This window comes from Peromyscus maniculatus, chromosome 5 (genome assembly GCF_049852395.1).
Source record: "Peromyscus maniculatus bairdii isolate BWxNUB_F1_BW_parent chromosome 5, HU_Pman_BW_mat_3.1, whole genome shotgun sequence".
Classification (NCBI taxonomy): domain Eukaryota; kingdom Metazoa; phylum Chordata; class Mammalia; order Rodentia; family Cricetidae; genus Peromyscus; species Peromyscus maniculatus.
This window is the reverse complement of record NC_134856.1, coordinates 136,588,509-136,644,574: the sequence shown is the minus strand read 5'-3', so window position 1 is coordinate 136,644,574 and position 56,066 is coordinate 136,588,509. Positions and strand designations below refer to the sequence as shown.

At 45.1% G+C, this 56,066-nt stretch overlaps 2 protein-coding genes and 1 pseudogene across 3 annotated transcripts; all 3 read right to left on the bottom strand.

Moving 5' to 3' along the window:
- Positions 1-3,323: 3,323 nt before the first annotated feature.
- On the bottom strand, positions 3,324-16,297 carry Txndc15 (thioredoxin domain containing 15). 2 transcript variants are annotated; one of them, XM_006976771.4, is made up of 5 exons: positions 15,907-16,297; positions 11,917-12,398; positions 8,487-8,650; positions 4,636-4,766; positions 3,324-3,860 (listed from the first exon to the last, which is right to left on the bottom strand). In XM_006976771.4, the coding sequence occupies exons 1-5, from the start codon at positions 16,280-16,282 to the stop codon at positions 3,664-3,666; spliced, it is 1,350 nt and encodes a 449-aa protein (XP_006976833.2). In that variant the 5' UTR covers positions 16,283-16,297; the 3' UTR covers positions 3,324-3,663. The 2 variants fall into 2 exon arrangements, with proteins under 2 accessions (XP_006976833.2, XP_006976834.2); XM_006976772.4 differs by having other exon boundaries at positions 11,917-12,392.
- Positions 16,298-31,499: 15,202 nt separating this feature from the next.
- C5H5orf24 (chromosome 5 C5orf24 homolog) lies at positions 31,500-42,011 on the bottom strand. Its single transcript, XM_076573422.1, has 2 exons — positions 41,789-42,011; positions 31,500-35,856 (listed from the first exon to the last, which is right to left on the bottom strand). The coding sequence occupies exon 2, from the start codon at positions 35,851-35,853 to the stop codon at positions 35,287-35,289; it is 567 nt and encodes a 188-aa protein (XP_076429537.1). The 5' UTR covers positions 35,854-35,856; positions 41,789-42,011; the 3' UTR covers positions 31,500-35,286.
- Positions 42,012-53,010: 10,999 nt separating this feature from the next.
- Positions 53,011-55,144, bottom strand: LOC121829848 (large ribosomal subunit protein uL13 pseudogene; annotated as a pseudogene).
- Between the last annotated feature and the right edge of the window lie 922 nt (positions 55,145-56,066).

The window sequence follows — 56,066 nt, the reverse complement described above, 5'->3', positions numbered from 1 at the left end:
GAAAGTCTACAGAAGTATGTCACTGGGGGTGTGCTTTGGGGCTTCAAATGGAGCCGCCTCTTCTCCATGTCCGCCTGCGTGCTGACATGCTTCCCGCCATGATGATAATGGGCTAAACCTTTGAACTTAAGCCAGCCCCAACCAAATGCTTTCGTTTATAAGAATTGCCATGGTCATGGCAATAGAACACTGACTACAACACCTCTCTCTGGGGCTGGAGAGATAGCAGTTAAGAACATTCATTGAGCTGGGCCGGTGGTGGCGCATGCCTTTAATCCCAGCAGAGCCAGGAGGATCTCTGTGAGTTCGAGGCTAGCCTGGTCTACAGAGAGAGTTCCAGGACAGGCACCAAAACTAGACAGAAAACACAGAAAAACCCTGTCTCAAACCCCCCTACTGCCCAAAAAAAAAAAGAAAGAACATTCACTGGCTGCTCTTCTAGAGGCACTGGGCTCAAAAACAAAACAAAAACAAAACAAAACAAACAAACAAAAAAGACTTTATATAAAAAAAGGAATATATATACATATATTTCTTTTTGTTTGTTTGGGTTTTTTGGTTGGTTGGGTGGGTGGGTGTTTTTGTTTTTGTTTTTGAGACAGGGTTTCTCTGTGTAGCCCTGGCCATCTTGGAACTAGCACCGTAGACCAGGCTGGCCTTGAACTCTCAGAGATCAGCCTGCCTCTGCTTCCCAAATGCTGGGATTAAAGGCATATGCTACCACTGCCTGGCCTAAAATCTCACTTTTGAAAGAATAATTCTCACTCCAGAAGCTACTCCAAAGGAAATGAGAATGCTATGATAATTTTCAGATAAATAGGCAAGTACGTTAAATTTACTTACAAACCTATTCTGTGCCTAAGGTAAAGAAAACTACTGGGATGGGGGGGATGGCTCAGCAGGAAGAAGCGCATGCCACCAAAGCTCGACCACCTGAACCCAGTCCCTGGGAACCCAGTCCCTGGGAACCACGCTGTGGGCGGTGAGAACTGACTTCTACAAGCTGTCCTCCGACCTCCTCATATCAGCCGTGACACATGTGCCTACACACATACACACTAAATCAAAAGGAACACAACTTAAACTATTAGCAACAGTAAAATACTAATCATCTGATAAGCAAAATAAATAAAGGTGTTAGGCCAGATGCGTGTGGTAGCACATGCCTGTAGCACTGAGAAGCACTCGGGGCTGAGGCAGCTGGTGAGTTTGAGGCCAGCTTAGCTTACACAGAAGGTCTCAAAAAATAACAAAGATTAAAGGTGCTTGTGGTTTGAATGAGGGACGTCCCACTGGCTAGGGTATTTAAACACCTGCTCCCCAGTTGGGAGAGCCTTGCTGGAGGAAGTACCACTGGGGACAGGTTTTGAGAGTTTGCAGCCTTGCCCACGTCCAGTTCACTCTCTCCGCTTCCTGTCTGCGGTTAAAACAGCCATCTCTTACCTCCCTATTCTGTGCCTTTCCCAACATTCCCCACTCTATCTGGAACCATAAACTAAAATAAACTTTCTTCCATATCTCACTTTTGGTTGTTTTATCACGACAAAAAGTACCTGAAACGATGCTGCATTCTATTATCACTACAGCACACTGGAGAAAGGCCAGAGGTAAACACATTCGAAGGTCACCCGGGCTGTGCCACAGAATACGGCAGAACCATTCCTCTAGGCTTGGAGCCAAGTGTGGTGGCACACACCTGGAATCTCATAGTCAGAGCCAGAGGCAGGGGGAGCCAGAGTCCAAGGCCAGCCTGAGCTACATCTCAAGATTCCAAAGAACAAAATCCTACAACAAAGGTCTGAAAGCTATGCAGCCAATAGTGAGTTATTCCAAGCTTCAGGTTACATTTGAAATGAAGACATTTGATAGCAGTAATCTCAGAGTTATCCATATAACTGAATCAGTATGGCAGAGAATTTTAAACAGTAGCTGGTATTCACATAGTAATGGTTCAGATGTTACTGTGAGAGAGGAAGTAGACTTACTGGGATCACTAAGGTTTTTAGTTTGTTTGTTTTTCTCTCTCAGATTTGTAATCATAGGCCAAAGCTCTCAACTGACTGTCTTTATAAGCTGGGCAAGTTAGGTAACCATTCTCAGTCTCAGTTTGCTCATCTGTAAACAGACATAATGGTATCAGAGTCACAGTCTTTCTCCAGTGGACACCCAGCAGGGCTGTTCGTGACATTACATACACCATAAAGTTGTAAGCTCTCGATATGACACTCTATTTCTATAGAAAGAGGAGTGTTTTATACATACTGAGCTAATGTCTAACACTGGAAGCAATTAGTATAAAAGTAATTTATTAAGGCATGGTATACATGCCTTTAATTCTAGCACTTCGGAGGCCGAGGCAGGAGGATCTCCATGAGTTCGAGCCCAGCTTTGCCTACATAGCAAGCTCCAGGCCAGCCAAGGCTGCATGAGACGCTGTCTCAGAAAACACAAAGTACAGAGGCAGGTGGATCTCTGAGTTTGAGGCCAGCCTGATCTACAGAGCAAGTTCCAGGACAGCCAGGGCTACACAGAGAAACCCTGTCTCTAAAAACCAATAATAGTAACAATAATAATGATAATAAAAAGGTTTGTATAAATTATACGTGTTAATATTCTGACCTGCCCCTTGGGGCAGCCCTGCGTCCTGATGTAAATGCCTGATTTAAGGAAAAACCCCTCCCTTCTCTCTCTTCCACTCTCTCTCTCCATTCCCACGAGGTATGTACCCTTGAATCCTCCCTTCTTTCTGTCTTTCCCTCTTTCTCTTCATCTCTCTATTATAATAAACTCATTTCCACGCGGATGCAGCACCTGGATTGTGAATGAAGTGCCACTGCCCACCACTGGCCGGCCTCCACTACATCTGCCCAGCAGGTTTTCCCTCACGCATGGGACTCCCTTGTCTGGTCAGCTGGGGGTCCTCCACGAGCAATATCACAACAATGTGTTGTCTCTATAAAAATTTTTATCTTTTGTAAGTGTATGAGGGGTGCATGCTATGCTAGGTTTTTCAATCGAGTTTCTCTGTAGCCCTGGCCACCATGGAACTCACTGTGTAGACCAGGCTGACCTTGAACTCAGAGATCCTCCTGCCTCTGACTCCTAAGTGCTGGGATCAAAGGCGTGCACAACTACCCCCCAGCTCAGTATTCAGAATTTTAAGGCTCAAATAACGCACACTGGTTATATAACCGACTAAGGCTTATGCTCCAGCACAAAGTTAACATGTTTAAATTAGAATGTTTGTTTTTTTCCTAAAATCTGCCATTTAGAAACAAGTGAAACCTCCTTGAATTCTTTCAGAGAACGCAGAGCTCACAAAACAAGGGGCACGTGACTCTTTATTTTTCATCAGGTGCTACTTCTAGGCCCACAGCCACCTTAGTTACTCCTCTCCCAAAACACTTTCCTGCTTAGGGACACCAGAAGAGAAATTCATTGTGTTCAAGTATTGAAAACAGGAACAGTCAATTCTAGTGAATACTTTTCCATCTTCAAATTGTCACAGTAAAAACACATTTAAATGTCATCTTTTTAGCCTGTCAGTAGTTCAACAAGAACATGATTCTTGACTCTGACTTCCGCTGCAAGTCAGCGCTTCAGGGGAGGAAATGCCCATGACTGTAAGTCCGGCGGATGCCTCCTCTCCCTTGGGTTGTGTCTCTACTCCACATGCTCCTGCTCTTGTCCTGGAATCAGCCACCGAATGCTCTCAGTCCGGATGGTAGCATACATAATAAAACTAATTAAAAAGAATAAGGAAAATACAAGCAGCCAATCCACTGTCTTTACCAATGTGCTCGGGAGAGGGCCCATTCGGTCAGCCTGAGTCACCACCACGTTTTTCTTGGCTTCTATACCTGAAAGACAAATCAATTGTTTCAAATTAGAGAGAAAACACATCCAAGGCTTGTCTGAAGTGTAAGCATGACATGCAAACTGACAAGGGACCCTGAAATAAACACCGTGCAAGCGTATCTTGGAAGGGTTTCACCTGCAGTCAGAGTCATGTGTCCCTTGCCTTTCTTCCCAGGACATCAAAGGACCAGGAATCCCTCCAGCAGTTCAAAGCTAAAGCTCCGGAATTTCTGCAACTCCTCAGAGCTTTTCTAGTCAATGTTCTGTTACAGTGCCTTTTGTTCTCTTAAGACTAAAGCTCAACGAGTCAGACCACTCGCAAATGTTCCCACAGGTTGGTTTATGTTAAATTCAAGATGCCTTTAAATGAGTTATTGAAAGAACTGTTCCGACAATTACCCCCACTGGGTCAGTGACCACTACAGACGCTGGGCACCTGGACTTCATCTACAAGCACCAAACACAACGTCTTCCTCTCCCCACACCAGTCAGGGGTCCGGCTCAGGTCCAGATTCCCAGCGACCTTACAGTACTCTCGCCTCTGAGCTACGAGGATCTCTGCTCTCTTAGAAGGAAACTGAAGCCAGGCGGTGGTGGCACACGCCTTTAATCTTTAATCTCAGCATTCGGGAGGCAGAGGCAGGCAGATCTCTGTGAGTTCCAGGACAGCCTGGTCTACAGAGTGCGTTCCAGGACAGCAAGGGTAACACAGAGAAACCCTGTCTTAAAAAAAAAAAAAAAAAAAGACTTCCTCCTCAGGGTGTTCTTTCTACATACCTGTCTGATTGAAAATGAAGATCTTCAGTGTTTCCAGAGTTCGGTCTGTATGATTAAACCTTGCCATTGGTTTAGCTCCTTGGAATAATAAAATGTTGGGGACAGCTACAGTGCCAAATCTGGTAGAAAGGCTGAAGAGAAGGAGGCAGTTAAGTTAGAAAGCCCAAAAACACGCTTTCTCACATGACTACTCTGTATCCAACTTTCGACTTTTGGCCTGTTCCTCGCCACTTCTTATGGGTCAGGGGTAGGGCGCTCCTACACTGCCATCCAATGCAATTGCTATTAGCCCATGGTTCCAGCCATGACCCAATGATTCCACTATTTAAATCCAGATGTCAAAACAACTCAGACCAGAAAATTCTAATTCATGGATAAAACACAGTGTGTCAATTTTCTTGACAGAAAAAAAAAATTTCAAACTTCAGAATGGCCATCCCTCCCTCAAAAAAGATCAGCATACAGTAAGCAATTCTTTGGCAAACTGGTGCAAAGGAATCCATGACTCAAGCGGCACACCAGTCTGCAGGATTGCTTGGCCCTCGCACAGAGCAGTCCAGACTCTGGCAGTGGTCTGACGACAGAACCAGCTATAACCTTTGGGGAAATTACTGAACCCCACTAAGCCTCAGCTTCTCCTGTCACTGAACGATCATTGTTGGGTGAGCAATGTCAGGTTTGTCATTCAGACATTGGCATATGAATCAAACACATTCTGGGCCCTGTAATGAAGACAAGTGTCTTCCATAAACGGGCTAAGGAAGTCGGCGAGGCAGACTCCAACAGCCTCTGAGAAGGGAGCACAGGGAAGCAGCCAGACCTAAGTCCCAGAGTCTAGTGTACGCTTTTGGGCCTGATCACCATTGCTAGCCCTAGGCCAGGCCCTGTCGACAGTTTCCTGGAGCAGACAGAAGCTAGGGATGCAGAGATGACAGTGGATAAGAGCACACACTGCTCTCCTAGAGGACCCGGGTGGGGAAGACCCGGGTGGGGCAGCTCACCACCGTCTGCAACTTCAGCCCCAGGGAGCTGACACTCTCTTCTGCCTCCACATACATGCAGACACTCACATACCATATGTGACGGCTAATCTTGGTTGTCAACTTGACCACATCTGGAATCAACTAAAACTCAAGTAGCTGGACACACCTGTGAGGGATTTTCCTGATTGGATTATTTGAAGTAAGAAGATCCACCCTAAATATGTATAATTTGAGTTAAGAAGACCCACCCTAAATCTGGGCATCACCTTCCGGTGGCAGCCTACATAAAAGGACATGGAAGAAAGAGGCTTTTGGCCGGGCGGTGGTGGCGCACGCCTTTAATCCCAGCACTCGGGAGGCAGAGGCAGGCGGATCTCTGTGAGTTCGAGGCCAGCCTGGGCTACCAACTGAGTTCCAGGAAAGGCGCAAAGCTACACAGAGAAACCCTGTCTCGAAAACACCAAAAAAAAAAAAAAAGAAAAAAGAAAGAGGCTTTTGCTTTTTGCCTGCTTGCCCTCACTCTAGCTGGCAAGTTCATCCATCCTGCTGTGGAGGCATCCATTCCTTCACTGATATTAGAACCTACTTCTTTAGAATTCCAACATAGACTGAAGGCCAGCTAAGATATCCAGCCTTGTGTATTGAACAACTATTAGATTCTTAGGAGACAGCCATTATTGGACCAGCTGGACCACAGCCTGTAAGTCACTCTAATAAATCCCTGTTTTATATATATAGATGCATCCTGTCAGTTCTGTTCCTCTAGAGGACCCTAACACACTATAAATTAAAAAGCAAAATAGATCTTTAAAAAAGTGATAATTGCTAATTTGAGGAATAATTTATTTCTTCATAAACAGTAAAAACACATATATACTAAATCAATCAATCAGTCAGTCAATGTAAGAAAATACAGGAGAAGCCAGGCACGGTGACGAACAAGCTACAGTTGTAACCTCCCACTGCTGCGCCCAAGAGAAAAGCGATTAAAAGCCCTGAACAGCAGTAAAGAAATATAAACAACGATAATGTAACTATAAAGGGATACATTCACTTATTAATATATTAAGTGTATAATTATTATAATATGTTGATGCATAATTTGTAATATGCATACAAGAGTAAATATAAGTGTGGTGGCTCACACCTGTAACCTCAGCACTTGGGAGGCTGAGGCAGGACTACTGAGAATTCAGGGCCAGTCTGGGGTACAGAGTGAGCCTCTGTCTCAAAAAAGAAAAGAAAAGAAAGTAAATGTAAATAGGTATAAAGAAAGAAAAAACAGGAAAAGAAAAAGAGAAGAAAATAAAGGGGCTGGAGAGATGGCTCGGTGATTAAGTGTGCATACTGTTGTTGAAGAGAACCAGGGTTTGGTTCCCCGCACCCACCTCCAGTGCTCACCACCTCCAGTGCTCACCACCTCCAGTGCTCACCACCTCCAGTGCTCACCACCTCCAGTGCTCACCACCTCCTCCAGTGCTCACCACCTCCAGTGCTCACCACCTCCAGTGCTCACCACCTCCTCCAGTGCTCACCACCTCCTCCAGTGCTCACCACCTCCTCCAGTGCTCACCACCTCCTCCAGTGCTCACCACCTCCTCCAGTGCTCACCACCTCCTCCAGTGCTCACCACCTCCTCCAGTGCTCACCACCTCCTCCAGTGCTCACCACCTCCTCCAGTGCTCACCACCTCCAGTGCTCACCACCTCCAGTGCTCACCACCTCCAGTGCTCACCACCTCCAGTGCTCACCACCTCCTGAACTCTCTCTCTCTGGGGATCTGACACCCTTTCCTAGCTTCTTTAGGTACCCATATACATGGGCACATGCACAAAGACAAATAATTTTTTTAATATAAAAAGGGGGGGCGCTGGAGAGATGGCTCAGAGGTTAAGAGCACCAACTGCTCCTCCAGAGGTCCTGAGTTCAATTCCCAGCACCCACATGGTGGCTCACAACCATCTGTAATGAGATCTGGTGCCCTCTTTCATATACATAATAAATAAATAAATCTTTAAAAAAGAAAAAAGGGGGGCACAGAGATGGCTCTGTGGTCAAGAGCACAGGCTGCTCTTTCAGAGAACCTGAGCTTGATTCTCTGCACCCATATAGTGGCTCACATAACTCCAGTTCCTGCGTATCCAGCAGCCTCTTCCGGCCTCCATGGGCACGTAGTACACAGCCATATACGTAATTAAAAATAAATAAATAAAAGCATTTTTAAAAGATGACAGTTTAAAAACAAAAAACAAAACAACAAAAAAGACTAGACACAGCACAGCAGAGTGCTGGAAATGACACCGAAGGCCACTGTCACAGAGACACCCGACCAGGACAGCACTTGTGCTAATATTTAGTCTGGTCAAGACCATACAAGGTCCTCCAGCAATGTCCCTGCCAGCAAATGCCATACCTGCCACTCATACACACACACACACACACACACACACACACACACACACACACACACACACATACACACATAACAGGACTATTTCATTAGGATGTGTAGAAACCGGCACCGCCACGCTCAGAGGAACCCGAGAACCAGCAGCGTTCACACTCACTTTTCTCTTCCACCCTCCCAAAGTCCTGTTGCCCTTCCCTGCTCGTAGCTTTTTGTTGTTGCTGTTTGGGTTTTCTTTCGAGACAGGGTTTCTCTGTGCATCCTTGACTGTCCTGGATCTCGCTCTGTAGACCAGGCTGGCCTCGAACTCACAGAGATCCGCCTGCCTCTGCCTCCTGAGTGCTGGGATTAAAGGTGTGCACCACCACTGCCCAGCTCCCTACTTGTAACTTAACCAACAAGGGCCTCATGTGACTACAGCCATCAGCTGAAAGGACAAGCCACAAGCCCACCAAAGATACCTGCTGTGCTGAGACGCATCCAGTGCCAAAAAGCCAAGAGTTGGGAATGCTCGAGGCAGAGAGTTAAAATGGGGGGCCAGGCTGGCAGAAAACCGGCACCACGGAGTGTAGAAGAGGACCAGCGTACAGTCACTACCATTTGGGTTTAGAAAATCCATAAGGTCCTGTAGAGAAAGAGAACAGTTAGAAGTGAGCATTAAATGTACATGTGTGGCCTAGACAAGGAAGGAGGAAGGAACTCGTTAGGTTAAAGGACAGCGTGGTCTCCATAGCAAGTTCCAGGGAAGTCAGGGATACATGGAGACCATGTCTCAAACACAAAGCAAAGCAAAACAAAGTACATCTATATGCTTATGAAAGGATACCCAAGAAGGACACCTCGCTGGGCGGAGAGGAGAAAGGCTGATGCCCTTGATGTCAGGACTTGGAACCAGAGAACACAGGAATTAGCAGAAAAGCACTATGAATGCCAAGGTACAGTCATCGCAGTGCTTTCTTAAGTAGTCAACTCAGTACTAAGTACTCACAGCATATACAGAACACGGCCCAGGCCCAGGCCACGGAATTGTACATCACAAACGCTATGGTGTGGATCTTTTAAGATTTATTTTGCTACGTGGTAGTGGTGCACACCTTTAATCCCAGCACTTGGAAGGCAGAGGCAGATGGATCTCTGTGAATTTGAGTCCAGCCTGGTCTACAGAATGAGTTCCAGGACAGCCAGGGCTACACAGAGAAATCCTCTCTTCAAAAACAAACAAACAAAAAAAAAAAGATTTCTTTTTATTCGTGTGTTTTTGAGTGTGTGCAATATATGTATATGTGCACACAGATGTCCATGGAAGCCAGAAGAAGGCATCAGATCTCCTGGAGCTGGAATTATAGGCAGTGTGAGATGTCCATCATGGGTGTTGGGAACTGAACTTGGGTCCTCTGGAAAAGGCGCAGGCATTCTTGTTGGAGGCTTACTCCTCAGCCTGTGGAGTATTGGAAAATAGCTCCAACATCAGAAGGTAAGCTCTAGTGGGAGGTCATAGGTCACTGGAGCATGCCTTTGATACTGTTATGAGGCTCTGCTGCTTGTCTGTGTGCCTGGTGCTTGTGGTAGACAGAAGTGGGCATCAGACCCTCTGGAACCAGAGTTACAGATGGTTGTGAGCTGCCATGTGGGTGCGGGGAATTGAACCCAGGTCCTCGGAGCCATCTTTCCTGCCCCTGGAGCATGCCCTTGAAGGGGATTGTTGGACCTTGATCTCTTTTGTTCTGTTTCAGTCACAGGGTCTCATTGTGTAGCTCTGGCTAACTTGGAACTCACTCTACAGACCAGGCTGACTTCAAACTCTGAGAGATCCACCTGCCTCTTCCTCCCCAGTGCTGGGATTAAAGGTGTGCGCCACCACGCACCTCGATCTTGTCATTCTCTTTTACTTCCCCATCCCCAGGAGGTGAGGTATTTTTCCAACACGTGCTCCCACCATGGTATGCTGCCTCACCACAGGCACAAAAACAATGGAGCCAAGTGATGGCTCAAAAACTGTGAGCCAAGAGAAGCTTCCTCTCTTGAAGTTGATTACCTCAGGTTGTTGTTTCAGTAGGAAAAAGATAACACATCAGACAGTTCCCAGCCGTCATCCTGGCAGAGTTAATCTCGCTGTGTACGGCCAAAGGTCAGTGCCATTCAAGGGAGCACTGTGTCCACCACAGCTGTTGAAGCTATAACCCAGCCTGCTTGGTCATATGTGGGACAGAGCAAAACAGTCCTGCATGGCCTGAGGACAGTGATTAGGAGAGACTCTGGAGGGAATGTGAGCCAGGCTGACCCTAGCCCATGGAGAAGCTTCATGAATTAAATATACTATGCCCTCTATGGCTCCCAGAGCTAACATTTGTTTCTCTCATGTAAGCAGGCTGATTGCAGCCTGCTCTTCTGGCTTCTTAACCATCTACAGAAACTGTCAGCCATCATTCTAGAATACCTTTGAGGAATCATCATTTATCGAAGTATCTGGAAACGTGGCTGGGTTGGGACAACGGTCTCACTCACTGCAGAACAAACACTAGACTCACATTCTTTAGAGGAAGAGAACTTTGTCACTGTAACACATGTTCCAGCATAGATACACAACTGTAGTTTTGGTCATTCCGATTTTCTTTTCTTATAAAAAGATTTATTTTTATCATTTTTTAATCATGTGTGTGTATCTGAGTGTGGGTATGCATACCTGAGCACAGGCGCTCAAGGAGGCCAGAAGAGGGCATTGGATCCCCTGGAGCTGGAGTTACACATGACTGTGAGCCATCCAATGTGGGTGCTGGCAGGTGAACTTGAATGCTCTGGAAGAGCAGAATGCTCTGGAAGAGCAGAATGCTCTCTCCTCACTGCTGAGTCATCTCTCCAGTCCCTCATTCAGACTTTTGAAGAACATTTATTTTTTGGTGGTACTGGGGATTGAACCCAGGGCCTTATACATGCTAGGCAAGTGTCTTATCACTCAGCTAGTCTCAGCTCTAGAAAGAGAAAAATGTTGTGATCGTGATCCCAAGCACCTATCTGTCCAGTAGGATGCTTTTGAGACTTAGTGGTAAATTATCACAAGAAGGACTAGCTTCTGGTCACCTAAAAAACATCTTTTCAGGACTGGAGAGATGGCTCAGCAGTTCAGAGGACTGTTCTTCCAGAGGACCCAGGTTTGGTTCCCAGCACCGACACTGCAGCTCACAACTGTCTGTAACTCCAGTTCCAGGGGATCTAACACCCTCACACAGAGTATATGCAGGCAGAATACCAGTGCATATTTAATTAATTAATTAATTTTTAAAAATCTGTCCTTTTTAAGACAGCTGGCTGGAACACAGCTCAGCTAAGAGAGTGTTTACATGGACAAAGCCCTGGGTTCGATCCCCAGCACCACATAAAGTGTCATAGATCAGGCCTGTGACCCCAGCATTCCAGGGGTGGAGGCAGGAGAATCAAAGTCTAAGGTCATACATAGGTCATCCTTTGCTATAGCAAATTCAAGGCCATCCTGGGATACTTGTCAAAATACCTGTCTTTTCTGAGACCTGTCAAAAAGCAGCAGCTAGCTGCACGCAGAACTCAGCGTTCCCAGAACTGGGGTTACAGGTCTGCACCACCAATCAACCCAGTGTCGAATAACAGACTACGGTAATATTCTTCTTTTTCCTCTGCACACTGCTGAGAGCAAGTCACTCACACTACAGCATCGTTCAACACCGTCCACATGCGCAGTGGACAGAGACGAGGCGAGGGTGGCGGCACCCAGCTAAGCCCAGGCGGAGAGCAGCTAGGCAATGTCCATCTGAAAGTTAATGAGTACTGGAGTGTTCAATCATAAGGTGAGTTTGGAGGGACGAAGGAGTGACACAGAGACAGACAGACAGACAGACATTATTAACGCAGGCTTCCTACCTGGGACATGTTCAAAATCTTCAAGGTGAAATTTTCTAGCCCAGTCACATTCCTCTCCTCACAGTTCACTTTGGGGGACTTGAGGCTGTCGGTGCTGTTGGCATCCTCGGTGGCTACCGGCTCAGCCTCCGCCGCTCCAGGCTCAGGGTAGTACTCCTCCTCCCGCTCCGAGAAGCCGCCCGCACCGTGCAGTGCGAAGAGGCTCTCCTGGCCACATCGTGGGTCCTCCTCTCCCAGGGCACTGCAGGTGCCATCTCGGACCTCAGCGCTCCGTTGGTCCTCAGCTGCACCCGGAATCACCGACAGCACCACCACGGGATCTCCTCGAGGACCCGGCCCCGGCGAGGCCTCGTCAGGCTCTGCCACCCTCGCCTGGTCCCGACGGCCCTGCACTGCCTCCTCTTTGTGCAGGTACAGGGCCCCGCCCTGGAGAGCTGGGCCAGGCTGCTCTTCCCGCCACGCACGGCCACTCTCCTCTGCAACTGAAGCAGGGCAGCATACTGTCATATCTGATTCGAAAGCAAATGAACCCCAAAGACTTACAATTCTCTTCCAAAATACCCTGGTGGAGAAGTTTCCATTTTCCTATCAGAGAGCCACTCACTTTCTCTACTTATCAAGACCACAGTCAGGGATGCTGCATTGATAGATGCCAAATAAGAAGATAACCACAGAACATACTAGAAACCTGCAATTTGCCACATGACGTACAATTAAAAAATAAACAAACAAATAAAAAAACTTCAGTGAAGACCACCAGTTAGGAAAAGATAACAGAGACACTAAGAAAATAATGGATGCTGGCCCACATCTCTAAACCCAGTATTTGGTAGGCAGAGGCAAGCAGATCTCTGTGAGTTCCAGGCCAGCCAGGGCTACACAGTGAGATCCTGTCAAAAGAGGGGAGGAGGGATTTCTTCTTGAACCTGACAGACTGACCACATGTTGAGCCATGCATAAAGTGACAATTGTATCACTAGTTTCAAGTAAATTGCTTGGGAAATAAAATTAAGATGGAGGGCACTGGGCCCATCCTTCCAGGAAGCACCACCCAGAGTCTGCCCCTTGCCACCATTCAGCCTTTCTCAGGAGGCTCTCTGATGCAAGAAAGAAAGCCTAAAGAGGAGAAGCCAAAACAGGCTGGGGCTGAGGGGGCAGCAAACCTGAACTTCGTAAAGGCAAGCCTTAGCATGCTTTGGTAACAAATGAGAAGATGCCACCAATGTGCGGGAAATATACAGGATGCTGTGAGAAGCAATGAGAAAAGATGTACTGGGTCCTAGCACATGAAAGCCAGTGATGGTAGCTGGGGGTGCTTACAGTTCAGAGAGATGTAGAAGTACCACCACCGAGTTCGAGTCCCCGGTAAACACAAGCAGAATCCACCCACTTTCCCCCACTCCGCTAACCCTGCTCAGACCCGGCTACAGCCACCTCCACTGTACAACTGCTATACTGACCCATCTCCCAGATCTCCTCAGCGCATAACGCTGCTCCTCACTGCAGCCCAAGTGGAACTAGAAGTTGGCCAAACCTCTTCTTGCTTCTCCCCAATAGAAAACATGTTCAGTGACTTCCCCTGCCCTGTGTGATTTATACTCTATACTGCCCGGTCTCTGGTCACTCTCACAGTCCCCGACTGGCCTTGGACCAATCCTAATGGTTTCTCAGCTAAGAAAGTCCTCTACCGCGCCTCTTCACCTACAGGTGGATCCAATATCCTTCAGATGGCGGCACTAAACTTATCTTCTACAAGGGCATCTATCCTAACCTTTAGACTAGGGTAAGCAGTCCCCAGATGACACCCAATGATGTCCTGGGGCTTTCCATGATGTATTTTCCACCCTTATAATTCACTTAATAATTTGTATTCATTTGGTGTCTGCCTTGCCCTCCAGATGGAAAGGCAGGCTCTCTACTTCGTCTAACCCTCCCTGCTCGCCAGTGCCCAGTAGCACAATGCATGTGATGCATGGGAAGACTCTGACAATGGGCCAGATGTGGTAAATCACACCTGCAATCAGTAATAGGGAATCTGAGGCAGGGGGATTTCTCTGACTTCAAACTAGGATGGGCTGCATCCTAGTTTGTGAGACAGCTCTCAAACAAACAAGTAAAAAGAAAAAAATAACAATCTGCTATCTGACCGCCTAGTAAAGACTAGCATAGGATCCTGGATCTCAAGAGCAGGTGTTCACTCCCATTCCTAGGCACCTGGGCAGCACCCCGAGCCCCAGGTGCTAATCAATCGGTCAGTAGTGTCTGCTGGGGGGAAAAGGCTTCATATTTTCAGCCACTCTGAGAAGGAACCAGCTGGGATGGTTCCTTTATCCTCTGCCTATATCCTAGCCACATGACCAATGCCCTACTCAGTTGGGACTATCCTCAGGGTCTGCATGAATGTATGAATATATATTTTGCAATGAGCTTACAATGACTACCAACCCTGGAAAATCTGAGAATGTAATGAGGGACTATCAATGTGTGCACTGAATGTAAAGAAACTAACATTGTTTTGTTTCTTTTCCTTTGTATAGCAGAGGCTAGCTCTGAACTCCTGATCCTGCCTCCACCTATGCAGTATTGGGATCACAGGCCTGTGCTGCCACATCCTGCTTTTAAAGCAATAGTAAAGAACTCCAAGATCAGGGTGGCAGAGGGAAAGCTAGGTACCACTCCCATATCTCATGGCTCCTGCAGCAGAAACAGTGTAGAGCCTTAGGACAAATACACAGGCCAAAGAGAGCAGTTTCCCAGTATTGCTGCTTTCTGGTGAGGGACGGAACAGGCCTGTAATAAGCCCTAGTAAAGTGAGCCAGGAGAACCAACACTCACCCATTTATCCCTTGTCTCAGTGCCTTCAAAGTCAAGGGAGCCTATTATCCTATACACCTTCCTCACTTTTAAGGTCAGTGATTAAATAGAATAAAAATACAAAATTCTGGCTTGTGAGATCTGGTAGACATGGCTTACACCTTGGCCCTGTAACACTGACATGCGGTTTTCTGGTTCTAAATTTCAGTTTCAGGTTAGACATACAGCAAGTGGGAACGATGAGGTCTGTAGTCCCAGCACTGGGCAAGCAGAAAGCTCACCAGTCTGGGGCCAGTATGGGCTGTCTCAAAATAAAACAGCAACAACAACAACAAAAAAAAAAAAAAAAAGCTTGGTGATCACAACCCTTGGGGGGCGGGGGGCTGGAGAGATGGCTCAGCGGTTAAGAGCACTGGCTGTTCTTCCAGAGGATCCACATGTTAGCTCACAACTGTCTGTAACTCCAGTTCCAGGGTCCTGACACCCTTAGTAGGCAAAACACATGCACAAAAGAAAAAAGAAAAGAAAAAAAAAGCCGGCTAGGGTTACATGAAATCCTGTCTCAAAAACACCAAACAATAACAATTGGTGTTACTATGAATCATCTTTCTCTGTGCTCAGCATTGCCTCCCCAGGGAAGGAAAAACCTTTTTCTGTTCAGAAATGGACTTTAATACGGGTGGATAAAAGAGCATGCAAGAACTCCGCTTCCCACTCCAGGCCCACAGAATGGATTCCCTTCCTCACTTAAGTGGGTCCCTATATGCCATCTTCAAAAAGTGGTCCAGCAAGATAGACTCCAGCATGGACTTTGAAGTCAGAGAGACTTCAGGCTCTGATATTTACCAGTTAAGTACGAACTGACAAATTCGAGACGACAGTATTAACAGAAGCTGTCTCCCGGCGCTGGTGGAAGAAGGACGGGATGGTGTAGAGCATCACGCAGGGCTCTGGGATTCTCAGGCCATAACGAAAGTCAGGTATTTGTTACGAAGAGGCTGTTAATAAAGTGCTCATCACAAAAGGGTGGGCCTCGGCAAGCGCCTAACACTCCCTCGGGTCAGGCGGGCTGGGGGCTGAGCAGGCTCGCCACCTCCCCCGCCGCCCCGCAGCGCCCCGCGCCGCCCCGCACCGCCCCGCACCGCCGGCCGGGGAGCCGGCCGGGTCCGCACTCACCGTCCAGGCCGCGGGCCGGAAGGCCCAGCACCCACAGCAGTATTTGCCACCAGCAGAGGAGGTGCATGGCGCGTGACATGGAGCCGCGGCGACAGCCACCGCGGTGGAAGACAACCGGCGCACGGCAACGGGAGTCGCGCCCCCCACCCCAGCGAGGCTGGGGGAGGAGACCTGAGAGCGCAGGCGTGGCTGCGGGCCGCCATCTTGACTCCTGGCGGCCGCCGCAGACGCCATCTTGGAGCCGGGCGGTTGGCTTCTGGCCAGTTGTGGACGACCTGTACTGGAAGCCGCTGTGGGAAACACCTATCAAAGGCTTGGGTATTTTCGAGGTCAAAGCAGGGCTCCAGCAGACGTCGATAGTCCCCTCCCATGTCATCTCCTGGCTGCTTGCAGCACACACTGCACCTGCCAGCCCAGAAGCTTGTAGGTGCACAATGGAGGAGGGGCAGAACCTTGGGAGGCCGCAGTTTGTCCGATCTATTACTTCACCATGCTGCACTAGCTTGTGTTGCCAGACAGAGGATAAATGAAGTCAAGTGTGAATTTCATATAACTGCTAAGTTTCTACAATATGTACTTCTTGTAACTGAACAGCCTATCGTTTACTACATCTGGCAAGTAAGGTTTAATTGGTTAGTTGGTTTTAACGCTGGGGCTCGGAGGATAATACTAAGAGTATGACACTTTAGCATGCTGAGTACTTTGAACTAAAGGGCAGTGGAAGGCCTCTTTAGAAACACCTTCAGAGCCAAGAGGCGTGGTGGTTCATGACTCAGCACTAGGAAACGTGTGAGGCAGGAGAATTACTGTGGGTTCCAAGCCCGTCAAGCCTACATGAATTCCAGACCATCCTAGTCTAGAGTGAGACCCTGTCTCAAAAAAATGAGAGAGGGAGGGGAGGGGAGAGAAAGGGAGGGAAAGGGACGGGAGGAGGAGGGAAAGATGGCTTTGTGGTGAGGAGCACATGTTGCTCTTGCAGAAGGACAGGGGTTACAAGCCAAGGCCTTGGCACTCTGAGTCAAGAAGCAGTAATACTTAGCTTGGTGCCAGCTACTGTCACTCAAAGCCCAAGGCAATAAGCCTCTGGCCTGAGGACTTAAGAGCTACAAGTCTCAGGTGTTAAAGTCATGGAGCCAGACCTGGGGCAATGGCTCACCTGTTAAGAACAAAGGACCAAGGTTTGATTCCCAGCACCCACATGGCAACTCACAACCATCTATAACTCCAACTCCAGAGATGCAACACTGCCTCTGGCCTCCATCAGTACCAGGCACTATCACACACACACACACACACACACACACACACACACACACACACACACACGCAGGCAAAACACCTATAAACATGAAATGTAAATAAATAATTATTTTGATTTTTCGAGACAGGGTTTCTCTATGTAGCCCTCACTGTCCTGGAACTCACCCTGTAGACCAGGCTGACCTCGAACTCACAGAGATCTGCTTGCCTCTGCCTTCCAAGTGCTGGGATTAAAGGTGCGTGTCACCATTGCCCAGCTTATAACTTTTTTTTTTTGAGACAAGGTCTCACTATGTTGTTATAGAACATTAAGATATGTTACAGCTGGGCGGTGGTGGCACACGCCTTTAATCTCAGCACTCAGGAGCCAGAGCCAGTTGAAACTGTGAGTTCAAGGCCAGCCTAGTCTACAGAGTGAGATCCAGGACAGGCACCAAAACTACACAGAGAAATCCTGTCCCGAAAAAGACAAGAAAAAAAGATATGCTACATTTGTTTATGCTGTGGAACATTTGGTTTTTTGTTGTTGTTGTTTGTTTTTTGTTTTTTGAGACGGGGTTTCTCTGTGTAGCTTTGCGCCTTTCCTGGAACTTGCTTTGGAGACCAGGCTGGCCTCAAACTCACAGAGATCCACCTGCCTCTGCCTCCCGAGTGCTGGGATTAAAGGCATGTGCCACCACTGCCCGGCCAGAACATTTGTTTTAATTATGCAGAGATGTGTTGTATTCTTTTTGGTTTTTTGAGACAGGGTTTCTCTGTGTAGCTTTGCGCCTTTCCTGGAGCTCACTTGGTAGCCCAGGCTGGCCTCGAACTCACAGAGATCCGCCTGGCTCTACCTCCCGAGTGCTGGGATTAAAGGCGTGCGCCACCACCGCCCGGTGTGTTGTATTCTTTTTATGTTGCATTTGTTTGACTCTGTGAAGCTGTGTTACTGTGCCTGTCTAAAACACCTGACTGGTCAAATAAAGAGCTGAACAGCCAATAGCAAGGCAGGAGAAAGGATAGGCGGGGCTAGAAGAGAAAACAAATAGAAGGAGAAATCTGGGAGATCAAGGAGCAAGAAGAGGTCAGCCACATAGCCAGACACGGAATAAGAAGGAAAGAAAAGAAATACAGAAATAGAGAAAGGCAAAAGCCCAGAGGTAAAAGGTAGACAGGATGATTTAAGTTAAAGCTGGCAAGAAACAAGCCAAGCTAAGACTGGGCATTTATAAGTAATAATAAGCATCCGTGTGTATTTATTTGGGGGCTGGGTGGCAGACTCCCCAAAAGAGCCAACGAGCAAAAAGAGTGAAAACAACAACACTATGTAACCCTGGAGTTCACTACATAGGCCAGTTTGGCTTATGAACTCACATCCATCTGACTGCCTCTGCCTCCAATGGGATTAGAGGTATACACCACCATGGCCAGCCTCTTTTTTAAAAGATTTATTTTTATTTTGTATGAATGTTTTGCCTGCATGTGCATATGCATACCACAAGTGTGCTTGATGTCTGAGGAGGCCATAAGAGGTTATGGAACTGGAGTTACAAGCAGTCATGAGCTACCTGATGTGGGTGCTGGGAATTGAACCTCAATCCTCTGCAAGAGTGGGAAGTGCCCTTAACCTCTGAACTATTGTTTGTTTTTGCTCTTTGGGGGGCCCACCACCCAGCTCCCAAATAAATTCACACACAGAGGCTTCTTATTACTTAGGAATGCCTAGCCTTAGCTTGGCTTAGTTTCTAGCCAGCTTTTCTTAACTTTAAATTATCTCATCTACCTTTTACCTCTGGGCTTTTCCCATTCTCTTATTTCTGTAAATCTTACTCTTACTCCGTAGCTTGCTGTGTAGCTGGGTGGCTGGCCCCTGGAGTCATCCTCCTTCTCTGGCTACTTTCTCCCTTTCTTTTTTTCCTCCCAGATTTCTCCTATTTATCCTCTCTGCCTCCCAGCCCCACCTCTCCTTTCTCCTGCCTTGCTATTGGCTGTTCAGTTCTTTATTAAACCATCAGCTGTTTTAAAGAGGCACAGTAACACAGCTTCACAGAGTTAAACAAATGCAACACAAACAAAAGTAATACACCTTAAATAATATTTGCTAGGCTGGCAGGCCAGTGAGCTTTCCAGAATTCATCTGTCTCCAGCCACACACAATACAGGGTTATAGCCATTCATGGCATGCATAGCTTTTGCTGGGGGTACTGGGGGCACAAGCTGGGTCCTCATGCTCTTTCCTACCGAGCCCTATCTGTAGTAACATTTTCTTAAAAACTATTTCATCTAGCGGGCTGGAGAGATGGCTTAGCGGTTAAGAGCATTGATTGCTCTTCCAGAGGTCCTGAGTTCAATTCCCAGCAACTACATGGTGGCTCACAACCATCTGTAATGAGATCAGATTCCTTATTCTGGTGTATATATAAAATATATGAATAGATAAATCTTTAAAAAATAACAGAAAACATTGTAAGAAATTATTTCATCTATAAAACGAGGGTGGAATACATAGTATCCCGTGGCTCTGTAACCTCGATGAGCACAGGGCCTGGTGGGCAGAAAGCACGGCAAAGCAGGCGCTGTTGCTAACTGGATCATGCAGTTCTAGGACAACTAAACTCTCCTTTTGTCCATCAGACAGAATGTCAGATCAGACAAGTGCATCACTAACCTGACCCCAGGGATGAGTCTTATAGCCATGCTTTTACCATGGTAAGTCCTCAAGAGTGTTCAGGGGAATCTGCAACAAAGAACAGATGAACCAAAAGATGCGAGTTCTGGAGTTTATCTACAATCAGTTCATGCAGCCTTACTGTCTCCCACACTTCCTCCATTTTATCTGAAGAGTGTGGCAAGCAAATAGGACAGAGCACTGGAGGGAATGTGAGTTCAGGAGATGGGGATGGTTCCACTCACGTGTGCATTCCAGCCTGTGCACACCAGTGTCACTGTGACCTCCCGTTTACTGTGTCCTTCCCCCTCCAGTTTTACTGTGTGTTCTGTGTTACAGGTGCTGTAAATGTTTAACAGGTATGATGTTGTGCTGGTGTGTGTCAACTTGACACGGGTTATAGTCATCTCAGGGGAGGGAACCTCGGTTGAGAAAATACATCCTTAAGATTGAGCTATAGGCAAGCCTCTAAAACAGTGGTTTTCAACATATGGGACATGACTCCCTTGGGGGCCAAACAACCATTTCACAGGGGACACCTAAGACCATCGGAAAATACAAAATATTTACATTGTGACTCATAACAGTAGCAATGTGGGGGGGGGGTCAACCCATTGTGGGTGAGGCCATCCCTGGGCTGTTGATTCTGGGTTCTATAAGAAAGCAGGCTGAACAAGCCATGGGGAGCAAGCCAGTAAGCAGTGTTCCTCCATGGCCTCTGCATCAGCGCCTGCCTCCAGGTTCCTGCCCCATTTGAGTCCTGCCTTGCTTCCCTTCAGTGATGGACTCTGATATGGAAGCATAAGCCAAATAAACCCTTTCCTCCACAACTTGCTTTTGGTCATGGTGTTTATCACAGCAATAGAAACCCTAAGACATAATGTATACGCACCCTCTAATGTCAATTCAGGAAGGCAGCAGGATAAACCCTAATTAGACTATCTCTGTTACCAACAGGTGGGGCACCTGCCCAATTCCAGTGACATGATTAAAACCTTCAGGTCCATCCTGGGTTTTGCTGGAGTTAAATCTGTGTCAACAATACACATGGCCTAGGATTAGTCATATAAAATGTTGACACTAATTACAATTGTTACATACAGCCACACACCTGCACCTATTAGAGTCCTAGCTCACCCTTAATAAACCCACTTGGATTTTCTTTCTTTCTTCTCAAAGTAGGCTTTCTGTTTAAAGCCTGCTTAGATTTTTTAGTCCGAGGAATTGTAAGATCTTCCTTCCAATCCCTCCTAACGTACAGACAACACCTAGACAAGCACTGTGCTTTAGGGCACTGTAGTAAATTATTTCCCAGTCACAATTCAGCATCCCAGTGCTGTTTGATGGTGTCGTTTTGCTACAACCTGGTCACAGGTAGAATCAAGCTCCCCTCTTTGAATCTGTGTGGGCTGCTGGTCCATGATCCCTCCACAGAAGTCTTACATGGCCTTAAGACTCATAATAGTTAGGGCTACACAGCCTCATCCTCTTTTGCTGGAGGATATGCACAGGAGCCCATGCCACACACTGAGCATTCAGACTATGCTGAGTTTGCCATACTTTGGAGGAGCTCACACGGAGAAACCCTAATATAGCAGCAGCAGGGAAGGGAGTAAAAGAAGCCATTGGCAGTGAGCAAGGCTGGGCCACCACTCCTCAAGTGTGGGTAGAAAAGTGTATACTACACAGATGATATAGGTGATGGTTTGAATGTAACTGGCCCCCATAATCTCATAGGAAGTGGCACTACTAGGAGGTGTGGCCTTGTTGGAGTGGTTGTGGCCTTGTTGGAGTGAGTGTGTCACTGTGAGGGCTGGCTTTGAGGTTTCCTATGCTCAGGATTCTGCTCAGTGTCTCAGTCTACTTCCTGTTGCCTTCTGATCAAGATGTAGCCAGCACTATGTCTGCCTGTACACCATCATGCTCCCTGCCATGATGATAATGGACTGTGTAAGCCTTTACCTTAACTAAATGTTTTTCTTTATAAGAGTCACTGTGGTTATGGTGTCTCTTCACAGCAATAGAAACCCTAAGACAACTTATAAAGACCTCAATCTTCAAGATATGGGGTGTCATTGAGCTTCTAACCTTTCTCCAACTTCTGGTGCACTTCCTCGATTGGAACTGCACTCTTTCTTAATAAATTGTCTACTCACTAATCTTAAAAATATAACCTTAATCTAAGAACTCTGGTGGCAGAGGCAGGAGGATCTCTGAGTTATAGGCCAGCCTGATCTACAGACTGAGTTCCAGTCCAGTCAGGCTATATAAAGAAACCCTGTGTTGAAAAAACAAAATATAATAATAATAATAATAATGAAAAATAAAGCAGCTCCCCAGCACTGCCAGCCTGTCCCAGCCCCACTGAGAGACCTTGCAATAGGCATTCCGGTAAGTTCTTCCCAAATACCTGATTCATAGAATTTGTTTTAGGTTTATTTTTATGTGAACTTACATATGCTATCATTAATTTAAGAGCACCACATGCATATAGGTGCCTGGGGGAGGCCAGATGGTATTGAATCCTCTGGAACTGAAGTCATAGGCAGTTGTAAGCTACTTGATGTGGGTGTCAGGAACTGAACCTATGACAGATGCAACAACAGCAGTACATGCTCTTGAATGTGGAACCGCCTCTCCAGCCCCGTTTGCTTTCTTCAGACAAGTTCTCTCTGTGTAACCAGTGGGCTTCGAACTGTTGCTCCTCCTGGCCGTGGCTTCTCATGTGTTGTGACTGACGATGTGAGAAACATACCCACCAGAAACAGAAACTGACAATAAATAGCATTGGGCTGGGTTTCCAGCTCCAGTGGTGGAGGACTTACCTAGCAGTGCACAGCAGAACCACGCACAGAAATGTGAAGTCACCACCTTCTGTTGGATAATCATTTCACTTTGCAGTGGAAGATCCTTAAAGATGATCTGAATTCATTTCATAAATGTGGGAGTATGTCCAGCAATTTTTTTCCAACTTTATCACTTTTTGTTTTGATAAGACTGACTCAGTGTTCTCATTTTGGATTTTAGTTTATGTGTACTGATGTGTGCCTTTGTGAATTTATGTGGACTAGATATATGTAGTTGACCGTGGAGGGCTTAAGACCCCCTAGAACTGGAGGTACAGGCAGTTGTGAGTCCCTTGATGTTGCCTTCACAGTTACAACGAAGATTAAAATGAACTCCTTCAACAATTTGTTATTTGCCCAAGTTAGTTACTATGAGACTACACAGTGAGCTCCAGGTTGGCCAGCACTATGGTTACTTGATGAGACTTTGTCTCACAACATGTTACTCCAATGTGACACACTAGGAAACAAAACTTCCTGTTTAGGTCACAGAGAGGATTTCAACAAAGCTAAGGCTAGAATACTAACCGGAAGTCAAAACCTTTTGTACCATGGCGTGTGAATCACCATCTCACTTCAGTGCTATGCACACATCTGGATTGTCCTCCAAAGTCCTTTGTGGTAAGAGCTTGGTCCCCAGCTGGCATTGTTGAGACGGAAGAATGATGAAAGAGGTCTCCTGGGAGGTCTTTAGTTTAGTGGAGGTGTGCCCTCAGGGGGTACTCCAGGGCCCTGTCTTTTTCCCCTTTCTCTTCCTGGCCACATGTGAGCAATTTAGCTCTATCAAATAATCCCTGCAAGAGATGATACCTGAGAAGAGGCCCAAAAGCAATGGAGCCAATTGATTATGGACTGAAGCCTCCAAATCCGTGAGCCAAAAGGAACCTTTCTACATTAGAAGCTCGTCATCTGGGGTAGCTGGCACAGTGGAAGAAAGTTAACATATGTTAATAATTGTAAATAATTGCTTTTATAAACACCACATTCAAATGAGCTAATTTCAGACTTGAACACTGGTACATACCTATAGTCCCAGCTTTAAAAAGACCACTTAAACTGGGTGGTGGTGGCGCATACCTTTAATCCCAGCACTTGGAAGGCAGAGGCAGGTGGATCTCTGAGTTGAAGGCCAGCCTGGTATACAGAGTGAGTCCCAGGACAGTCAGAGCGGTTACACAGAGAAACCCTGTCTCAAAAAACCAAAAACCAATTTTTTTTAAAAAGATCACTTAAGCCTGGGAATTTGACACCAGTGAAGTAAGAACTTGTCACAAAATAAATAAATTGGTTTAACTTATACACTAATGAGGAGCCTATAGGGAGGGGTTTAAGATTACTGGAGAAGATAATCTCTAAGAAGATTAAATCTAGGGAAGGATAAATGTGAGAAGGTAAGGTGAGTACCCCTCCCGTTACCAGAATGAGTGAGAGCAGACAAGCTGTTTTCTTTGCAGAGAAAGTGGCCATGGCAGGATGGTCCTCATGCCTGCAAATCCCGGCCCAGAGGCAGGATAAACTTAAATTCAAGGTAGTGTACACAGTAAGTTTGTATCAACAAATGAAAAACAACACTTCTTAAGAGTGTGTACTGGTTACTTTTTGTAACAAAACACAGTGGTCAAAAGCTTGGAAGAAAGAGTTCATTTTGGTTTATAGGTTCAGAGGGAAAGTCCATAATGGCAACAGGCAGCCAGCGTAGGATGCTGAGAGGTCACATCTTCAAGCACAAACATGAAGCAGGGTGATCAAACTGGGAAATGAGACATAGCACACACTCTAAAAGCCCAGCGCCCACTGACGTACTCCTTCCAATAAGAGGTCTAGGGCTGTAATCTGAAAAGGAACAGGCTTGTTATTAGTGGTGAGGTCTGGGGTGGTCTGGACAGGGTTTCCAGGGTATCTCACTCAAGAATGAAAGGTACAGATTGTGTAGTAGTAAAATTACTTTATTCAAAGCAACAGTACAGATTAGAAAGATTATTCCCGGGGCTTCTTTTTATGGAGCTTAAAGGAGGGAGCAGCTGGTTCCTAAGCGTTGCGTTTGGGTAGTTTTCTATGTTGACTGACAGATTATTCTATAGCCATTTCTCTACTTCCCACATCTTCCCACACGCATCTGGCTTTAATCATATGCATGCCCAATTATGCACAGGCATAAGATGGCAAAAGGGGATTCTCTCTGAAAATCAACTTCAAGAGTGTTTGCTTTATTGTAAATACAAACAAAGTTCAGGTAGGAAGGATTGGCTTTTCTGCCTTCTTATTGAGACATAAAGCTAAATAAAACTCAATAGACTCTGTCCAAATGTGACAGTCATTACGGGGATGGGAAATTTATTCCACTGTTCAAAGTGGCATGCGCATGCAGCTCAATGCAGGCAGGGGTCCTGGTTTGTTAACAGGTTGCTAGATCCATTGCTAAGAGAGGGATGTATGTGTGCATAGTATATGCAGGAAAGGATCCCAGGTTGCCAAGTGCCATGCTGGAAGAGGGGTGGACGCAGAGTCTAAACAAAGTGGAGTCCCAGGCTACTGAACTATTCCCTGCATTTACCTGCTTGAGGCTTGGTGGATTTCACAATTCTAATATCTTTATAGATAAAGGGACAGCCTGGAATCAGATATGAACTACAACTACTTCTTAAACAAATCCATCACTTCAAACTGAAGCCCTTAGGGGTACTGCTTTCTTTTCTTATCTAATTTTCTTTTTTTTTTTTTTTTTTTTTTAAGATTTATTTATTTATTATGTATACAGTATTCTGTCTGCACATATCCCTGCAGGCCAGAAGAGGGCACCAGATCTCATTACAGATGGTTGTGAGCCACCATGTGGTTGCTGGAGATTGAACTCAGGACCTTTGGAAGAGCAGTCTGTGCTCTTAACCTCTGAGCCATCTCTCTAGCCCCCTTAATTTCTTTCTTACCTCATTTCTTTTTTTTTTTTTTTGGTCCCTAGGACGACTGTGGCTTATAATAAATTTTGGTTTTACTCAATTATTGAAAAAAAAATAGCCAAATGAATGGAAACACATGAACTATGAACCAAAGGCTGAGGGGCCCCCAGCTGGATCAGGCCCTCTGAATAGGTGAGATAGTTGATTGGCTTGATCAGTTTGGGAGGCAACTAGGCAGTGGGACCAAGTCCTGTGCTCATTGCATGAGTTGGCTGTTTGAAACCTGGAGCTTATACAGGGACACTTGGCTCAGTCTGGGAGGAAGGGACTGGACCTGCCTGGACTGAGTCTATAAGGTTGATCGCAGTCCTCGGGGGAGGATTTGCCCTGGAGGAGGTGGGAATGGGGGGTAAGCTGGGAGTAAGGGGAGGGGGTGGGAGGGGGGAGAATAGGGGAACCCGTGGCTGATATGTAGAACTGAAGGGTATTGTAAAAATAAAATTAAATTAAATTTAAAAAAAAAAAAGAGTCTTAGCTGGGCGTGGTGGCACATGCCTTTAATCCCAGCACTTGGGAGGCAGAAACAGGTGGACTTCTGAATTCAACGCCAGCCTTGTCTACAAAGAGAGGTCCAGGATGGCTAGGGCTCCACAGAAAAACCCTGTCTCAAAACAAAACAAAACAAAAACAGGCAAGACTCACATGCATCACTAACTGGCCTAATACTCAGGCTATATATAGTGGAGGATGACGCTGAATTTCTGATCCTCCTGCCTATACCAACCAAGTGCAGGATTGCAGGCGTCCCAGGCATGTGCAGTACACCTAGTCTTATGCTGCCCTGGGGATCCAACCCAGGGCTTCATCTATACTAAGCCAGCACTCAACCGAATTACATCTCCAGCCATCTAACCTACCCTTCCTTAACTTATTGTATGTAAGAAAAAAATTTAAATATGGTCTTGTTGGCCAAGCACTAAAACATATCCCGTAATCCCAGGACTTGGGAGGTGCAGCAGCAGGATCATGAGTTCAAGCCCACCTTCTGCTACATAGTGAATCTGAGGTCATTCCAGGAAAAAGAAACAAAAATTAGTGTCAAGTTTCCCTTTAAACATTTTATTTATAACCTAAATTTTCTTGCTATCTCAAAGATCTTTTCTTTTTTTCTTTTTTTCAAGATAGTGTTTCTCTGTATAGCCTTGGCTGTCCTAGAACTTGCTCTGTAAAAATAAGTAAATCTTCTTTTAAAAATAAGTAAAACCTGGAGGTAAAAAGAATCCAATATCTCCTCTCTCCTCTCCCCCACCTCTATTACATAAATGTATTTAGGGTAACCAAAGACTTGATTGAGGGAATGTTTCTTTGTATTTGGGCTAGAAGTGGCATGATGGCACAAGCCTGTAATCCTAATACTTGGAAGATAGAAGATTCAGATCCTCAATCTGTTAAGACATCTACCACAAAAACATAAAGCTAACATAACACTGAATGGTGAGACTGAATATTTCCTTCTGTCAGGAGCATGACAGTGAATGTCTATCCTCGATATTTATCCAACACTTGACATTTTAACAAGTGCAATAGGAAAAAAAATCACACAAAAGACAGTAGAGTTGTGTGGTAAAACCATATGTACAGCCGGGCAGTGATGGTGCATGTCTTTTATCCCACACTCAGGAGACAGGCAGGCAGATCTTTGTGAGTTTTGAGACCAGCCTGGTCTACAGATCAGGTTCCAGGACAGCCAGGGTTACACAGAGAAACCCTGTGGGGGGCGGGCAGGGAAAAGGACATGCATGTACAGATAACATGATCTTATATGACAACCCCTAACTTACATTCAATATAATTAGCTGTATTTTTGAGTTTTGATGTTCCCGGGCTGGTGTTATGTAATGTGACCCTCCACGTTAGTGGTGTGGGGCAGTGACCACAAGGCAAAGTTCCCAGTCACACTATTTTATTCAAGTTTTTAAAACTTTATTATTAGGAGCTAGAGAAATGGCTAGGCAGGAAAAAGCACTTGTTGTTTTTGCAAAAGACTCAGATTTGGTTCTCAGCACCCACATGGTGTCTAGCAATCATTCATAATTCCAGTTCCAGGGGACCTGGTACCCTCTTTTGGTCTCCAAGGGCAACAGGCACAGTCATGGTGCACATACATATACGCAGGAAACATTCATGAACTAAAATCTAAAAATGTATCTGTGTGTGTGTGTGTGTGTGTGTGTGTGTGTGTGTGTGTGTGTGTGTGTAGAAACACACATGACATGGTGTGTATGTGGAGGTTCAAGGACAACTTTGTGGAGGCAGTTTTCTCCATGAGCCATTATGTGGTTTCTGGGAACAGAACTCAAGTCATCGGGGTTGTGGAGCCCATGCTTCACCTCTTTAGTATCTCATTGACCCTCAGTTGTAGATGTAACCAACCGTCTTATTAAATAAGAAACAGAACCAATGTAAAAGAGAAAGCCAAGAGGTCAGAGCTCAGAGCTAAAATCTTACCCTTCCTCCTGCGGTGGTCCTAGCTCTCCGAAAGAGACCTACTTCCTGTGTGTTTGTCTTTATATAGTCTTTCTGTTCTGCCTTCTCATTGGTTGTAAACCCAAACACGTGACTGCCTCGTCACTGCCTGTATGTACAGCCCCCCAGGTCTTAAAGGCGTGTGTCTCCAATGCTGGCTGTATCCCTGAACACACAGAGATCTACCTAGTTCTTCTATCAAGTGCTGGGATTAAAGGCGTGCACCACCACCACCACCACCACCACCACCACCACCACCACCACCACCACCACTACCACCACCACCACCACCACCACCACCACACTCTGTCTATGGCTCTAATAGCTCTGACCCCCGGGCAACTTTATTTATTAACATACAATCAAAATCACATTTCAGTACAATTAGAATACCACCACACTCAGTCATCTATTTGATTATCGAGGTAAAGAACCAACATTATCATGGCATGCTGTGTTCCTGGGACACTTGTTAGATTAGGTATGCTAAGTGACCTTTCAACTTACAATGCTTTGCCCTTTCAAAGCTACCTCACTGTAAATCAAGGAACGTTTACATGGTCAACGAGGCTGCTCTGCAGCAGGCAGCAGACACTGCAGATTCATAACTGGTCTAAGATAGGAAAAGAAGTGACTCTTAGATGCTGTTGTGGTTTGAACATAAAATCTCCTCCAAGGCTCCTGTATGAACACCTGGTCCCTAGCTGATGACAGATTCATAGGTTATGAAACGGGAGGCAGGCTTTGAAGTTGGAGAGCCTGGCCCCACCCCCTTCCTGCTCACTCTCCACTGCCAGGCTGGCCTCACACTCCTGCTGCTATCCTACCACTGTGGACTCCATGTTCCAGCCTGACTGCCTGTGATGAACAGTGTAAACCAAATAAATATTTTCCTCCTCAGAAACCCTAAGACAAGGGCATATCTATCACCCCCTCTAAGGGTCAAAGAACATGGTGGAAGGGGGGCAGAGAGAACGTAAGGACCAGAGGATGGGGTGGAATGTTGTGGGACACAGTACCACGCATGACATTGCCACTGAACTTGAAGCAACTGCAGCTCCCTGCACTAAACTGGGCCTGTTAACATGTACGGGAAAGGGCTCATGAAGCCCTGCTCCTCCCTGAGAACTTAAGGCATTCAATGGTTGCTGGAGAAGGAAGAGACATCTTCTTTAGCTGTGTGTTGGAACCCACTAGGTTTCCTAGTGGCTGTACCCAACAGGACTGCATAAGAGGTTGACTGGGCCACGAGCCTGGGTACCAGGTGTTTCTAAGGGTCTAAGCCGCAAGAGGGAGGTCTTTTGCTCCACCCCTTGGCATTGTTATAAAAAGACCTTGGAACAAAATTCTGGGCTGGTGGATAAGGATCCAGGCCCACTTGAGTCTATCTTGTGTTTTCTCTCTTTCTCTTTATTCTCTATTTCTAACTAAGTCTCTTATCCCTCAATCCTCAAGAGTTCCTGGGGTAAATAAGTGTGGGGGCTGGTCTTCCACAGCCGTGAACCAATGGTAGGGTGCCTATGCTCACAAGTAACTTGACTGAAACTCTTGGATAACCAAAATCAGACATATAGAAGGGAGCTGCTTCAGAAGAGGAAGGGAATGGGAGGGGGCCACAAAAGGATGATGGGTGAATATAACCAAAATACAGTCTAAATATGTATAACTAATGTATGTTAGTAAAAGCAATTAAGGAAAATTCTTAGGATTAAAAACACACCAGCAAAAAGTACAACAGTGAATATATGAGTTTTGCAAGACTGCAGGATCAGCATGTATAAAACAAGACTGGCGAGACAGCTCATGGAGGAAGATGCTGCCAGGCCTGACCACCTGAGTGGGGTCTCCAGAACCCACCCAGTGGAACTATGTAACCAGCAGCTTTTCTGTGATCCGCCCTGCCCTGCAGCAGCTTATAAAATAATCATTCAGAGGCTTAATATTAATTACTGTTTGGTCTCTGGCTCAAGCTTATTGCTAGCTAGTTCTAACATCTTAAATCAGTCCATTTCTATTAATCTATGTATCACCACATGTATCGTAGCTTTACCTGAGTTCTATTATATCCTGCTCCTCTGGTGGCTCCCAGCAGCTCCAGACTCTGCCTTTCTTCTCCCTGTGTCTTTGCTTGGATTTCATGCCTGACTATAACCTGTCTTGCCATAAGCAAAGGCAGCTCCTTTATTAACCAATGGTAGCAACACATATACACAGCACACAGAAAAAACATCCCACAGCAGAACCAATTTCCACAAGGTGTTCTCTGACCTTACACATGTGTGCGCTCTCTCTCTCTCTCTCTCTCTCTCTCTCTCTCTCTCTCTCTCTCTCTCTCTCTCTCACACACACACACACACACACACACACACACACAGGAGAACAAGCACAATAAATACAAATGCAACAATAGCCAGGCAGTGATGGCGCTCGCCTTTAATTCCTGCATGGGTAGCTCTGAGTTCCAGCCTCGTCTACAGAGTGAATAGCCAGAGCTGTAACACAAAGAAACCCTGTCTTGAAAAACCAAAAGAAAAAAAGAAAAACCAAATATATAGGTAGACAAATTGCTAAACAGTCTTATTATAAAAACAAACCCAGAAGCCAGGTATTAGAGTGAATTCTAAAAGGTCAGAGAAGCAGAACAAGCCACAGCTAACCTCACCTCGACAGCTTCTCATCCGATTCTGTTTCCACAAATCCTTAGCCTGAAAGCTTCTGAGTCCTCAGCCGAATGGAGCTCAGCTGAACTGCTGTTAAAAGCCTCAAAGCTTAAAAGCCTCTAGCTCCTGGTCCTCAGTTCTTATATACCTTTCTGCTTCCTGCCATCACTTCCTGGGATTAAAGGTGTATGTCACCATGCCTGGCTGTTTCCAGTGTGACCTTGAACTCAGAGATCTCTGCCTCCAGAATGTTAGGATTAAAGGCATGTGTTACCATTGCCTGACTTCTGTTTAATATAGTGGCTGTTCTGTTCTCTGACCCCCAGTAAGTTTATTGGCATGCACAATATAACTACATTTATACATATATTTTTAAACTTATTTTTAATGGACAGTAATTACTTTTAATCACTAAGTCGTCTCTCTCCAGCCCAAATAATGGAAAACCAATGAAATACAAATGTATACTATATGTTAAAAAAAAGTAAGAGAGGCAGATTAGAATGCAAAATTCAAAAAATATATATATACCAACAAATCATGGTAAGGTTTAGCATGTATGCTTCTCTACTGTGCTAAGAGACAGCAATAAATGAGAGAAGGCTCAGTGGGTGAGGTACCACAGAGCCTTACCACCTAAGCTTGCTCTCTGGACCAGGGTGGAGAGAGCCAACTTCCATGCATGCTATGGCATGCACATGATCCCCCACCACCATATACAAAATAAATAAATGGAAAAAAATAAAGCAGTAAATGGTCTTAAAGTGATGACTTTATTAATAAATATACATCCATATGATGATGTAGATACAAATCATGAACACTACTCCATTCCCATACACATAATTGCACATGAGTAGTTCAAGTTCATGGACATTAAAACATACACAGTATCTATTCAGACTTTTTACAGCAGAGGACAACGTGCTTATTTAAACGGTTATTATTTGCTTCATAATTGTCTGTGGAAAAAGGAAACTGTGAATCAAAGAATCAGAGTAGCCTGATTAAATCACACAACTGACTTGCTACAGCATTAATTCTCAAAAACTTAAATACACTGTATGTGAGAGCATAGATCTGTCTACTTGGAAGGAAAAGGGAGAAGAGCAAAGATTCAGATACATCTTAGAGTTTGAACGAAGCCAATGACATTATAATAGACAGAACAAAAGAGCATCAAAACTTTTTATGCCCAAGACTGTTCTGAATTATTAATTTACTGTAACGGATCATAAAAGCTTACAGCATATAGCTAAGGAACGGAGAGAATTATTATCAACACCCCTGAACTGTTCTTTCAAAGCTTTTTAAAGTATAAAGAATTTCACTGTCTAAATTCACTATGGTCATTCTTACACTGGATGAAGCGCCCTTAACCTCATATTAAATGGATCCAGATTTTACCTCAAAGAAATTCAGTATTCTTATTTCATGAAAATATATATGTAAATTCACACAAACAGCAGTTTGGAATCAATAAATACATGTTGACTGATGTTTCTTTTTAAAAAGTAAATTAAAAATACAAAGAACCATTAGTTTGATTTAAACACTGATTTTTAAAAAAGTTCCCAAATATTAAAAATTAAACCAACTACTATTTAATTTTTCAATATATTGTGCCAATATTTTTTTATATCCAGTGCAAAACTCCTAAGATAGTATCAAAATCACCCCTATTAAAGATTAGTTAAGCAAGGTGATACCTGTGGAAAATGAGAATTTCATCTGTATTGATTGACTCCTTATTTGTTATAACAATAATAAATAAGGCATGTTATAATATCCTTTTCAGAAAAAAGTAAAACCAACTTACTGGAATAGATCATTTTCTGACAAACAGTTTTAATATAGAATAGTGAAACCTATTTTATGAAGAATAGAATCACGCAGTATAAAATTAGCAATTTACCTTTCAAGGAACAATTATACAGTGGGGGGGGCAGTTTTCCCCAACTGAATACACTGACATCTAGGCAACTGATTAACATGCTATTTCAGTGTCTGTCGTGACAAAAGACCATGTTACAAAAGATGCAGAATGCAGTCTTTAGATCAGGTAGAAATAAAAATAGCTTCTATGTGAGGACTTCATGTCATCACTTCTGTGTCTCTCCCGTGGGGCCTACTGAACTGTCCACAAGGAGAGGAGCAAGCAGACCCAGATGTTCACCAGAGCACACATTTACTGTTCCAGCTAACTGCTCACAGGAACAGTACATTCAGTTTCCTAACTGACGCCACTCACAAGTGTAGCCACTCATCCCCTTTCCTGGGATAGACAGAGCTCCCGATAACAACACTGGTATGAACATCTCTCCTTAAACTGATGCCCCATTTCATGAACATGTATACAAAACTCATTATACAATAATCCACCCACTCTGTCTTCTGACACACAGCACAGCACCACTGAGTAGATGTGCTGGAGAAAGGAGATGGGTATGGGAAGGGCAAGGAAGAAACGGAAGGGTACAAAACCAGGAATGAAATCAAACTGGAAGGCTGTTAAGTGGACTTACTATGAAACACAACATGCACCCAAATCCTAGACAGTGGAGCGCATTACTCTATAGTAGAATAGCTCAACTGTCTTCAGGGACTAGCCGTGCAAGGATTTCTAAGCAGCCAACTGCTGAATATCTTCAGAAATAGCTAAGTGACAGATACTCAAGTGACCAGACAAACATATGAATGAAGATGCAAGCATTTGTGTGTGTCAGAAGTTATACTGTTCTGAGTAAATTATTAAAGGTTTTATATTCTAAGCTTCTGCAAGAAGAAACTCTTGAAGCACTTTAGCTGCCTGAATGATACAGCTGGCTGTGTAATCACCCAGCACTGTCCGCTGTTCCCTATGCTTTGTGCAAAGCTAGTACTGTTGAGGTTCCTGTCCTCACATGCATGCAATGCAACACCTCTTAACTGTCGGAGCAGACGCCCAGCTACTGTGTCAGCTATCCTGGGGCACCTAAGGTTTGCTGCTTGTCTCCTGATAAAGGTCTAAAACATGGCATTTACGTGCAGTCAATCTGCATGGACTGAGAGCAAGCCTAACCATCAGGTATGTGTCCTTTTAAATTAATGATTATTTTCAACGTTTTTTGAGTCCTGTAAATCTACATTTTAATATCAAAGGCATTTTAAAATGCAAGTAAAAAACATAATTTTTGAAAGCTTTTCTTTCTTTTTTGTTCTGTTTTGTGAAGAGAGGGTTTCTATTTAGCCGTCTTGGAAATCACTATGTATACCTCTCAAACTCAGAGATCCATCTGCCTCTGCCTCCTGAGTACTGGGATTAAAGGTGTGCGCCACCACTGCCCAGTGAAGCTTTTCAATTCTAAAGTTCATAAAACTTTATTTAGAATAAACTCAGAATAAATAAAATGTATATCAACAAGAAATATTTCAGAAATGAAGATTTCCCTCTGTAACTATACCTATGAGCCCAATACTTTTCTGTTTTCTGTACTGCTTTTAAAGCAAGCCTCACTCGGGAGAACAGATTTCTTTTAGAAAAGTGGTCTTCCTGGAGCCACAATGCCATTATAAACTAACCAGCACTCCTTTTACAGGTTCACACATACTGAGTTCTTACAGTTCTTGGTATTTGGGTCTTGACAGCCAGGAAACTGCTTTCTTAGACCAGTTTGCAGTCTACCACTTAATTTGTGTCCTTTGGTAGATATAAACCTGAAAATGCAGTTAAGTACTAATGCAATATAATAACAATTACTCAAAAAAACTAAAAAGCCATTCTAAATAAATGAGCAATAGAAATAAATGTTTTAAATATAATACTTTGAAATTCACTAAATATATAAAAGACAAAATAGGAGGACTATAGTTACATGCAGACCTTAAGGTTTCTTTTTCTTGAATATTAATATAATGTGCAGGTTTAGGAAGTATTTAAGGGTTTTGCTGTAAGTCTGAATTGTTTGCAGTGTCTGGTGTATGTGCTCTTAAGCAACTGAAAAACATATAACCTGTAACTATAATCTCTGCAAAGCAAGTACTAAACAATGCATTAGGAACAATGGTCAACTAATGTCATGTGAATCAATAAATAAGAAGCTGTTTTAAATTTCAAAGTCTCCAAACAGCTGTCTTGTTTCATGAAGTTCTAACTCACACAGCCACGCCCTTTGGTCTGTTGACTAGTTGCTGTTCTGCCCCATCAGTTACAATGCCTCAGGTAAACCTTACACACTGGTTTGCTCGTAACGGAAAGTCAACTGAGGCAACTGATCAGCCTGTGAAGTGTCCACTAAGAACAGCCCAAAGGGAAAGCAAAAATGACTTAGCTGAGTGTTGTCTGAGCCTTGTACATATAGAAACCATGCACTACTCCTGCTCAAAGTGTATCTGTCAACATGTGGTGACTTCTGAGCAAAAAAGAAAGAAAAAGAAGTGGGAATGAGGGAGATCAAACAGAAGAACAAAACTGGGAAGTCCAGGTGGCAAAGTCAAATTAAACCAAGCAGCTTTGTTTGGGATGCCTCAGTCTGCTCCTAACAGGTGCTGTCCTGCCTGGCTCATTCACTGGGTGGCTTGACTTCGCCGCCGGGTTCCTGAACCCCGTGAACCGCCCTGCTATGCATCATAGGGTAAGGAAAGGCAGCAGTACCACAGCCATAGCCAAGATCTGCAAGCCGGGACAGAGCTTTAATGCTACCTGGAGGTCTCCCTGGGCTGACCTTGTACCCTGCAGCTTTAGTTGTACCCAAAGGTCTGCCTGGACTTGTCTTAAATCCAGCTGCTTTGGTAGTTCCCAGGGGTCTGCCTGTGCTGGTCCGGTATCCTGCTGACTTGGTGGTTCCCGAAGGCCGGCCGCGCTTACCAGATCGATTGAGGTTTTTCTTTTTCTTTAGTTCATCTTTTATCTCTATGTTTCTGCCACTGGTAGGCTGCAAGTGTGTTTCGTTTAACGGGTCTTGCCTTTGACAAACCATTGGTTTGTGGCCGACTGTGTGGCCGTATTTGCTTTGTTGGGAGGAGTATATATCGAACTGGTCAGCAGCTCTCATGGCATCTTCACTGAGGCAGGAAGGCTTGCCAGGCCCACAGAATACTGGATTACTGCCGGCAACAGGATGCATCATTTTCTACCAAAAACAAAAACAAATATGCATAAATACCTATCTGTATGACAGCATTCAATGGGAAAATCCTTTCAACAACTATGCAGACTACCTAAAATTAGGGCAATAGACTCCAGAATACTCATAAACCAACCCATCTGAGTAGTATTCCATGACAGTCTCCCCACCCCTACCCAACTGAAACATTCTTTTCCAGAGGACGAAGGTCCAGAACATTCAATAAGTAAATGAAATGCACAATGGTCAGAAAGCTCCACAAAGTTAGGAGATTCACTCCCCCTCGCCCTGCAAGTTTATAAAAGCAGGAAGGAGCTGCTAGGGAGAGAAAATCTCTCCAGTGGACAGGGAGTTCTAGGGATGTGGCTTTTACAAGCTCTGACCATGCTAGGGAGTCTGTTCAGCCACACAGCTGCCTTTGAGTTACCTATACATCTGTCCATAATCTAATAAACTCACTGGCTCACTATGCTAGCCTTGCTTGGAATTCTTTGTTGGTGCCCCATCCAGGGTAAACAGAGAATGGTGTCCATGCCTCCACCCCAAAAAAGTCACAAAACAAGCCGGGCGGTGGTGGCGCACGCCTTTAATCCCAGCACTCGGGAGGCAGAGCCAGGCGGATCTCTGTGAGTTCGAGGCCAGCCTGGGCTACCAAGTGAGTTCTATGAAAGGCGCAAAGCTACACAGAGAAACCCTGTCTCGAAAAAACCAAAAAAAAAAAAAAAAAAGTCACAAAACAAACAGCGCAAGAGTCATGGTTCCCTCAATTATAGATGGAACAGATGTCATATGAGATCATTCAATTAGAGGCTGGAACTATGGCTCAGCAGTTAAGACAGGATTTGTTCATCTTGCAGTGGGCCCAGGTTCGGGTCCCAGCACCCACATGGTGGCTCACACCATCCACAATTCCAGTTCCAGGGGACTGACACCCTCTTCTGACCTCCTTGGACACCAGGCATACATATGAGAAACATACATACATGTAGGCAAAATAGTCATATACATAATCCCCCCCAGATAGGGTTTCTCTGTGTAACAGCCCTGTCTGTCCCGGAACTCACTCTGTAGACCAGGCTGGTCTTAAACTCAAAGATCCACCTGCCTCTGCCTCCCCAGTGCTGGGATTAAAGGCATGCACCATCACCACATAAAATTTCTTTCTTTCTTTCTTTTTTTTCCCCCTTTTGGTTTTTTCGAGACAAGGTTTCTCTGTGTAGTTTTGGTGCCTGTCCTGGATCTTGCTCTGTAGAACAGGCTGGTCTTGAACTCAGAGATCTGCCTGGCTCTGCCTCCCGAGCACTGGGATACATAAAATTTCTTAAAAATCTAAATTAAAAAAAAAAAAAAAAAAAAACCTCCAACTACCAATTTAATAGCTATAACAGTCTGATTAAAGCTGAAGTAAAAAAATGAGTACTTTGTAGGCTTTTTTCCCTTTTAAGTTATTAACCCTAGAAAGACAACAGTAAAAACCACAACAAGAGCCAAAGAGATGCTCAGCAGGTAAAGACACCTGCCACCAAGCTTGATATCCTAATTTCAATTCCAATGACCCAAGAGGTAGGAGTCAACTTCCACATTGTCCTGAAACCCACATACACACTCGTGTGCATGCCTTCGCGCGCACGCGTGCGCGCGCGCATACACACACACAAATGTTAAAAATTAAAAATAACACAGAACTCTTATTAAAATGAATTCCCATGCCTAACCTTAGAATGCCTTTGCTGGTTCTTACAGCTCATTCTCACATGTATACTCTTAACCTGATCAGTTTCCACAAGATGGATACTCAGTCATTATGGTAATTTATTATTTATGCAGAACACTGAGTGTGTGTTACACTTTTCAAGAGCCAGATAGTGTCAAGCAAGGAACACAATGTCTTGGCCCTTCCAATGGCCTGTATCCAAGCAGAAGATAAACAAAGGTTTCTATTAGCTAAAACAGATGAGCACAAATACAAACAGTGAAGACTGGAACTACAAAAATATGGGCAACAATCAAATACCGTCGACTCCAAAGGCAAAAGCTGAATGTCCAAGAGGTCACATACAGGGAATGCCACCTTCTTGTTTACAGGGGCCCTGAAAAGTCCAAAGTCACTGTTCTGTCTGAGGCCCTTGCTATGATTTCTCCCCTTCTACATAAGGGTATATCTCACCCGAGCATTTAGATTTTAGGCTGCAGCACTGTAACACAAGAAGACAAAGCTATGTGCCCCAATTCAGACTAAGGTCCCTCCTCAAGTGTCATCCTTCACATCCTAAAACTGCAACCCCTCCCAGAAATGACAAATAAGGAACTTAGTTCCTAAAAGCACAAGGAAATAGGACTCATGCCCGAGAGGCACATGCTATGAACTAAGGACTTGCCAAGAATCAGTAGGTCGAGTTGTTGCCCAGGTGGTTTAAAGCCTGCACAGTGGAGTAAAAATGTACATCGAGAAGCCACTTGTTTATGGTCAGGGCAGCCAACACAGAGTTGAATTGCAAGTCAAAACAAAACAGAATATTAAAAGGGAATAATTTTTACTTACTTCCCAAAGCTATGAGCTATTAATACTTACTTCACTAGCTACAATTCTAATTTCAGATTAGAAAGAGAGACCTTCAAGTTAAGTTCTAGTGTAACGTTGGCCTCAAGTTAGTTTTTGAGCATTTTCTATGTGCCAGGCCTTTGCACATAATCCTCAGTGTATGCTGTTAAAGAAATGGGAACGGGGCTGGAGACGGGCTCAGCAGTTAACAGCACTTCTGCACAACTGAGGACTGGAGTTTGGACGTCAGCACCTCCTTACAGATCAATCCTGCCTGCAACGCCAGCCTGCTGACTCGAGTGGAAACAGGAAGACCAGTGGACTTGCTGGCTTCCAGCCTAGCTAAGGAAACACAAGTCCCAGGTCCATTGACACCCTGCCTCAAAAAAATAGACAGTGACAGAGGACACTCAATCCCCCTGGCCTCTGCATCAGCACAAATAGATACAATCACACACCTTTTTTCTTTTGTTTTTTTAAGAAATGGGAATTGACTTTGACTTTCAGCCACCTATCAGGGACATTTTTTAGGAGATGGCAAAGCCAAAGAGGAATTTAGTTAATCTGAATAGAGAGCCAACCGTTTGTGTTACAGCTAGCATACAGCCATGCTGAGATCCGTCTTCTCTACACTGACAGTGTTTAGCAGCATCCCACTAGATGTTAGGAATACAGCTTTCCCCCCAAATTTATGACAACCAAAATTTTCTCCAAATGTTGCCCTAATAGGCAAACTCATCTCCTACCATAGGAGTCACTCTACCAGTCACCTCTTTGGGGCCAGGGACATAGCACATGTGCGGAGCCCTGGGTTCAATCCCTCATCACACCAAACAGAAAGACTCTTTTTAGCCCTTAACTTTATAAATATCCACAAAATATTTCTGTTGCAAATATAAAAGGCAAATACATTAATCATCAAAATGGAAGAAAACCTAGTACTGTGCTTTGTGAAACAATCACACTTTCTCTTCATGTTTTATACTCGTTAAATGTCTAGGTCCTCATGAAACACTATTATGCCTAGATTTATCAGGAAGTTTGGGTAGGAATAGGGATGATGACCTTCATTGTTTATAAAATCAGTAGTGCTAATAAAACAAGTAAAGCTTGGAAAGACTCCAGTCCTGCTCATGAACCTCTTTAACCAACTCCAGATTTCACTCAAGATGAACCTGTTGGCCTGTAAATGTAAGCAAATTGTATTAGATGGGACATGGAACACTGCTGTACACTTTATAATGTGGCATTAATAAATGTATCTGAGATGCACCACTAAATATACATATTCACATATATATGTGTGTGAATTAAGCAGGAATCTAAAGAGCTGTTTATAGCCAATGAATTTGGACTAGAAACTGTATGCAAACTAGAAACACATCTGTGAGGAAAAAAAAAAAACCTGGAGCCACTTGTGGTGGCACGTGCCTTTAATCTGAGATAGAGTTCACTGAAACTCTGTGAGTTCAAGGTCAGCCTGATCTACATGGCAAACTCCAGGACAGTGAAGGCTACATAAGAAAAGCCCCTTCCTTTAAAAAAAAAAAAAAAAGAACCTCAGTACTGGCTCGGTTGTTGGTAAAGTGCCTCCTGCTGTACAGACACAAGAGCCTGGGCTTGTATCCCCAGCATACATAAAAAAAGGTAAGCACAGCACCTTGTATAAGTAACCCCCATGGGGGAGGTAGTAGAGACTGCCAGCAGATCCCTACAACCCAGTGGTCGGCCAATCTAGCCAAACATGAGAGCCCTGGGCTCAAGGTGGGAGATCTTGTCTCAAAAGTAAGAGCGCACCCCTCAAGGAAGACACGTGGCACTGACTTCTTGACATGTGTGCAAACATGCAGAGGCACACACGTGCCTTTAAGTCCTATCACTGGGAAGGCTGACGTCAGAGAACCCCAGATTCAAGGCCAGCCCCAAGCTTCAGACAGCAAGAGATGATGGCAGTAAGTGGGAGTTCTTCCTCCCACACATGGGGCTGCCAGACAAAGGGAAAATATGCTTACACCCACTTCAGCACTGCGAACCCTCTGTGTTTATATGTGCATGTATTTACGTGCACGATAAACTTCAGCATTCGGCAACACCCCAGCATTCAACTCCAAACTTACCTGCTAATGATTGTGTTGTTTTTTGAGAACTGGTCTCATTCTTTGTCTAGGCTGGCCACAAACTCACCGCAATCCTCCTGCCTCACCAGGCAAGTGATACATGTAAAGGTGTTAACCAACATGCTTGGTCAGCTACTTTTTTAAAATGATGTCTGTGGGTGCGGGCAACCTTGGAGCTGCAGCAGATGGAGTCACCGTTAAGTGTCCAGCTGTGCAGTGACTAGGTGCAAGGAACCAATCTCTAGTTCTCAAGACTGGTACACACGCTCAACTGCTTTTTTCCAGCTAACTTGAACGTCTTGAACTCCTGCCATACAAAGTTCACTACAATGATGTAGGTTACATCTAAGAAAGTCGAAAGAATTTCTCTAAGATATGGGTGGAACGCAAGCTAGGAGTTAGAGAACAAATTGTGTTGTCTAGCAAAGGTTACAGTGTGGTTTGGTTTTGTTTGTGGTACTGGGGTGGAACCCAGAGCCTTGCACATACCAAACATCTTTTTAAATGATTCACTCAAAGTTTAAGGAAGCCAATGAAGAGTTGGACTGTGACCAAATTAGTAGTTCTGAAGGTGTGCTCAGATTTGTTCTCCCTGGAGGTTTACTGTGGAGTTTTAATCCTGCTCTCCTCAAATGAAACAATCGCATCTTGAATACGGCAGACATAACGATCAACAAGACTATTTTTAGTAACTTCACAAGGCACCTATGAAGCTTGGTAAATACAGCAAAGCTTCAAAAGCCCAGTCTGTTCTCCTCCAAAAATCAAGTATCACAAAATCCTCGGCTTTTTGTTGCAATCTTGCTCTCTACTATATATAATAACATGAATTTATAATGTTAAATAAGTGTGTGGGAGGCCGTGGCAAGAACTGGGGGTGCTGCTCCGCTCCAGGCCTCGCCAGGGCAAGTTTGCACACTAGGACACGACATAAATAACGGTCCCCTTTGTCTTTTCTGCACGACCCAACTGTGGCCCACGGCAGTTCCCCAGGCCAGCATCCTCACTGGTCCCGAGGCGTTCACCGCCGTGTGGCCGGGACGTGCCGGGAAGCCGCGATTACCGCAGCGCCAGACAAGTTCACAGCCCCGCGCCCTCCCTGCAGCCCTGGCTGTGCGGCCCGCGCCGTGACTTCCGCCTCCCCCGAGGCCGGCGGGCGCCCGGGCGGAAGTACCGCGGGGCCCCGACGCTCGGGAGGAAGGAGGTGCCCGCGCCCGCCGCCGCATCCCGCGCCTCGTTCGCCGGGCCCCGCGCCCGCCGCCGCCGCCCCGCGCCCTACCTCGGCCGCTCGGAGCCCGGCCCTCAGCGTGCCCAGGGGCCGACCATAGGCAGGAAAGCTCCCGCCGGTTCCCTCGCTCCGGCCGGCCCAGTCCAGTCCCCGGCAGAGGGCCGGCGGCGGCGGGGAGGCCCACGCCAGCGCCCGACTCCCAGGAGCCCTCACAGCGGGCCCGGGACGCTGGAAGAAGAGGCCGCCACAGCCCCGGGACGTGAGCGCCGCGCGCGCGCGCACGCACGCACGCACGCCGCTTAGCTATCGCGAGACCGGTCGACTGGCCAGTGGCCAGAGCGCGCTTGCGCGGAGTGGCCGCGCCTGTGCTGATCTGGGCGCCCTGCAGGGAGCTCGGCCAGCCGAGGTCCTTCTCGCTGCCCAACGCTCCCGAGTCAGAACGTCCACTCACTAAATTTCTCAGGACACAGGACTTCTCAATGGTGCAGTCAGGGTTTGAAGCCCGCTGTTGTGTTCCAGAAGCCGCTTTTCACCGCTGTTGGTGAAAGAGGTTTGACCATTGTCAACATTGGCCTCATTGGCGGCGGCGGTGGTGGCGGCGGCGCATGCCTTTAATCCCAGCACTCGGGAAGCAGAGCCAGGTGGATCTCGGTGAGTTCGAGGCCAGCCTCGGCTACAGAGCGAGATCCAGGACAGCCAGGGCTACACAGAGAAATCCCTGTTTTGAAAAACCAACCAACAAATAAAAGACATTGTCAGCCCTTCAGTTTCTCATGGGTGGTTAGGGTGAGATTCCAGACCTCGAAACAGCATGGGAATATTCAGATGATAATGGTGTTAGAGCCTTCTGACATGTAATAAAATAATTTTGTGGGACACCCTGTAATATTTAGGTTGGTTGTTTTTGTTTTTTTTACTCCTTGACATCTTTAGAAATGTGTTATAGCCTTCATGCTGAAAGAGACCAAACCCCTAGCCTAATTCCATTTTGGCCATAACTGTTTGTGTTGTGAGATAAACTTTTTGTCCACTGTGAGATGCGTATTTGCCTAAGGTGCCTTCTGATCGGTTGATTGGTTTAATAAAGAGCTGAATGACCAAGAGCTAGGCAGGAGAGGAGAGGCAGGACTGGGGTGGGAAGATGAGTCTAGGTGTGGCGAGTAGGACATACATGGAGGAGAGGTAACCGAGCCACGTGAATGCAGGCTAATAAAATCAGGTTAAGTAATAAGAGCTAGTTAAAGAAAAGCCTAAGCCAAGGCCAGGCGTTCATAATTAATAAGTCTCCATTATTTGTGAGCTGGCAGCCTAAAAATGGGTCCGAGTACAGTTTCCTTCTGAGTCACTTGGTTGTATATTCTCTTGGATTCGGTAGAGTCCTTACTACAAATACACAACATGAAATAAACAGTCTTCCCATGCTCCAAACCCACATACACTTCTAAGGAAGAAAGGAAACCTGTCCAGCAGGATAGTGACAAAAAGCCTGTGTTGGAGGCCACAATTCCATCTTCCTCTCAGGAACTTGAGGAGCTGTTATTCAAACAGCCCTCCCTTCAAAGATCCCTGAGCTGTCAGCAACAATATAGTTTTGGTATTTTTGTGGTAACAGCCACAAATCCCAGAGCTGCCCGAGGAGAATCCTGTGTGGCAGGAAAAGCACTGCACCGGTCCTCACAGCTGCTCCATGGGCCTTGCTTTGGCCACAGTTCAAGATGTCCAGCCTACAGCCACCCCAGATGACCCCGCTCACAGATACACTGGGTCTTACTACAGCGGCCTTCAATCTGGTCAGACAGGAAGATTTCCCTAACCCATGACAGCCAGTGCACACAGCGACTTGGCTTTATAAACAGCACTCCCTTCACGTTTCTGAAAGCAGCTGGGGAAACTTCCTTCCTGGCAAGGCTTCTCCGCTGCGACGCAGGCCTCAGAGAAGACTAGTCCCTGTAGTCACAGTGCCTACTGGTGACTTCTGACTGCTGGCAGAGCGGCCAAGGAGGTTGCAGGAAAAGCAGGTGACTTGGAAAGACCAGCCCCAGGCAGCCCAGAAACAACTAAAAGGTGGCTAGACAGCAGAGATCAGGGAATCAGAGGGCTGAGAAGTGAGACTGTGGAGGAGCCGTCAGCCCTGGTGCGTGTAAGAGGAAGGCACTAAATTACTAGCTCTGGTTACTGAGGAGCTGTACTTAGATGCTGGAAACTAGGCCATTGGCACTTGAAGGCCACACTTGAAAGGAGCGGCCTGGTGCTGCATTTGGTGTTGCTGACTCTAAGTGAGTTTCCATTTGAATAGAGCAAAAGGACCTTGGGCTCCTGATGAAGTGTCAGTATTCTGAGTGATGCTGGACCATCAAAGAAACAGGGTCACTCCAGGATGTAATCAGGCTCTGAGGCAGCAAAGAGGAACAATTTCTGTTGGACTGAACCCCAAAGACCCATGCAGAAGTGTATTTATAGATTGTCACAGAAAAGTTTTTAGAGTAAAACAAGTTGCTCACACCGACCCCCAGACCTGGTGTACACGTTTCTTGAAGGAGCGGCTCACCCTTGCGGTTTTAGTCCCTACTGTGCCCTGTCTGCAGTACTCCGTAATGCAAGACATTCCAGGTGTGCCAGGACCATCTGGTAACTAAAGTGCTGTAAAGCTCCTTCAGAAAAAGGACTCTATAAATCACAGAAAACTTCACACTGTTTCTAAAATGATTTCTTCAAGGTCTAAGTACTTCCAGAAAACAACTACTTTATTCTGATGTTTACCTAGATACAGTGACTCTACTAGATTTCATACTACAATGAAGCTTGGAGGTGATTTCTGTGCCATGCTTCATGGTGTTTTTATTGGCCTGGGACTTTGAGTCATGTCTGTCTATCACAGTGGTTCAGCACAGGACTGCTGAATTGCATGGTATCAGTACCACGTCCAAAGGAACTGGAGACAGATTAGCCACATGGACAGTGATCCTTCTACATGACGTCTGGTAAAAATTCTCAACAAAAGCCCAGCATGGCAGAACATTCCTGTAATCCCAGCACTGCAAAGGTAGAGAACAGAGGATCTCTGTGAGTTCAAAGCCAGCCTGGTCTACATAGCAAGCCCCAGGACAGCCAGAACTACATAGAGCAGTGGTTCTCAACCTTCCTAATGCTACAACTCTTTAATAGTTCCTCACATTGTGGTGAACCCTCGCCATAAAATTATTTTCATTGCTACTTCATAACTGCAACTTTACTACTGTTGTGAATCATAATGTAAATCTCTCTGGAGACATAAGTTTGTCAAGGGGGTCGTGACACACACACACACACACACACAGAGAGAGAGAGAGAGAGAGAGAGAGAGAGAGAGAGAGAGAGAGAGACCCTGTCTCAGAAAAAACAAACCTGAACAAAGGCTGGAAAAGGGCTGTCTAGCAGGAGAGCAATGATGGAAGATCCTCTCCTCAGACTCAGGCCCACAAGGGGCTCCGTCCTAGGGGCCAGCTGTGCTTGGCTTACTATTGGTTCTCTGTGAGAAGCCACATGCAAGCAACAGCTCTCAGTGATCGCTGGAGGGCACCACTCTGACAGGACTGAGGGTTTTGTCTTGGGGAACCCTGAACTCCCAATGGGTGTCAGGATAGACTGGCAGGGGGTATTCCACCTTCACAGCCAAGAGTTTAGGGCAAGTGCCAGAACCTGTAAGAAATATGAAAATGGTGAATTTTTAAGAGGAAATAAGGTCTCAAATTTAATTTTAGATCTTCCATAAGAACTCCTTTTTGAGGGCTGGAGAGACAACTCAGGTTAAGAGCACTGGCTGTTGTTCCAAGTTCAATTCCCAGCACCACATGGTGCTCACAACCATCTGTAATGAGATCTGGTGCCCTCTTCTGGCCTGCAGGAATAACTGCAGGCAAAACATGGCATACATGATAAATACATAATCTTTTTAAAGATTCCTTTTCTGAGCATGCAAGTGGAGGCCAGAGGACAGTGCTGGCCACTGTTCTCCATTGCTGTCTCCCTTACTGTTTGAGACAGGTCACTTGTTGGCTAAGTAGACCAGGCTGCCTGACCAGCGACAACCTTCTCAGCACTGGGATGACAAATGTGCACCATATTTACCATATTTTTTACATGATGTCTTAGTGTTCCATTGCTGTGAAGAGACACTATGACCATGGCAACTCTTATAAAAGAAAGCATTGAATTGGGACTTGCTTACGGTTTAAGAGGTTTAGTCCATTATCCTCATAGCAGGAAGCATGGCAGCACACAGGCAGACATGGCGATGGAGAGGTTAGCTAACAGTTCTACATCCGGATTCACAGGCAGCAGGAAGAAAGAGAGAGAGAGAGAGAGAGAGAGAGAGAGAGAGAGAGAGAGAGAGAGAGAGAGAGAGAGAGAGAGAGAGACACTGGGCCTGGCTTTGAAACCCCAAAACCCATCAGTGACACACTTCCTCCAATAAGGCCACACCTCCTAATGCCACTCCCTAAGCATTCAAATGTGAGATTGTGGGGGCTGTTATTCAAACCTCCCCTGACTGGTTCTGGGGAGGATAGAACTCCTGTCTTCATGCTTCCAAGGCAAGCACTCTACCAACTGAGCTATCACCCTGTCCATTCTTAATCGATTCATGAGACCATTTCAGGAAAGTCTACTATAGTGAAAAAAACATTCTGGTTTCATCACATCACGCTACAGAAAGGAGTAGGGTAGGACCATACTGATGTTGTAGCTGATGTCTTGTATGGAGTTTTCTAAAGGAACATAAATGATACATGTGTGTCAACATATGCATGCACATGTGTGTAATTTACTAGATTGGTTTATACAATACTGGCTGGGATGCACAATGGCTGTCTACATCCTGGAAAGGCTAGGAACCTGGCAGCTGTTTGGTCCATGAGGATGGATGCCTCAGCAATCCCACGCTGGCACAGAAGTGATGTGGTGGTGGTAGCAGCAGCAAGACAGATGCACTCACTGAGCAAGAAGCAAAGGCAAGCGGGCAACACTGCTTCTTTCCAGGCTCCCAATGCCTCTGGAAAACACCACCTACTGTGCAGACAGTAGTACTTCCCACTTCCCAAGTTAACATTTTTTTTTTTTTTTGGTTTTTCGAGACAGGGTTTCTCTTGTGTAGCTTTGCGCCTTTCCTGGAACTCACTTGGTAGCCCAGGCTGGCCTCGAACTCACAGAGATCCGCCTGCCTCTGCCTCCCGAGTGCTGGGATTAAAGGCGTGCGCCACCACCGCCCGGCCCAAGTTAACATTTTTGGACATGCCCTCAAAGACCCATCCAGAGGTGTCTCCCTTAGTTGATTCTAAACCCAATTAAGTTGAACATGAAGATTCACAATCAGGCTGGAGAGATGGCTCAGAGGTTAAGAGCACTGGATGCTCTTCTAGAGGTCCTGAGTTCAATTTTCAGCAACCACATGGTGGTTCCCAGCCATAATGGGATCTGGTGCCCTCTTCTGGCTGCAGGCATACATGCAGCCAGAATACTGTATACATAATAAATAAATCTTAAAAAAAAAAAAAAAAGATTCACAATCATGGCTACTCTTTATTGTAACCCACTGTTGTGAGATATTTGATTATGCTGTATAAATATATGTCACCATAATTGGTTTAATAAAAAACTAAATGGCTATCAGCTAGGCAGGACTTCCAGGCACAGAGGACACTGGGAAGAAGAAAGGGGGAATGGCCAGCCAGATGGAAAGTAATCAGCATGGACATTACAGAATAAAGCTAATTGAGTCATGTAAAAGAATATTAGATTAAAAGATAGGGGTTAGGCCGAGTGGTGGTGCATGCCTTTAATCCCAGCACTTGGGAGACAGAGGCAGGTGGATCTCTGTGAGTTCGAGGCCAGCCTGGTCTACAGAGCAAGATCCAGGACAGACACCAAAACTACACAGAGAAACCCTGTCTTGAAAACAAAACAAAAAAAAAAATAGGGGTTAAGTTGTAAGAGCTAGTTAGAAACAAGCCTAAGCTATCTGCTGATCTTTCTTAATTAATAGTAAGTTTCCATGTTGTTTACTTGGAAGCTGGCAGGAGGAACAGAGAAAGACTCATTCAACTCACACTTATTCATATACCACCCCCCCCCAAAAAAAAAACAGTGATGAAGAAAAGGATTAGAAATCACACTCTTGGCCAGGCAGTGGTGTTGAATGCCTTTAATCCCTGCCCTCGGGAGGCAGAGGTAGGCATATCTCTGGTCTTCAAAGTGAGTTCCAGGACAGCCAGGGCTACAAAGAGAAACTCTGTCTCAAAATAAAACAAAAAACAAAATAAGTGACTTATTACTCTGATAAATCCCTTACCACTGATAAAAAGATTTAGCCAGTGTTGGATAGCTGTTTCCTCTAGGCTGGACATGATCAGAACATCAGAGTAGCACAAGAATGAGACAGAGATGTAGCCCCACACTGCCACCATAGCAGGTTCTTTCAGAGAGCTCCACTGAGGTAAAGACAAAATTCTTTCAGTACAAGTCAGGATGAAAAATTTTATGAGGAGATTCTGAGCTGGATATATGCCATTCTAATTTTATTCCATCTTAATTTGGGGGGGGGAATGGGGTGCCCTTGTCATGGAGTTTGTGTGAAGGTTAGAAGACAATGTATGGGACCAGGTTCTCTCCTTTCACAATGTGTGTCTTGGGGACCTTATTCAGGTCTTCAGATTTGGGTATAAGTGCCTTTACCCACTGAACCATCTCTCCAGTCCTATACCTGGAAAATCTCCACATAAATGGAGCATCATCTGTAGCTGGGGTTATCTCCTGGTCCTGCCTGGCCCACAGTCAGGCCAAATCTCTCACCCGCCAATCGCACAGCTGCTCAGACCCAAATAAACACACAGATGCTTATATTATTTATAAACTGTATTGCCTAATGGCTCAGGCTTCTTGCTATCTAGTTCTTATATCTTAAATTAGCCCATTTCTATTAATCCATAAGTTGCCACGTGGCTTGTGGCTTACCAGTACTTTACATCTTCTCACAGCGGCTGCAGCTGGCAGCATCTCCTGACTCAGCCTTCCTGTTCCCAGCATTCTCCTCTCTCTTTGTCCTGCCTACACTTCCTGCCTGGCTACTGGCCAATCAGCACTTTATTAACCAATCAGAGCAACACATTCACAGCATAGAGAACATCCCACGCAATCATCCCTACAAGCAGTCTTCACACCAAATGTTGTGTACTAGAATTCTCTGCTCTCAGCTAAAGACTTCAGTGAGACTTCAGGGTGACAGGGCAAGATACTTTGCTTTTCTGTTGTTGTTTTTCCAGACAGAGTTTCTCTATGTAGCCTGACTGTCCTGGAACTCACTCTGTAGACCAGGATGGCCTCCAACTCAGAAATGTGCCTGACTCTGCCTCCCAAGCACTGGGAAATACTTTGCTTTCCTTTTCTTTTTTAAGGTGTTTGTTTGTTTGTTTGTTTTTGTTAAACCAGGCTGGCCTCAAACTCATAGAGGTCTGCCAACATCTGACTCCTGAGTGTAGCTGAACTTTTCTCTCCCACGTGTCAGTTCCCAAATAACCAGTTCAAAGGCTTAATATTACTTATAAATTCTCGGCCAATAGCTCAGGCTTGTTACTAGCTAACTCTTACACTTAAATTAACCCATATTCCTTATCTATGCTTTGCCACATGGCTCATGGATTGTTATCTCATGTTCTATATACCTCCTGCTTCTTTGGTGGCTCACTGGCATCTCTCCTGACTCTGCCCTTCTTCAGCAAATCCTACCAGCAAGTGCCACTACAATATCCTGAAACTCACTTTGTAGACCAGGCTGGCCTCGAACTCAAAGAGGTCTGCCAGCCTCTGCCTCCCTAGTGCTGGGATCAAAGGCGTGCAGCACCACCACTCAGCTGATACTTTACTTTCATCCACCCCTTTTCCCTCTCATTTTTTTTTCTGCCTCAAGAGCAGCTCTGATTTCCCACATGGGAAACATTCCTTTGTAAAGGGGAGGAGGATTCACAGGCCTTCAGGAGACCCTTAAGAAGACCCTCCCTTGGCTGAGATCATGTAAGAGGAGAGGACACCTCAGTAGCATAGCTCCTTTAAATAGCCTCAATCACCTCTGATCCACCAAGCTGGTCTATTGTCTTCCCAGTCCCTTCAGCAGCAGAACACAGACAATAAAAAGTACTATTAACATTTTTGCCCCCGAAAGATGATGGGAATTGAACCCAGCACCTCACAAGTGCTAGGCAATGCTTTACTACAGACCTGTATTCCCATCTCTGTAGTGACATATCTTACTAGTGAGTCAAAGTGAAACAGGCTGTAACATTATGCATGTACTACATTTACTAAACATGCTGTAATCAACAGGCATGGCTATAGAGGGATAAACTACACTCAGGTCATAGGCTTGCCACTTGCTGTCTGTGTAACCTTGGGCAAATGACTCAGGCTATAAAGTTAAATATTTATGACTGTAAGGTATTGATAATGCAGAACAATCTTGGTCTCCAAGCCCAGGAAGCTTACATTCTCTGAGGTAGACAATAGATAAAGGACCCTGTTTACCTGGCTGTGCCAGCACACCTCTGTAATCCTAGCACTCGGGAAGCAAGAGGATCAGGGGTTTCAAACCAGCTCAAACTGTTGTTTCATCTGTGGCACAGTGGCTGCACCTAAATGTACTGATGTTTTAACTACCATCTGTGGTCCCTGGGCCCTGCAGTCAGTGCCACTCTGCTCCCATCAGCACTGACCCTGATGCTGCCACCAAATGTAATTTTTAACTCAGTCTCAATCTTCTATTTACCAATAAAGACCCAGGAGCCAGCTACAGGGTGAAAACCTGCCATCTCAGAGGGGCCAGGTGAAATGAATGATAAACGGTGCTGGTTACCTCGTGAAAAGGTCACGAGCCACAGCCATGCTACCTGGTAGCAGAGAGCCTTATTAGGAGGAAGGAGGGAGAGAAGAAACAGGCCTGGGAAAGAGCACATGCAGAGGAGAGAGAGAAAAATGGTGGGGGGAGAGCAGAACAGAGATGGGGTGGGGTCTGAGTCACAGCTCTTTAAGGCCCAGATGGGCTTACAGAGTTACGCCACATATGTGCAGATTTTGCGACCACGCTGTGCATACGTGATCACCAGAGCACACTGATGACGTAAGATGCAAGACTCTTTGCTTAACTCCTGAATTGTGCATGTGTAGTCATGCAGCTGGAGTGAGAGCAGAATTCTAACACCAAGAAGCTACCAGCTAACCTTTCTTTTTGCCAGTAACCCAGAAGAGAGCATCTCTCCATTTATCACAAACCAAAAAAAGACCACTAATCTCCAAATCCCTCCCTACCCCTTCCCATGCATCCCTCTATCCATATTCCTGGCTCCTCTGTACTCTCTATGGCTAATTCCTCTCAAGTGATCACAGGCTCCACCCCTTGACACAAGGTTGATTTTATTAACACAGTCTTGGAATGTCACAGTGTGATCAAATATCCTGAAAAAATTTCCCCTTTTTGTCTAAATAAAAAGGAAAAGCTTTTGCTGTGGAACAATCTTTTTGTACACTATGAATATGTATTATTCTCATTGCCTAATAAAAAGCTGATTGGTCAATAGCTGGGCTGGAAAAGATAGAGCTCGAAAACCAGTAGGAGAATTCTGGGAAGAGAAAGGGTGGAGTCAGAGAGTCACCTGCAAACGCAGAGAAGCAAGATGAAAATGTTGTACTGAGAAAAGATACCAAGCCATGTGGCTAAGCATAGATAAGAATTGTGTGTTAATTTAAGTGTAAGAGTTAGAAACAAGCCTGAAAAAAAAAAAAGAAGAAAAAGAAACAAGCCTGAGCTATTGGCCAATTATTTATAATTTATATTCAGCCTCTGAGTGAGTTATTTGGAAACTGGTGGGCAGGAAAGAAATGTCTGACTATAGGTTTTAACTCAAACACAGAAAAACTATATACAATAAGAACAAATATCAGGTAAGAATTATAGTCACAATGTCTAGTCCATTTGTATTTGGCAAATTTGTAGAAAATACTCTACAATCTATCCTATCTTGGCGAGTCCAAAATTTTATATATTGTATCTAAACCACTTTTTATCATAACTTCTATCACCAGTCTAAAAATATCCTTTTAAAACTTAAAATATTTTCTTAGATACATAACTTAAGCTTTTGTTTCTCAACCTTATAAAATTTACATCTCTTTTGTAAGTTTCTTTTCTGAATTAGCTAACAAAGAAAACGCTGTAGCTAGTCTTCAATCCCCCTCAGAGATCCAAAAATGATAAACGACTACCTGAGTAAACAGGAAGTACAGAGTAAGCAACTTTCTGTTGTTTGGTTCATAGATGGTCTTTTAATTAAAAAAAAAAAAAATCAGAGCCAGATATCAAGGTGAACGCTGAAAGATCAGAGAAGTGCAGTCAGCCTGAGGATTCGTGGAGACAGAATTGGCTGAGGAGTTGGCAAGGTGAGAAGTGGCCGTGGCTTGTTTCCTCTGATCTTTCAGCATTTACCCCAATATCTGGCTCTGGGTTTTTATTATAAGAACATTTAGGATTCATGCAACAATAGAAATGACAGAGACATCTGAGTGCCTGGACAGTCCACCCAGGGTTCCTCTGCAACATTGGGGGGATCCATCTTCAGCCTTAAAAACCTAGAATGTCTGACAGGCTTTCCTGTGAAGCAAGAATTTTGAAGGACTGGTCTACCATGTCTTGGCAAAGTTGGCAAAGTTCCTTTGTTTTCTGCTTGTCCAATTTGGACAGCATACTGTCAGCAGCCGAGGCAAGGGCAGTTTCTTGCCCAGTGTCTAACTTTGTCACAATGAAAGCAAACTCCATATGAGAGTTCTCTAATGCCCATAATCTTCTCTGAAGTAAACTGATGCTGCCAGGAGCAGATATGCCTCGCTGACATGAAAAGCCTTATGCTATTAAAACATCCCCCCCCTCCCCGACAGGGTTTCTCTATGCACCTTTGGAGCTTTTCCCAGAACTCACTCTGTAGCTCAGGCCAGCCTCGAACTCACAGAGATCCTCCTGTCTCTGCCTCCTGAGTGGTGGGCCTAAAGGCATTCACCACCACTGCCCAGCACTATTAAAACATTTTTTAATTAATTAATTTATTTATTTATTTATTTTAATTACACTCATGATATTAATCACATTTGTGGTATTCATAGATTACATTCACAGTATTCATTCAATTATATATATATATATATATAAATATATATATAAAATATATATATATATTTAATTTTAAATGTCGAATGTCATTTCTTGAAGGGCGTAGGAGGTCTTAAATACAGGCTTATAGCACAATGGGAGGACCCCGGAGGGCAGAAGTTCGCTACTGATGTTTTACAATCTTGCATCTAAGCTGTTAACACCCATTATTCAGGATACACAGACAAGGAACTTCCCTTAAGCATTCAGGGGGGTAGAACCTGGCAGGGAATTAGCATTGGGAGGATATCAAGGTCAAGGTCCTCAAGCAAGGCAACAGTTACCCAAAACGGGGGCCAGGGCCCTGCAGGTCCCCCTTTTATTAAAAAATGAGCTTCTGATTTGGGTTGCGTGAGATGTCAGCAGGTCACCTTACCCGTCATGGAGACTCCTGCCCAGGCCACACAGGTGCTCTGTCTTAGGTTGGTGAGTGCCCCCCAGGCATTACCTATCTCTGAATACTCATTATCATACCGGCTCAATCGTGTGTGAGCTGCATGGTTAATTGCTGCCAAAGATCTCAAAGTGGCACTGGGCTTGCAATCTGTGTGTTCCATACAGAAAAGACCAACAGAGGTCCTATCTCACCCATAGCCAGTAGGCTAAAGGCAACTGAGCCATTCCCTTCCATTTCGAGCCATACTATACGTTGGAGTCCTTGTAAGATAGTATCCCAAAAGCAACTGGAACTTGAGTTTATAAATTTATAATTTTCAAAGCCAATCGAGATGTATATAACTACTGGATTAAATTTATCGTGCCCAATAGAATGAAAAATTAACTAACTGTGGTAGCTACTTTTGTTGCCAGGGTCTCCACTGTGCTCGCTGTAGTAAGCAATTATAAAATGGTAATCCCAGAAACAGTAGCAGCGGTGTGCACCATTGTTATACCAGCAACAGCAGCAGAAGCAATATCAAATTCTCTTCTGGATTGTGTGGACATCCACTGGCATGGATACAACTCCAGGAACACGAACCGCCAAGGCCCGTTTTTCTTGATCCGAGCATGACTTTGGCTGGCAGCTCTTCTGGAGAATCCAATCTCATGGCTACAGTTCCTAGGCTTACATTAATGCTTGCCAAAGCTGGCCATATTGGGCTCTCAATCTCCATTGGCATCAGAAGGGTAGATTTTTTTTCATGATGACTCATTAGGTCTCTGTCATGTTGGGCTTCAGCAGCAGCCACAAGGCATGATCAGTGCTCAGGAATCCAAAGAGGAACCTCATTGGAGGAAAGACATAAACCAAACTCCGGGGCCACACCAACACTAGATCGGGTCTCCTCCACGTGCTAGTAGAAAGATCCTTCCATCACTCCAGAGGGTGATTTGCAACAGGAGCCCTCCAGTGCTTTTAAAACATTTTAAATGCCATATTCTATAAATCACTGAAGTGTTTGAAGACCACTTATCTCTCTAAAATATGTGTGTCTTACCTTGAAAACATACCTAACATGACTACAAGTTTGAATGTTATAGATATCAAACTACTAGCGTGCATTTCTTTTTATTTTCCATGGTTACCACTTTAATAAAACTCAGTACATAGGTGATGCAGAGCTCTAAGAGCGGTCCAAAAGGATCCTCTTCCCACAGGAGCAGGGACGAAGGCACATTTGCCACCACTTCCCTGATCAGGGGGGAAAGGTAAGCCAGGTCTTTATTGGGGTCACACCAGGAGACCCTTGGTCCTGAGGACCTCTGTGTACTTGCTGATGCTTTTTTTCAATCCACATTCTTTTCTGCCATTTCTGTAGCTTTAAGAGCTGCTTATGCTTCCAATAGGGGATCTTAGTCTTTTCCTTCCATATCTTCCATATCTCCTCAAGAGTGGCTGTCATTGCCTGTTATTTTCACAGACCTTATGAGCCAGATGCCCCAGGTAAGCAACCTTGCCATAGGGTGGAGGGATATCATCCAACACTTTGAGTTCCAGGGCAGCCTGGCCTTGATTAGTCTTGTGGGGCAGCATACCTCATGCAGTGCACCAAAAACTATGGCTCAGGCCTAGAGAGATTGGTGTTCATCCACTTTCAGAGAAAGGCCAAGTACTTTAACTTGCTTCTGTAGAAATTTCCAGAAATGTTGATGTCTTCACCGCACGCAACTACCACCTTCAACCACAGCAGTACCTGCTTGGCCACAATGGCCACCAAGTGGCCAAGATAGCCTTAGCCATCTAGCAATTAGAACCCACCTGTGGTGATAATTTGTTTGTTATCTAACAAATAAAGCTTACTTGAAAATCAGAGAGCTGAGTTAAGCCACTAGTTAGCCCTAGAGGCTAGGCAGTGGTGGCACACACCTTTAATCTAAGCACTTGGGAGGCAGAGGCAGACAGATCTCTGTAATTTCAGGGCCACTCTGGGCTACACAAGATTGATCCAGTCTAAAAGGGAAACAGAGCCACGCAATGGTGGCTCAAACCTTTAATCCCAGCACTTGGGATCTCATGTCTTTAATCCCAGCACTAGGGAGGTGGAGACAGGAAGTGATATGGCTGGGTGGAGAGAGGAATATAAGGTGGGAGGAGACAGGAGCTCATTTTCTTCCCGGCTGAGGATTCGAGAGAGGTAAGAAGTCTCTCTAGTGGCCGGTTCCCTTACTGATCTTTCAGTATTTACTTCAATATCTGGTTCTGGGTTTTTATTATTTAAGCACAATTAGGATTTGAGCTACATCTGCCCCTCTACCATCTTTGTCAGCCACCTGGGAAAAAAAGCTAACCTGAATTTCTTGGTTATCCTAAACAGTTTTAATAATAGCTTTCAAGGACCATAAATTTATATTACCATTTTTTTTTTTTGAGACAGGGTTTCTCTGTGTAGTTTTGGTACCTGTCCTGGCTCTCACTCTGTAGACCAGGCTGGCCTCGAACTCACAGAGATCCACCTGGCTCTGCCTCCCAAGTGCTGGGATTAAAGGTGTACACCACCATCACCCGGCTATGTTACATTTTTAAATGAGCTGCATAGGTACAATACCTTAAACAAGAGTAGAAATATAGACAGTATGTTATAACAATAAAACCTTAAATTTGTATCAATATACAAAAATCCATACCAGTGTAAAATATTTGAGACTAGTAGTTGCTTTTCAGTAGTC

Excerpts from the sequence above, each read along its gene's own strand:
- Txndc15 (XM_006976771.4), bottom strand. The coding sequence starts at position 16,282 with ATGACATGGGAGGGGACTATCGACGTCTGCTGGAGCCCTGCTTTGACC. Across the intron at positions 8,651-11,916 it reads AGATTTTGAACATGTCCCAG|GACCTTATGGATTTTCTAAA; the intron begins GTAGGAAGCCTG and ends CTTTCTCTACAG. Across the intron at positions 3,861-4,635 it reads CTTCATTTTCAATCAGACAG|GTATAGAAGCCAAGAAAAAC; the intron begins GTATGTAGAAAG and ends TTTGTCTTTCAG.
- C5H5orf24 (XM_076573422.1), bottom strand. The coding sequence starts at position 35,853 with ATGATGCATCCTGTTGCCGGCAGTAATCCAGTATTCTGTGGGCCTGGC.